Source organism: Somniosus microcephalus, chromosome 4 (assembly GCF_052327205.1).
Source record: "Somniosus microcephalus isolate GS21.2 chromosome 4, FLI_Smic_1.0, whole genome shotgun sequence".
In the NCBI taxonomy this organism is placed as follows: Eukaryota; Metazoa; Chordata; class Chondrichthyes; order Squaliformes; family Somniosidae; genus Somniosus; species Somniosus microcephalus.
Genome location: NC_140990.1, coordinates 152,726,913 through 152,799,001, shown reverse-complemented (window position 1 = coordinate 152,799,001; position 72,089 = coordinate 152,726,913).

Below are 72,089 nucleotides of genomic sequence, written 5' to 3'. Positions count from 1 at the left end.
GACCGAGTCCGGCTTGGACCAGAGACCGAGTACGGCTTGGACCAGAGACCGAGTCCGGCTTGGACCAGAGACCGAGTCCGGCTTGGACCAGAGACCGAGTCCGGCTTGGACCAGAGACCGAGTCCGGCGTGGACCAGAGACCAAGTCTGGCTTGGATCAGAGCCCGAGTCCGGCTTGGACCAGGGACAGACTCCGGCTTGGACCAGAGACCGAGTCCGGCCTCGACCAGAGACCGAGTCCGGCTTGGACCAGAGACCGAGCCCGGCTTGGACCAGAGACCGAGCCCGTCCTCGACCAGACACCGAGTCCAGCTTTGACCACAGACCGAATCCGGCGTGGACCAGAGACCGAGTCCGGCTTGGCCCTGAGACCGAGTCCGGCTTGGACCAGAGACCGAGTCCGGCTTGGACCAGAGACCGAGTCCGGCGTGGACCAGAGACCGAGTCCGGCTTGGACCAGAGACCGAGTCCGGCTTGGGCCAGAGACCGAGTCCGGCTTCGACCAGAGACCGAGTCCGGCTTGGACCAGAGACCGAGTCCGGCTTGGACCTGAGACCGAGTCCAGCTTGGACCAGAGACCGAATTCGGCTTGGACCAGAGACCGAGGCCAGCTTGGACCAGACACCGAGTCCGGCTTGGACCAGGGACCGAGTCCGGCTTCGACCAGAGACCGAGTCCGGCTTGGACCAGAGACCGAGTCCAGCTTGGACCAGAGACCAAATTCGGCTTGGACCAGAGGCCAAGTCCAGCTTGGACCAGAGACCGAGTCCGGCTTGGACCAGAGACCGAGTCCGGACAGGACCAGAGGCCGAGTCCGGCTTGGACCAGAGACCGAGTCTGGCTTGGACCAGAGACCGAGTCCGGCGTGGACCAGAGACAGAGTCCGGCTTGGACCAGAGACCGAGTCCGGCTTGGGCCAGAGACCGAGTCTGGCTTCGACCAGAGACCGAGTCCGGCTTGGACCAGAGACCGAGTCCGGCTTGGACCAGAGACCGAATTCGGCTTGGACCAGAGACCGAGTCCAGCTTGGACCAGACACCGAGTCCGGCTTGGACCAGAGACCGAATCCGGCTTGGACCAGAGACCGAGTCCGGCTTGGACCAGAGACCGAATTCGGCTTGGACCAGAGACCGAGTCCAGCTTGGACCAGACACCGAGTCCGGCTTGGACCAGAGACCGAGTCCGGCTTCGACCAGAGACCGAGTCCAGCTTGGACCAGAGACCGAGTCCGGCTTGGACCAGAGACCGAGTCCGGACTGGACCAGAGACCGAGTCCGGCTTGGACCAGAGAACGATTCCGGCTTGGACCAGAGACCGAGTCCGGCGTGGACCAGAGACGGAGTCCGGCGTGGACCAGAGACGGAGTCCGGCTTGGGCCAGAGACCGAGTCCGGCTTCGACCAGAGACCGAGTCTGGCTTGGACCAGAGAACGAGTCCGGCTTGGACCAGAGACCGAGTCCGGCTTGGACCAGAGACCAAGTGTGGCGTGGACCAGAGCCCGAGTCCGGCTTGGACCAGAGACAGACTCCGGCTTGGACCAGAGACCGAGTCCGGCCTCGACCAGAGACCGAGTCCGGCTTGGACCAGAGACCGAGCCCGGCTTGGACCAGAGACCGAGCCCGGCCTCGACCAGAGACCAAGTCCGGCTTTGACCACAGACCGAATCCGGCGTGGACCAGAGACCGAGTCCGGCTTGGCCCAGAGACCGAGTCCGGCTTGGACCAGAGACCGAGTCCGGCTTGGACCAGAGACCGAGTCTGGCGTGGACCAGAGACTGAGTCCGGCTTGGGCCAGAGACCGAGTCCGGCTTCGACCAGAGACCGAGTCCAGCTTGGACCAGAGACCGAGTCCGGCTTGGACCAGAGACCGAGTCCAGCTTGGACCAGAGACCGAATTCGGCTTGGACCAGAGACCGAGTCCAGCTTGGACCAGACACCGAGTCCGGCTTGGACCTGGGACCGAGTCCGGCTTCGACCAGAGACCGAGTCCGGCTTGCACCAGAGACCGAGTCCGGCTTGGACGTGAGACCGAATTCGGCTTGGACCAGAGGCCAAGTCCAGCTTGGACCAGAGACCGAGTCCGGCTTGGACCAGAGACCGAGTCCGGACAGGACCAGAGACCGAGTCAGGCTTGGTCCAGAGACCGAGTCCGGCCTCGACCAGAGACCGAGTCCGGCTTGGACCAGAGAACGAGTCCGGCTTGGACCAGAGACCGAGTCCGGCGTGGCCCAGAGACGGAGTCCGGCGTGGACCAGAGACGGAGTCCGGCTTGGGCCAGAGACCGAGTCCGGCTTCGACCAGAGACCGAGTCCGGCTTGGACCAGAGACCGAGTCCGGCTTGGACCAGAGACCGAGTCCGGCTTGGACCAGAGACCGAGTCCGGCATGGACCAGAGACCGAGTCCGGCTTGGACCAGAGACCGAGTCTGGCTTGGACCAGAGACCGAGCCCGGCTTGGACCAGAGACCGAGTCCGGCTTGGACCAGAGACCGAGTCTGGCTTGGACCAGAGACCGAGTCCGTCTTGGACCAGAGACCGAGCCCAGCTTGGACCAGAGACCGAGTCCGGCTTGGACCAGAGACCGAGGCCGGCCTGGACCAGAGGCCGAGTCCGGCTTGGACCAGAGACCGAGTCCGGCTTGGACCAGAGACCGAGTCCGGCGTGGGCCAGAGACCGAGTCCGGCTTGGACCAGAGACCGAGTCCGGCTTGGACCAGAGACCGAGTCCGGCTTGGGCCGGAGACCGAATTCGGCTTGGACCAGAGATCGAGTCCAGCTTGGACCAGACACCGAGTCCGGCTTGGACCAGAGACCGAATCCGGCTTGGACTAGAGACCGAGTCCGGCTTGGACCAGAGACCGAATTCGGCTTGGACCAGAGACCGAATTCGGCTTGGACCAGAGACCGAGTCCAGCTTGGACCAGACACCGAGTCCGGCTTGGACCAGAGACCGAATCCGGCTTGGACTAGAGACCGAGTCCGGCTTGGACCAGAGACCGAATTCGGCTTGGACCAGAGACCGAGTCCAGCTTGGACCAGACACCGAGTCCGGCTTGGACGAGAGACCGAGTCCGGCTTCGACCAGAGACCGAGTCCAGCTTGGACCAGAGACCGAGTCCGGCTTGGACCAGAGACCGAGTCCGGACTGGACCAGAGACCGAGTCCGGCTTGGACCAGAGACCGAGTCCGGCTTGGACCAGAGACCGAGTCTGGCGTGGACCAGAGACCGAGTCCGGCTTGGGCCAGAGACCGAGTCCGGCTTGGACCAGAGACCGAGTCCGGCTTGGACCAGAGACCGAGTCTGGCGTGGACCAGAGACCGAGTCCGGCTTGGGCCAGAGACCGAGTCCGGCTTCGACCAGAGACCGAGTCCAGCTTGGACCAGAGACCGAGTCCGGCTTGGACCAGAGACCGAGTCCAGCTTGGACCAGAGACCGAATTCGGCTTGGACCAGAGACCGAGTCCAGCTTGGACCAGACACCGAGTCCGGCTTGGACCTGGGACCGAGTCCGGCTTCGACCAGAGACCGAGTCCGGCTTGCACCAGAGACCGAGTCCGGCTTGGACGAGAGACCGAATTCGGCTTGGACCAGAGGCCAAGTCCAGCTTGGACCAGAGACCGAGTCCGGCTTGGACCAGAGACCGAGTCCGGACAGGACCAGAGACCGAGTCAGGCTTGGTCCAGAGACCGAGTCCGGCCTCGACCAGAGACCGAGTCCGGCTTGGACCAGAGAACGAGTCCGGCTTGGACCAGAGACCGAGTCCGGCGTGGCCCAGAGACGGAGTCCGGCGTGGACCAGAGACGGAGTCCGGCTTGGGCCAGAGACCGAGTCCGGCTTCGACCAGAGACCGAGTCCGGCTTGGACCAGAGACCGAGTCCGGCTTGGACCAGAGACCGAGTCCGGCTTGGACCAGAGACCGAGTCCGGCATGGACCAGAGACCGAGTCCGGCTTGGACCAGAGTCTGAGTCCGTCTTGGACCAGAGACCGAGCCCAGCTTGGACCAGAGACCGAGTCCGGCTTGGACCAGAGACCGAGGCCGGCCTGGACCAGAGGCCGAGTCCGGCTTGGACTCGAGACCGAGTCCGGCTTGGACCAGAGACCGAGTCCGGCGTGGGCCAGAGACCGAGTCCGGCTTGGACCAGAGACCGAGTCCGGCTTGGACCAGAGACCGAGTCCGGCTTGGGCCGGAGACCGAATTCGGCTTGGACCAGAGACCGAGTCCAGCTTGGACCAGACACCGAGTCCGGCTTGGACCAGAGACCGAATCCGGCTTGGACTAGAGACCGAGTCCGGCTTGGACCAGAGACCGAATTCGGCTTGGACCAGAGACCGAATTCGGCTTGGACCAGAGACCGAGTCCAGCTTGGACCAGACACCGAGTCCGGCTTGGACCAGAGACCGAATCCGGCTTGGACTAGAGACCGAGTCCGGCTTGGACCAGAGACCGAATTCGGCTTGGACCAGAGACCGAGTCCAGCTTGGACCAGACACCGAGTCCGGCTTGGACGAGAGACCGAGTCCGGCTTCGACCAGAGACCGAGTCCAGCTTGGACCAGAGACCGAGTCCGGCTTGGACCAGAGACCGAGTCCGGACTGGACCAGAGACCGAGTCCGGCTTGGACCAGAGACCGAGTCCGGCTTGGACCAGAGACCGAGTCTGGCGTGGACCAGAGACCGAGTCCGGCTTGGGCCAGAGACCGAGTCCGGCTTGGACCAGAGACCGAGTCCGGCTTGGACCAGAGACCGAGTCTGGCGTGGACCAGAGACCGAGTCCGGCTTGGGCCAGAGACCGAGTCCGGCTTCGACCAGAGACCGAGTCCAGCTTGGACCAGAGACCAAGTCCGGCTTGGACCAGAGACCGAGTCCAGCTTGGACCAGAGACCGAATTCGGCTTGGACCAGAGACCGAGTCCGGCTTGGACCAGACACCGAGTCCGGCTTGGACCTGGGACCGAGTCCGGCTTCGACCAGAGACCGAGTCCGGCTTGCACCAGAGACCGAGTCCGGCTTGGACGAGAGACCGAATTCGGCTTGGACCAGAGGCCAAGTCCAGCTTGGACCAGAGACCGAGTCCGGCTTGGACCAGAGACCGAGTCCGGACAGGACCAGAGACCGAGTCAGGCTTGGTCCAGAGACCGAGTCCGGCCTCGACCAGAGACCGAGTCCGGCTTGGACCAGAGAACGAGTCCGGCTTGGACCAGAGACCGAGTCCGGCGTGGACCAGAGACGGAGTCCGGCGTGGACCAGAGACGGAGTCCGGCTTGGGCCGGAGACCGAGTCCGGCTTCGACCAGAGACCGAGTCCGGCTTGGACCAGAGACCGAGTCCGGCTTGGACCAGAGACCGAGTCCAGCTTGGACCAGAGACCGAGTCCGGCATGGACCAGAGACCGAGTCCGGCTTGGACCAGAGTCTGAGTCCGCCTTGGACCAGAGACCGAGCCCGGCTTGGACCAGAGACCGAGTCCGGCTTGGACCAGAGACCGAGGCCGGCCTGGACCAGACACCGAGCCCGGCTTCGACCAGAGACCGAGTCCGGCTTGGACCAGAGACCGAGCCCGGCCTCGACCAGAGACCGAGTCCGGCTTGGACCAGAGACCGAGTCCGGCTTGGACCAGAGACCGAGTCCGGACTGGACCAGAGACCGAGTCCGGCTTGGACCAGAGAACGAGTCCGGCTTGGACCAGAGACCGAGTCCGGCGTGGACCAGAGACGGAGTCCGGCGTGGACCAGAGACGGAGTCCGGCTTGGGCCAAAGACCGAGTCCGGCTTCGACCAGAGACCGAGTCCGGCTTGGACCAGAGACCGAGTCCGGCGTGGACCAGAGACCGAGTCCGGCTTGGACCAGAGACCGAGTCCGGCTTGGGCCAGAGACCGAGTCCGGCTTCGACCAGAGACCGAGTCCGGCTTGGACCAGAGACCGAGTCCGGCTTGGACCTGAGACCGAGTCCAGCTTGGACCAGAGACCGAATTCGGCTTGGACCAGAGACCGAGGCCAGCTTGGACCAGACACCGAGTCCGGCTTGGACCAGGGACCGAGTCCGGCTTCGACCAGAGACCGAGTCCGGCTTGGACCAGAGACCGAGTCCAGCTTGGACCAGAGACCAAATTCGGCTTGGACCAGAGGCCAAGTCCAGCTTGGACCAGAGACCGAGTCCGGCTTGGACCAGAGACCGAGTCCGGACAGGACCAGAGGCCGAGTCCGGCTTGGACCAGAGACCGAGTCTGGCTTGGACCAGAGACCGAGTCCGGCGTGGACCAGAGACAGAGTCCGGCTTGGACCAGAGACCGAGTCCGGCTTGGGCCAGAGACCGAGTCTGGCTTCGACCAGAGACCGAGTCCGGCTTGGACCAGAGACCGAGTCCGGCTTGGACCAGAGACCGAATTCGGCTTGGACCAGAGACCGAGTCCAGCTTGGACCAGACACCGAGTCCGGCTTGGACCAGAGACCGAATCCGGCTTGGACCAGAGACCGAGTCCGGCTTGGACCAGAGACCGAATTCGGCTTGGACCAGAGACCGAGTCCAGCTTGGACCAGACACCGAGTCCGGCTTGGACCAGAGACCGAGTCCGGCTTCGACCAGAGACCGAGTCCAGCTTGGACCAGAGACCGAGTCCGGCTTGGACCAGAGACCGAGTCCGGACTGGACCAGAGACCGAGTCCGGCTTGGACCAGAGAACGATTCCGGCTTGGACCAGAGACCGAGTCCGGCGTGGACCAGAGACGGAGTCCGGCGTGGACCAGAGACGGAGTCCGGCTTGGGCCAGAGACCGAGTCCGGCTTCGACCAGAGACCGAGTCTGGCTTGGACCAGAGAACGAGTCCGGCTTGGACCAGAGACCGAGTCCGGCTTGGACCAGAGACCAAGTGTGGCGTGGACCAGAGCCCGAGTCCGGCTTGGACCAGAGACAGACTCCGGCTTGGACCAGAGACCGAGTCCGGCCTCGACCAGAGACCGAGTCCGGCTTGGACCAGAGACCGAGCCCGGCTTGGACCAGAGACCGAGCCCGGCCTCGACCAGAGACCAAGTCCGGCTTTGACCACAGACCGAATCCGGCGTGGACCAGAGACCGAGTCCGGCTTGGCCCAGAGACCGAGTCCGGCTTGGACCAGAGACCGAGTCCGGCTTGGACCAGAGACCGAGTCTGGCGTGGACCAGAGACTGAGTCCGGCTTGGGCCAGAGACCGAGTCCGGCTTCGACCAGAGACCGAGTCCAGCTTGGACCAGAGACCGAGTCCGGCTTGGACCAGAGACCGAGTCCAGCTTGGACCAGAGACCGAATTCGGCTTGGACCAGAGACCGAGTCCAGCTTGGACCAGACACCGAGTCCGGCTTGGACCTGGGACCGAGTCCGGCTTCGACCAGAGACCGAGTCCGGCTTGCACCAGAGACCGAGTCCGGCTTGGACGTGAGACCGAATTCGGCTTGGACCAGAGGCCAAGTCCAGCTTGGACCAGAGACCGAGTCCGGCTTGGACCAGAGACCGAGTCCGGACAGGACCAGAGACCGAGTCAGGCTTGGTCCAGAGACCGAGTCCGGCCTCGACCAGAGACCGAGTCCGGCTTGGACCAGAGAACGAGTCCGGCTTGGACCAGAGACCGAGTCCGGCGTGGCCCAGAGACGGAGTCCGGCGTGGACCAGAGACGGAGTCCGGCTTGGGCCAGAGACCGAGTCCGGCTTCGACCAGAGACCGAGTCCGGCTTGGACCAGAGACCGAGTCCGGCTTGGACCAGAGACCGAGTCCGGCTTGGACCAGAGACCGAGTCCGGCATGGACCAGAGACCGAGTCCGGCTTGGACCAGAGACCGAGTCTGGCTTGGACCAGAGACCGAGCCCAGCTTGGACCAGAGACCGAGTCCGGCTTGGACCAGAGACCGAGTCTGGCTTGGACCAGAGACCGAGTCCGTCTTGGACCAGAGACCGAGCCCAGCTTGGACCAGAGACCGAGTCCGGCTTGGACCAGAGACCGAGGCCGGCCTGGACCAGAGGCCGAGTCCGGCTTGGACCAGAGACCGAGTCCGGCTTGGACCAGAGACCGAGTCCGGCGTGGGCCAGAGACCGAGTCCGGCTTGGACCAGAGACCGAGTCCGGCTTGGACCAGAGACCGAGTCCGGCTTGGGCCGGAGACCGAATTCGGCTTGGACCAGAGATCGAGTCCAGCTTGGACCAGACACCGAGTCCGGCTTGGACCAGAGACCGAATCCGGCTTGGACTAGAGACCGAGTCCGGCTTGGACCAGAGACCGAATTCGGCTTGGACCAGAGACCGAATTCGGCTTGGACCAGAGACCGAGTCCAGCTTGGACCAGACACCGAGTCCGGCTTGGACCAGAGACCGAATCCGGCTTGGACTAGAGACCGAGTCCGGCTTGGACCAGAGACCGAATTCGGCTTGGACCAGAGACCGAGTCCAGCTTGGACCAGACACCGAGTCCGGCTTGGACGAGAGACCGAGTCCGGCTTCGACCAGAGACCGAGTCCAGCTTGGACCAGAGACCGAGTCCGGCTTGGACCAGAGACCGAGTCCGGACTGGACCAGAGACCGAGTTCGGCTTGGACCAGAGACCGAGTCCGGCTTGGACCAGAGACCGAGTCTGGCGTGGACCAGAGACCGAGTCCGGCTTGGGCCAGAGACCGAGTCCGGCTTGGACCAGAGACCGAGTCCGGCTTGGACCAGAGACCGAGTCTGGCGTGGACCAGAGACCGAGTCCGGCTTGGGCCAGAGACCGAGTCCGGCTTCGACCAGAGACCGAGTCCAGCTTGGACCAGAGACCGAGTCCGGCTTGGACCAGAGACCGAGTCCAGCTTGGACCAGAGACCGAATTCGGCTTGGACCAGAGACCGAGTCCAGCTTGGACCAGACACCGAGTCCGGCTTGGACCTGGGACCGAGTCCGGCTTCGACCAGAGACCGAGTCCGGCTTGCACCAGAGACCGAGTCCGGCTTGGACGAGAGACCGAATTCGGCTTGGACCAGAGGCCAAGTCCAGCTTGGACCAGAGACCGAGTCCGGCTTGGACCAGAGACCGAGTCCGGACAGGACCAGAGACCGAGTCAGGCTTGGTCCAGAGACCGAGTCCGGCCTCGACCAGAGACCGAGTCCGGCTTGGACCAGAGAACGAGTCCGGCTTGGACCAGAGACCGAGTCCGGCGTGGCCCAGAGACGGAGTCCGGCGTGGACCAGAGACGGAGTCCGGCTTGGGCCAGAGACCGAGTCCGGCTTCGACCAGAGACCGAGTCCGGCTTGGACCAGAGACCGAGTCCGGCTTGGACCAGAGACCGAGTCCGGCTTGGACCAGAGACCGAGTCCGGCATGGACCAGAGACCGAGTCCGGCTTGGACCAGAGTCTGAGTCCGTCTTGGACCAGAGACCGAGCCCAGCTTGGACCAGAGACCGAGTCCGGCTTGGACCAGAGACCGAGGCCGGCCTGGACCAGAGGCCGAGTCCGGCTTGGACTCGAGACCGAGTCCGGCTTGGACCAGAGACCGAGTCCGGCGTGGGCCAGAGACCGAGTCCGGCTTGGACCAGAGACCGAGTCCGGCTTGGACCAGAGACCGAGTCCGGCTTGGGCCGGAGACCGAATTCGGCTTGGACCAGAGACCGAGTCCAGCTTGGACCAGACACCGAGTCCGGCTTGGACCAGAGACCGAATCCGGCTTGGACTAGAGACCGAGTCCGGCTTGGACCAGAGACCGAATTCGGCTTGGACCAGAGACCGAATTCGGCTTGGACCAGAGACCGAGTCCAGCTTGGACCAGACACCGAGTCCGGCTTGGACCAGAGACCGAATCCGGCTTGGACTAGAGACCGAGTCCGGCTTGGACCAGAGACCGAATTCGGCTTGGACCAGAGACCGAGTCCAGCTTGGACCAGACACCGAGTCCGGCTTGGACGAGAGACCGAGTCCGGCTTCGACCAGAGACCGAGTCCAGCTTGGACCAGAGACCGAGTCCGGCTTGGACCAGAGACCGAGTCCGGACTGGACCAGAGACCGAGTCCGGCTTGGACCAGAGACCGAGTCCGGCTTGGACCAGAGACCGAGTCTGGCGTGGACCAGAGACCGAGTCCGGCTTGGGCCAGAGACCGAGTCCGGCTTGGACCAGAGACCGAGTCCGGCTTGGACCAGAGACCGAGTCTGGCGTGGACCAGAGACCGAGTCCGGCTTGGGCCAGAGACCGAGTCCGGCTTCGACCAGAGACCGAGTCCAGCTTGGACCAGAGACCAAGTCCGGCTTGGACCAGAGACCGAGTCCAGCTTGGACCAGAGACCGAATTCGGCTTGGACCAGAGACCGAGTCCGGCTTGGACCAGACACCGAGTCCGGCTTGGACCTGGGACCGAGTCCGGCTTCGACCAGAGACCGAGTCCGGCTTGCACCAGAGACCGAGTCCGGCTTGGACGAGAGACCGAATTCGGCTTGGACCAGAGGCCAAGTCCAGCTTGGACCAGAGACCGAGTCCGGCTTGGACCAGAGACCGAGTCCGGACAGGACCAGAGACCGAGTCAGGCTTGGTCCAGAGACCGAGTCCGGCCTCGACCAGAGACCGAGTCCGGCTTGGACCAGAGAACGAGTCCGGCTTGGACCAGAGACCGAGTCCGGCGTGGACCAGAGACGGAGTCCGGCGTGGACCAGAGACGGAGTCCGGCTTGGGCCGGAGACCGAGTCCGGCTTCGACCAGAGACCGAGTCCGGCTTGGACCAGAGACCGAGTCCGGCTTGGACCAGAGACCGAGTCCAGCTTGGACCAGAGACCGAGTCCGGCATGGACCAGAGACCGAGTCCGGCTTGGACCAGAGTCTGAGTCCGCCTTGGACCAGAGACCGAGCCCGGCTTGGACCAGAGACCGAGTCCGGCTTGGACCAGAGACCGAGGCCGGCCTGGACCAGACACCGAGCCCGGCTTCGACCAGAGACCGAGTCCGGCTTGGACCAGAGACCGAGCCCGGCCTCGACCAGAGACCGAGTCCGGCTTGGACCAGAGACCGAGTCCGGCTTGGACCAGAGACCGAGTCCGGACTGGACCAGAGACCGAGTCCGGCTTGGACCAGAGAACGAGTCCGGCTTGGACCAGAGACCGAGTCCGGCGTGGACCAGAGACGGAGTCCGGCGTGGACCAGAGACGGAGTCCGGCTTGGGCCAAAGACCGAGTCCGGCTTCGACCAGAGACCGAGTCCGGCTTGGACCAGAGACCGAGTCCGGCTTCGGCCAGAGACCGAGTCCGGCTTGGACCAGAGACCGAGTCCGGCTTGGACCACAGACCGAGTCCGGCTTGGACCAGAGACCGAGTCCGGCTTGGACCAGAGACCGAGTCCGGCTTGGACCAGAGACCGATTCCGGCTTGGACCAGAGACCGAGTCCGGCTTGGACCAGAGACCGAGTCCGGCTTGGACCAGAGTCCGAGTCCGGCTTGCACCAGAGACCGAGTCCGGCTTGGACCAGAGACCGAAGCCGGCTTGGACCAGAGACCAAGTCTGGCGTGGACCAGAGCCCGAGTCCGGCTTGGACCAGAGACAGACTCCGGCTTGAACCAGAGACCGAGTCCGGCCTCGACCAGAGACCGAGTCCGGCTTGGACCAGAGACTGAGCCCGGCTTGGACCAGAGACCGAGCCCGGCCTCGACCAGAGACCGAGTCCGGATTTGACCACAGACCGAATCCGGCGTGGACCAGAGACCGAGTCCGGCTTGGCCCAGAGACCGAGTCCGGCTTGGACCAGAGACCGAGTCCGGCTTGGACCAGAGACCGAGTCTGGCGTGGACCAGAGACCGAGTCCGGCTTCGACCAGAGACCGAGTCCAGCTTGGACCAGAGACCGAGTCCGGCTTGGACCAGAGACCGAGTCCAGCTTGGACCAGAGACCGAATTCGGATTGGACCAGAGACCGAGTCCAGCTTGGACCAGACACCGAGTCCGGCTTGGACCTGGGACCGAGTCCGGCTTCGACCAGAGACCGAGTCCGGCTTGCACCAGAGACCGAGTCCGGCTTGGACGAGAGACCGAATTCGGCTTGGACCAGAGGCCAAGTCCAGCTTGGACCAGAGACCGAGTCCGGCTTGGACCAGAGACCGAGTCCGGACAGGACCAGAGACCGAGTCAGGCTTGGTCCAGAGACCGAGTCCGGCCTCGACCAGAGACCGAGTCCGGCTTGGACCAGAGAACGAGTCCGGCTTGGACCAGAGACCGAGTCCGGCGTGGACCAGAGACGGAGTCCGGCGTGGTCCAGAGACGGAGTCCGGCGTGGACCAGAGACGGAGTCCAGCTTTGGCCAGAGACCGAGTCCGGCTTCGACCAGAGACCGAGTCCGGCTTGGACCAGAGACCGAGTCCGGCTTGGACCAGAGACCGAGTCCAGCTTGGACCAGAGACCGAGTCCGGCTTGGACCAGAGACCGAGTCCGGCTTGGACCAGAGTCTGAGTCCGCCTTGGACCAGAGACCGAGCCCGGCTTGGACCAGAGACCGAGTCCGGCTTGGACCAGAGACCGAGTCCGGCCTCTGTAATGATCAATAACATGTCATTCTATAGTGGACACTAGGTGGAGCCGTGGAGCTGTGTAGCTGTATGTATTAAGACTACACTACCCAGCTGTATATATATTAAGACTACATTACCCATGAGGCACTAGGCTACCCACAAGGCAGCAATCAAAATGAAAGCCTCTACAGATACTGTACCTGGTCCACATGGGCTCAATAAAGTGTCTTGCAAAAGCTAGCTGTGTTAATAATAAGAATGTTTAGTTATTAATGAACATAAGATGGTACCAGGGTGGTGAAGATCTGCTGAAAATTGTGAAAAGCGACATGGAGAATTTGAAGCCACCAGAGCGTTTGAATCTCGAGGGAAATGTCGACTACAATTGGCGGATTTTTAAACAACAATTCGAACTCTACATTGCAGCCATCGGATTCGGTACGAAGCCAGACGCAAGGAAGATAGCGTTGCTGCTTACGGTTGCAGGCCCACAGGTGATAGAGGTATTTAATACATTTGTATTTAATCCAGCGGAGAACAGAGAAAAATTAGAAGATGTGCTAAAAAAATTTGATGCACATTGCTCTCCCAAAAAGAATGAGACGTACGAAAGATACATCTTCCGTTCTCGGACACAGCAACAAAATGAGACTTTTGATAGCTTTATAACTGATCTGAAACTGAAAGCACAGACATGTAATTTCTCTGAGCGCAAAGCATCCATGATTCGTGACCAGATTGTGTTTGGTATTCATGATGAAAAAGTCAGGGAACGTCTGTTGAGAGAAGCCGAACTAAATTTGGAAATTGTGCTGAAAATATGCCAAGCCAGTGAGCTAGCTTGAAAGCACGCGAAGACTTTCAGTGAAATCAATAATGATGCGATTGTAATGAGTGATAATGCTGCTGTCGGTGCTGTGTCCTACAAGGGGAAGAAACGTGGGCAGAACAGAAATGAAAAGCAATGAAATTTTTAATTGTAAACGCTGTGGTTACAAACACCAGTTAAGACAATGCCCAGCGTTTGGAAAAATGTGCACAAAGGGTAATGGAAAGAATCACTTTGCCAAACAATGCTTTTCAAAAGTAAAAACAACGAAAGGGCAACAAGTTAATGTGATTGAGGACACTGATTTAAGTGAGACATTTTTTGTAGGAATGGTGTCATGTGACGATATCAAAAAAGATACAGAAAATGTGCAGCCCTCAGAAATGGACAATGCTGAACATAAAGTCAATGCAGTAAAAGTTGACAAATGGATGATCCCACTGCAGATAAATGGAGCATTAGTTACATTGAAACTGGACACTGGGGCAAAAGCAAATTTAATCAGTATGAGTGACAAAAAATATGAAAGAAAAGCCCAAAATACAGAAAAAGTCAGTACTACTGAAGAGCTATAATGGACAGAAAATAGATAGCTTAGGTGTATGCAGACTTAAAGTGACAGTCAAAGACAAAGTGCATCATCTCATGTTTTCTGTTGTGGCTGAAAGACTTGATTCGATACTAGGTGACAAAGCTTGTGAAGACTTAGAACTGGTCAAGAGAGTCTACCGTATAAACTGTGCCATAAGCAGACCAGATGACTCAGGTGATGAAGCAGAGAGCCCATCAAGGATGAAAAGGCCAAAGGGTATCCATGTCTTCAAAAAGCCTAGTTTCTCCAAGAAGAAAGAAAAAGACTTTAAGGTCAAAGAGAAGCCAAAGGAAGAAAAGCACAAAGAGGAAAAACACAAGGAGAAAAAGTCCAAAGATATAACCGCAGCAGATGTTGTTAAGCAGTGGAAAGAGAAAAAGAAAAAGAAGAAGCCTGCACCAGAGCAGGAAGCAGTTCCGGTGGATACTCCTTCTTCCCTCAGGCCAATCTTTGGTGTTCCATTAGCCGAGGCTGCTGAGAGGACTAATGCTGTATGATGGGATCCAGCTGCCAGCAGTTTTTCGAGACTACATTGAGAGTTATGGCATGAAGAGTGAAGGAAACACTGAAACCCTCTCCAAGCAAAGGTCGCAAGGAGACCTCAATCTATACAAGAGCAGATTGATGACAATGCTGCAACTGCATCTTGTCATTCACCGCCAGAACAATCTCATGAAAACACATCAGGCTTACCTGTGTTGAGAAGATCCACACGTGAAGTAAAAGAGCCTGATAGACTTAATCTTTGAGTACAATGTAAAGCTTTGAAAATGTGTTGACTGTTTTGAAAATGTTTATGCTTATAGAGCACTAACAAAAGTGTTACTAATATTATCTTTATTGTTTTCTTGAAAGTTGATTGATATTGATTTTGTTAAACCTCAAAGAAAGGGGGATGTAATGATCAATAACATGTCATTCTATAGTGGACACTAGCTGGAGCCGTAGAGCTGTGTAGAGCTGTATATAGCTGTATGTATTAAGACTACACTACCCAGCTGTATATATATTAAGACTACATTACCCATGAGGCACTAGGCTACCCACAAGGCAGCAGTCAAGATGGAAGCCTCTAAAGATACTGTAGCTAGTCCACATGGGTTCAATAAAGTGTCTAGCAAAAGCTAGCTGTGTTAATAATAAGAATGTCTAGTTATTAATGAACATAAGAGCCTCGACCAGAGACCGAGTCCGGCTTGGACCAGAGTCCGAGCCTGGCCTCGACCAGAGACCGAGTCCGGCTTCTACCAGACACCGAGTCCGGCTTGGACCAGAGACCGAGTCCGGCTTCGACCAGAGACCGAATTCGGCTTGGACCAGAGACCGAGTCCGGCTTGGACCAGAGACCGAGTCCGGCTTGGACCAGAGACCGAGTCCGGCTTGGCCCAGAGACCGAGTCCGGCTTCGACCAGAGACCGAGTCCGGCTTGGACCAGAGACCGAGTCCGGCGTGGACCAGAGACCGAGTCCGGCTTGGGCCAGAGACCGAGTCCGGCTTCGACCAGAGACCGAGTCCGGCTTGGACCAGAGACCGAGTCCGGCTTGGACCACAGACCGAATTCGGCTTGGACCAGAGACCGAGACCAGCTTGGACCAGACACTGAGTCCGGCTTGGACCAGAGACCGAGTCCAGCTTCGACCAGAGACCGAGTCTGGCTTGGACCAGAGACCGAGTCCGGCTTGGACCAGAGGCCGAATTCGGCTTGGACCAGAGTCCGAGTCCGGCTTGGACCAGAGACCGAGTCCGGACTGGACCAGAGACCGAGTCAGGCTTGGTCCAGGGACCGAGTCCGGCCTCGACCAGAGACCGAGTCCGGCTTGGACCAGAGAACGAGTCCGGCTTGGACCAGAGACCGAGTCCGGCGTGGACCAGAGACGGAGTCCGGCGTGGACCAGAGACGGAGTCCGGCTTGGGCCAGAGACCGAGTCCGGCTTGGACCAGAGACCGAGTCCGGCTTGGACCAGAGACCGAGTCCGGCTTGGACCAGAGACCGAGTCCGGCTTGGACCAGAGACCGAGTCCGGCTTGGACCAGAGACCGAGTCCGGCTTGGACCAGAGACCGAGTCCGGCTTGGACCAGAGACCGAGTCCGGCTTGGACCAGAGACCGAGTCCGGCTTTGGACCAGAGACCGAGTCCTGCTTGGACCAGAGACCGAGTCCGGCTTGGACCAGAGACCGAGTCCAGCCTCGACCAGAGACCGAGTCCGGCTTGGACCAGAGAACGAGTCCGGCTTGGACCAGAGACCGAGTCCGGCTTGGACCAGAGACCGAGTCCGGCTTGGACCAGAGACCGAGTCCGGCTTGGACCAGAGACCAAGTCTGGCTTGGACCAGAGCCCGAGTCCGGCTTGGACCAGGGACAGACTCCAGCTTGGACCAGAGACCGAGTCCGGCCTCGACCAGAGACCGAGTCCGGCTTGGACCAGAGACCGAGCCCGGCTTGGACCAGAGACCGAGCCCGGCCTCGACCAGAGACCGAGTCCGGCTTTGACCACAGACCGAATCCGGCGTGGACCAGAGACCGAGTCCGGCTTGGCCCAGAGACCGAGTCCGGCTTGGACCAGAGGCCGAGTCCGGCTTGGACCAGAGACCGAGTCCGGCTTGGACCAGAGACCGAGTCCGGCTTGGGCCAGAGACCGAGTCCGGCTTCGACCAGAGACCGAGTCCGGCTTGGACCAGAGACCGAGTCCGGCTTGGACCAGAGACCGAATTCGGCTTGGACCAGAGACCGAGTCCAGCTTGGACCAGACACCGAGTCCGGCTTGGACCAGGGACCGAGTCCAGCTTCGACCAGAGACCGAGTCCGGCTTGGACCAGAGACCGAGTCCGGCTTGGACCAGAGACCAAATTCGGCTTGGACCAGAGGCCAAGTCCGGCTTGGACCAGAGACCGAGTCCGGCTTGGACCAGAGACCGAGTCCGGACTGGGCCAGAGGCCGAGTCCGGCTTGGACCAGAGACCGAGTCCGGCTTGGACCAGAGACCGAGTCCGGCGTGGACCAGAGACCGAGTCCGGCTTGGACCAGAGACCGAGTCCGGCTTGGCCCAGAGACCGAGTCCGGCTTCGACCAGAGACCGAGTCCGGCTTGGACCAGAGACCGAGTCCGGCGTGGACCAGAGACCGAGTCCGGCTTGGGCCAGAGACCGAGTCCGGCTTCGACCAGAGACCGAGTCCGGCTTGGACCAGAGACCGAGTCCGGCTTGGACCAGAGACCGAATTCGGCTTGGACCAGAGACCGAGACCAGCTTGGACCAGACACTGAGTCCGGCTTGGACCAGAGACCGAGTCCAGCTTCGACCAGAGACCGAGTCCGGCTTGGACCAGAGACCGAGTCCGGCTTGGACCAGAGGCCGAATTCGGCTTGGACCAGAGTCGGAGTCCGGCTTGGACCAGAGTCCGAGTCCGGACTGGACCAGAGACCGAGTCAGGCTTGGTCCAGGGACCGAGTCCGGCCTCGACCAGAGACCGAGTCCGGCTTGGACCAGAGAACGAGTCCGGCTTGGACCAGAGACCGAGTCCGGCGTGGACCAGAGACGGAGTCCGGCGTGGACCAGAGACCGAGTCCGGCTTGGACCAGAGACCGAGTCCGGCTTGGACCAGAGACCGAGTCCGGCTTGGACCAGAGACCGAGTCCGGCTTGGACCAGAGACCGAGTCCGGCTTGGACCAGAGACCGAGTCCGGCTTGGACCAGTGACCGAGTCCGGCTTGGACCAGAGACCGAGTCCGGCTTGGACCAGAGACCGAGTCTGGCTTGGACCAGAGACCGAGTCCGGCTTGGACCAGAGACCGAGTCCGGCTTGGACCAGAGACCGAGTCTGGCCTCGACCAGAGACCGAGTCCGGCTTGGACCAGAGAACGAGTCCAGCTTGGACCAGAGACCGAGTCCGGCTTGGACCAGAGACCGAGTCCGGCTTGGACCAGAGACTAAGTCTGGCTTGGACCAGAGCCCGAGTCCGGCTTGGACCAGGGACAGACTCCGGCTTGGACCAGAGACCGAGTCCGGCCTCGACCAGAGACCGAGTCCGGCTTGGACCAGAGACCGAGCCCGGCTTGGACCAGAGACCGAGCCCGGCCTCGACCAGAGACCGAGTCCGGCTTTGACCACAGACCGAATCCGGCGTGGACCAGAGACCGAGTCCGGCTTGGACCAGAGACCAAGTCTGGCTTGGACCAGAGCCCGAGTCCGGCTTGGACCAGGGACAGACTCCGGCTTGGACCAGAGACCGAGTCCGGCCTCGACCAGAGACCGAGTCCGGCTTGGACCAGAGACCGAGCCCGGCTTGGACCAGAGACCGAGCCCGGCCTCGACCAGAGACCGAGTCCGGCTTTGAACACAGACCGAATCCGGCGTGGACCAGAGACCGAGTCCGGCTTGGCCCAGAGACCGAGTCCGGCTTGGACCAGAGACCGAGTCCGGCTTGGACCAGAGACCGAGTCCGGCGTGGACCAGAGACCCAGTCCGGCTTGGACCAGAGACCGAGTCCGGCTTGGGCCAGAGACCGAGTCCGGCTTCGACCAGAGACCGAGTCCGGCTTGGACCAGAGACCGAGTCCGGCTTGGACCAGAGACCGAGTCCAGCTTGGACCAGAGACCGAATTCGGCTTGGACCAGAGACCGAGTCCAGCTTGGACCAGACACCGAGTCCGGCTTGGACCAGGGACCGAGTCCGACTTCGACCAGAGACCGAGTCCGGCTTGGACCAGAGACCGAGTCCGGCTTGGACCAGAGACCAAATTCGGCTTGGACCAGGGCCAAGTCCGGCTTGGACCAGAGACCGAGTCCGGCTTGGACCAGAGACCGAGTCCGGACTGGGCCAGAGGCCGAGTCCGGCTTGGACCAGAGACCGAGTCCGGCTTGGACCAGAGACCGAGTCCGGCGTGGACCAGAGACCGAGTCCGGCTTGGACCAGAGACCGAGTCCGGCTTGGGCCAGAGACCGAGTCCGGCTTGGACCAGAGACCGAGTCCGGCTTGGACCAGAGACCGAGTCCGGCTTGGACCAGAGACCGAATTCGGCTTGGACCAGAGACCGAGTCCGGCCTCTGTAATGATCAATAACATGTCATTCTATAGTGGACACTAGGTGGAGCCGTAGAGCTGTGTAGCTGTATGTATTAAGACTACACTACCCAGCTGTATATATATTAAGACTACATTACCCATGAGGCACTAGGCTACCCACAAGGCAGCAATCAAAATGGAAGCCTCTACAGATACTGTACCTGGTCCACATGGGCTCAATAAAGTGTCTTGCAAAAGCTAGCTGTGTTAATAATAAGAATGTCTAGTTATTAATGAACATAAGATGGTACCAGGGTGGTGAAGATCTGCTGAAAATTGTGAAAAGCGACATGGAGAATTTGAAGCCACCAGAGCGTTTGAATCTCGAGGTAAATATCGACTACAATTGGCGGATTTTTAAACAACAATTCGAACTCTACATTGCAGCCATCGGATTCGGTACGAAGCCAGACGCAAGGAAGATAGCGTTGCTGCTTACCAGGCCCACAGGCGTTAGAGGTATTTAATACATTTGTATTTAATCCAGCGGAGAACAGAGAAAAATTAGAAGATGTGCTAAAAAAATTTGATGCACATTGCTCTCCCAAAAAGAATGAGACGTACGAAAGATACATCTTCCGTTCTCGGACACAGCAACAAAATGAGACTTTTGATAGCTTTATAACTGATCTGAAACTGAAAGCACAGACATGTAATTTCTCTGAGCTCAAAGCATCCATGATTCGTGACCAGATTGTGTTTGGTATTCATGATGAAAAAGTCAGGGAACGTCTGTTGAGAGAAACCAAACTAAATTTGGAAAATGCGCTGAAAATATGCCAAGCCAGTGAGCTAGCTTGAAAGCACGCGAAGACTTTCAGTGAAATCAATAATGATGCGATTGTAATGAGTGATAATGCTGCTGTCGGTGCTGTGTCCTACAAGGGGAAGAAACGTGGGCAGAACAGAAATGAAAAGCAATCGGAGGATGAAATTTTTAATTGTAAACGCTGTGGTTACAAACACCAGTTAAGACAATGCCCAGCGTTTGGATAAATGTGCACAAAGGGTAATGGAAAGAATCACTTTGCCAAACAATGCTTTTCAAAAGTGAAAACAACGAAAGGGCAACAAGTTAATGTGATTGAGGACACTGATTTAAGTGAGACATTTTTTGTAGGAATGGTGTCATGTGACGATATCAAAAAAGATACAGAAAATGTGCAGCCCTCAGAAATGGACAATGCTGAACATATAGTCAGTGCAGTAAAAGTGGACAAATGGATGATCCCACTGCAGATAAATGGAGCATTAGTTACATTGAAACTGGACACTGGGGCAAAAGCAAATTTAATCAGTATGAGTGACAAAAAATATGAAAGAAAAGCTCAAAATACAGAAAAAGTCAGGACTACTGAAGAGCTATAATGGACAGAAAATAGATAGCTTAGGTGTATGCAGACTTAAAGTGACAGTCAAAGACAAAGTGCATCATCTCATGTTTTCTGTTGTGGCTGAAAGACTTGATTCGATACTAGGTGACAAAGCTTGTGAAGAATTAGAACTGGTCAAGAGAGTCTACCGTATAAACTGTGCCATAAGCAGACCAGATGACTCAGGTGATGAAGCAGAGAGCCCATCAAGGATGAAAAGGCCAAAGGGTATCCATGTCTTCAAAAAGCCTAGTTTCTCCAAGAAGAAAGAAAAAGACTTTAAGGTCAAAGAGAAGCCAAAGGAAGAAAAGCACAAAGAGGAAAAACACAAGGAGAAAAAGTCCAAAGATATAACCGCAGCAGATGTTGTTAAGCAGTGGAAAGAGAAAAAGAAAAAGAAGAAGCCTGCACCAGAGCAGGAAGCAGTTCCGGTGGATACTCCTTCTTCCCTCAGGCCAATCTTTGGTGTTCCATTAGCCGAGGCTGCTGAGAGGACTATGCTGTATGATGGGATCCAGCTGCCAGCAGTTTTTCGAGAGTGCATTGACTACATTGAGAGTTATGGCATGAAGAGTGAAGGAAACACTGAAACCCTCTCCAAGCAAAGGTCGCAAGGAGACCTCAATCTATACAAGAGCAGATTTATGACAATGCTGCAACTGCATCTTGTCATTCACCGCCAGAACAATCTCATGAAGACACATCCGGCTTACCTGTGTTGAGAAGATCCACACATGAAGTGAAAGAGCCTGATAGACTTAATCTTTGAGTACAATGTAAAGCTTTGAAAATGTGTTGACTGTTTTGAAAATGTTTATGCTTATAGAGCACTAACAAAAGTGTTACTAATATTATCTTTATTGTTTTCTTGAAAGTTGATTGATATTGATTTTGTTAAACCTCAAAGAAAGGGGGATGTAATGATCAATAACATGTCATTCTATAGTGGACACTAGGTGGAGCCGTAGAGCTGTGTAGAGCTGTATATAGCTGTATGTATTAAGACTACACTACCCAGCTGTATATATATTAAGACTACATTACCCATGAGGCACTAGGCTACCCACAAGGCAGCAGTCAAGATGGAAGCCTCTACAGATACTGTAACTAGTCCACATGGGTTCAATAAAGTGTCTAGCAAAAGCTAGCTGTGTTAATAATAAGAATGTCTAGTTATTAATGAACATAAGAGCCTCGACCAGAGACCGAGTCCGGCTTGGACCAGAGTCTGAGCCTGGCCTCGACCAGAGACCGAGTCCGGCTTCGACCAGACACCGAGTCCGGCTTGGACCAGAGACCGAGTCCGGCTTCGACCAGAGACCGAATTCGGCTTGGACCAGAGACCGAGTCCGGCTTGGACCAGAGACCGAGTCCGGCTTGGACCAGAGACCGAGTCCGGCTTGGCCCAGAGACCGAGTCCGGCTTCGACCAGAGACCGAGTCCGGCTTGGACCAGAGACCGAGTCCAGCGTGGACCAGAGACCGAGTCCGGCTTGGGCCAGAGACCGAGTCCGGATTCGACCAGAGACCGAGTCTGGCTTGGACCAGAGACCGAGTCCGGCTTGGACCAGAGACCGAATTCGGCTTGGAACAGAGACCGAGACCAGCTTGGACCAGACACTGAGTCCGGCTTGGACCAGAGACCGAGTCCAGCTTCGACCAGAGACCGAGTCCGGCTTGGACCAGAGACCGAGTCCGGCTTGGACCAGAGACCGAGTCCAGCTTGGACCAGAGACCGAATTCGGCTTGGACCAGAGACCGAGTCCAGCTTGGACCAGACACCGAGTCCGGCTTGGACCAGGGACCGAGTCCGACTTCGACCAGAGACCGAGTCCGGCTTGGACCAGAGACCGAGTCCGGCTTGGACCAGAGACCAAATTCGGCTTGGACCAGGGCCAAGTCCGGCTTGGACCAGAGACCGAGTCCGGCTTGGACCAGAGACCGAGTCCGGACTGGGCCAGAGGCCGAGTCCGGCTTGGACCAGAGACCGAGTCCGGCTTGGACCAGAGACCGAGTCCGGCGTGGACCAGAGACCGAGTCCGGCTTGGACCAGAGACCGAGTCCTGCTTGGGCCAGAGACCGAGTCCGGCTTCGACCAGAGACCGAGTCCGGCTTGGACCAGAGACCGAGTCCGGCTTGGACCAGAGACCGAATTCGGCTTGGACCAGAGACCGAGTCCGGCCTCTGTAATGATCAATAACATGTCATTCTATAGTGGACACTAGGTGGAGCCGTAGAGCTGTGTAGCTGTATGTATTAAGACTACACTACCCAGCTGTATATATATTAAGACTACATTACCCATGAGGCACTAGGCTACCCACAAGGCAGCAATCAAAATGGAAGCCTCTACAGATACTGTACCTGGTCCACATGGGCTCAATAAAGCGTCTTGCAAAAGCTAGCTGTGTTAATAATAAGAATGTCTAGTTATTAATGAACATAAGATGGTACCAGGGTGGTGAAGATCTGCTGAAAATTGTGAAAAGCGACATGGAGAATTTGAAGCCACCAGAGCGTTTGAATCTCGAGGTAAATATCGACTACAATTGGCGGATTTTTAAACAACAATTCGAACTCTACATTGCAGCCATCGGATTCGGTACGAAGCCAGATGCAAGGAAGATAGCGTTGCTGCTTACCAGGCCCACAGGCGATAGAGGTATTTAATACATTTGTATTTAATCCAGCGGAGAACAGAGAAAAATTAGAAGATGTGCTAAAAAAATTTGATGCACATTGCTCTCCCAAAAAGAATGAGACGTACGAAAGATACATCTTCCGTTCTCGGACACAGCAACAAAATGAGACTTTTGATAGCTTTATAACTGATCTGAAACTGAAAGCACAGACATGTAATTTCTCTGAGCTCAAAGCATCCATGATTCGTGACCAGATTGTGTTTGGTATTCATGATGAAAAAGTCAGGGAACGTCTGTTGAGAGAAACCAAACTAAATTTGGAAAATGCGCTGAAAATATGCCAAGCCAGTGAGCTAGCTTGAAAGCACGCGAAGACTTTCAGTGAAATCAATAATGATGCGATTGTAATGAGTGATAATGCTGCTGTCGGTGCTGTGTCCTACAAGGGGAAGAAACGTGGGCAGAACAGAAATGAAAAGCAATCGGAGGATGAAATTTTTAATTGTAAACACTGTGGTTACAAACACCAGTTAAGACAATGCCCAGCGTTTGGAAAAATGTGCACAAAGGGTAATGGAAAGAATCACTTTGCCAAACAATGCTTTTCAAAAGTGAAAACAACGAAAGGGCAACAAGTTAATGTGATTGAGGACACTGATTTAAGTGAGACATTTTTTGTAGGAATGGTGTCATGTGACGATATCAAAAAAGATACAGAAAATGTGCAGCCCTCAGAAATGGACAATGCTGAACATATAGTCAGTGCAGTAAAAGTGGACAAATGGATGATCCCACTGCAGATAAATGGAGCATTAGTTACATTGAAACTGGACACTGGGGCAAAAGCAAATTTAATCAGTATGAGTGACAAAAAATATGAAAGAAAAGCTCAAAATACAGAAAAAGTCAGGACTACTGAAGAGCTATAATGGACAGAAAATAGATAGCTTAGGTGTATGCAGACTTAAAGTGACAGTCAAAGACAAAGTGCATCATCTCATGTTTTCTGTTGTGGCTGAAAGACTTGATTCGATACTAGGTGACAAAGCTTGTGAAGAATTAGAACTGGTCAAGAGAGTCTACCGTATAAACTGTGCCATAACCAGACCAGATGACTCAGGTGATGAAGCAGAGAGCCCATCAAGGATGAAAAGGCCAAAGGGTATCCATGTCTTCAAAAAGCCTAGTTTCTCCAAGAAGAAAGAAAAAGACTTTAAGGTCAAAGAGAAGCCAAAGGAAGAAAAGCACAAAGAGGAAAAACACAAGGAGAAAAAGTCCAAAGATATAACCGCAGCAGATGTTGTTAAGCAGTGGAAAGAGAAAAAGAAAACGAAGAAGCCTGCACCAGAGCAGGAAGCAGTTCCGGTGGATACTCCTTCTTCCCTCAGGCCAATCTTTGGTGTTCCATTAGCCGAGGCTGCTGAGAGGACTATGCTGTATGATGGGATCCAGCTGCCAGCAGTTTTTCGAGAGTGCATTGACTACATTGAGAGTTATGGCATGAAGAGTGAAGGAAACACTGAAACCCTCTCCAAGCAAAGGTCGCAAGGAGACCTCAATCTATACAAGAGCAGATTGATGACAATGCTGCAACTGCATCTTGTCATTCACCGCCAGAACAATCTCATGAAGACACATCAGGCTTACCTGTGTTGAGAAGATCCACACGTGAAGTGAAAGAGCCTGATAGACTTAATCTTTGAGTACAATGTAAAGCTTTGAAAATGTGTTGACTGTTTTGAAAATGTTTATGCTTATAGAGCACTAACAAAAGTGTTACTAATATTATCTTTATTGTTTTCTTGAAAGTTGATTGATATTGATTTTGTTAAACCTCAAAGAAAGGGGGATGTAATGATCAATAACATGTCATTCTATAGTGGACACTAGGTGGAGCCGTAGAGCTGTGTAGAGCTGTATATAGCTGTATGTATTAAGACTACACTACCCAGCTGTATATATATTAAGACTACATTACCCATGAGGCACTAGGCTACCCACAAGGCAGCAGTCAAGATGGAAGCCTCTACAGATACTGTAACTAGTCCACATGGGTTCAATAAAGTGTCTAGCAAAAGCTAGCTGTGTTAATAATAAGAATGTCTAGTTATTAATGAACATAAGAGCCTCGACCAGAGACCGAGTCCGGCTTGGACCAGAGTCCGAGCCTGGCCTCGACCAGAGACCAGGTCCGGCTTCGACCAGACACCGAGTCCGGCTTGGACCAGAGACCGAGTCCGGCTTCGACCAGAGACCGAATTCGGCTTGGACCAGAGACCGAGTCCGGCTTGGACCAGAGACCGAGTCCGGCTTGGACCAGAGACCGAGTCCGGCTTGGCCCAGAGACCGAGTCCGGCTTCGACCAGAGACCGAGTCCGGCTTGGACCAGAGACCGAGTCCGGCGTGGACCAGAGACCGAGTCCGGCTTGGGCCAGAGACCGAGTCCGGCTTCGACCAGAGACCGAGTCCGGCTTGGACCAGAGACCGAGTCCGGCTTGGACCAGAGACCGAATTCGGCTTGGAACAGAGACCGAGACCAGCTTGGACCAGACACTGAGTCCGGCTTGGACCAGAGACCGAGTCCAGCTTCGACCAGAGACCGAGTCCGGCTTCGACCAGAGACCGAGTCCGGCTTGGACCAGAGACCGAGTCCGGCTTGGACCAGAGGCCGAATTCGGCTTGGACCAGAGTCCGAGTCCGGCTTGGACCAGAGACCGAGTCCGAACTGGACCAGAGACCGAGTCAGGCTTGGTCCAGGGACCGAGTCCGGCCTCGACCAGAGACCGAGTCCGGCTTGGACCAGAGAACGAGTCCGGCTTGGACCAGAGACCGAGTCCGGCGTGGACCAGAGACGGAGTCCGGCGTGGACCAGAGACGGAGTCCGGCTTGGGCCAGAGACCGAGTCCGGCTTGGACCAGAGACCGAGTCCGGCTTCGGCCAGAGACCGAGTCCGGCTTGGACCAGAGACCGAGTCCGGCTTGGACCACAGACCGAGTCCGGCTTGGACCAGAGACAGAGTCCGGCTTGGACCAGAGACCGAGTCCGGCTTGGACCAGAGACCGAGTCCGGCTTGGACCAGAGACCGAGTCCGGCTTGGACCAGAGACCGAGTCCGGCTTGGACCAGAGACCGAGTCTGGCTTGGACCAGAGACCGAGTCCGGCTTGGACCAGAGACCGAGTCCGGCTTGGACCAGAGACCAAGTGTGGCGTGGACCAGAGCCCGAGTCCGGCTTGGACCAGAGACAGACTCCGGCTTGAACCAGAGACCGAGTCCGGCCTCGACCAGAGACCGAGTCCGGCTTGGACCAGAGACCGAGCCCGGCTTGGACCAGAGACCGAGCCCGGCCTCGACCAGAGACCGAGTCCGGCTTTGACCACAGACCGAATCCGGCGTGGACCAGAGACCGAGTCCGGCTTGGCCCAGAGACCGAGTCCGGCTTGGACCAGAGACCGAGTCCGGCTTCGACCAGAGACCGAGTCCAGCTTGGACCAGAGACTGAGTCCGGCTTGGACCAGAGACCGAGTCCAGCTTGGACCAGAGACCGAATTCGGCTTGGACCAGAGACCGAGTCCAGCTTGGACCAGACACCGAGTCCGGCTTGGACCTGGGACCGAGTCCGGCTTCGACCAGAGACCGAGTCCGGCTTGCACCAGAGACCGAGTCCGGCTTGGACGAGAGACCGAATTCGGCTTGGACCAGAGGCCAAGTCCAGCTTGGACCAGAGACCGAGTCCGGCTTGGACCAGAGACCGAGTCCGGACAGGACCAGAGACCGAGTCAGGCTTGGTCCAGAGACCGAGTCCGGCCTCGACCAGAGACCGAGTCCGGCTTGGACCAGAGAACGAGTCCGGCTTGGACCAGAGACCGAGTCCGGCGTGGACCAGAGACGGAGTCCGGCGTGGACCAGAGACGGAGTCCGGCTTGGGCCAGAGACCGAGTCCGGCTTCAACCAGAGACCGAGTCCGGCTTGGACCAGAGACCGAGTCCGGCTTGGACCAGAGACCGAGTCCGGCTTGGACCAGAGACCGAGTCCGGCTTGGACCAGAGTCTGAGTCCGCCTTGGACCAGAGACCGAGCCCGGCTTGGACCAGAGACCGAGTCCGGCTTGGACCAGAGACTGAGTCCGGCCTCTGTAATGATCAATAACATGTCATTCTATAGTGGACACTAGCTGGAGCCGTAGAGCTGTGTAGCTGTATGTATTAAGACTACACTACCCAGCTGTATATATATTACGACTACATTACCCATGAGGCACTAGGCTACCCACAAGGCAGCAATCAAATGGAAGCCTCTACAGATACTGTACCTGGTCCACATGGGCTCAATAAAGTGTCTTGCAAAAGCTAGCTGTGTTAATAATAAGAATGTCTAGTTATTAATGAACATAAGATGGTACCAGGGTGGTGAAGATCTGCTGAAAATTGTGAAAAGCGACATGGAGAATTTGAAGCCACCAGAGCGTTTGAATCTCGAGGGAAATGTCGACTACAATTGGCGGATTTTTAAACAACAATTCGAACTCTACATTGCAGCCATCGGATTCGGTACGAAGCCAGACGCAAGGAAGATAGCGTTGCTGCTTACGGTTGCAGGCCCACAGGCGATAGAGGTATTTAATACATTTGTATTGAATCCAGCGGAGAACAGAGAAAAATTAGAAGATGTGCTAAAAAAATTTGATGCACATTGCTCTCCCAAAAAGAATGAGACGTACGAAAGATACATCTTCCGTTCTCGGACACAGCAACAAAATGAGACTTTTGATAGCTTTATAACTGATCTGAAACTGAAAGCACAGACATGTAATTTCTCTGAGCTCAAAGCATCCATGATTCGTGACCAGATTGTGTTTGGTATTCATGATGAAAAAGTCAGGGAACGTCTGTTGAGAGAAGCCGAACTAAATTTGGAAAATGCGCTGAAAATATGCCAAGCCAGTGAGCTAGCTTGAAAGCACGCGAAGACTTTCAGTGAAATCAATAATGATGCGATTGTAATGAGTGATAATGCTGCTGTCGGTGCTGTGTCCTACAAGGGGAAGAAACGTGGGCAGAACAGAAATGAAAAGCAATCGGAGGATGAAATTTTTAATTGTAAACGCTGTGGTTACAAACATCAGTTAAGACAATGCCCAGCGTTTGGAAAAATGTGCACAAAGGGTAATGGAAAGAATCACTTTGCCAAACAATGCTTTTCAAAAGTAAAAACAACGAAAGGGCAACAAGTTAATGTGATTGAGGACACTGATTTAAGTGAGACATTTTTTGTAGGAATGGTGTCATGTGACGATATCAAAAAAGATACAGAAAATGTGCAGCCCTCAGAAATGGACAATGCTGAACATAAAGTCAATGCAGTAAAAGTGGACAAATGGATGATCCCACTGCAGATAAATGGAGCATTAGTTACATTGAAACTGGACACTGGGGCAAAAGCAAATTTAATCAGTATGAGTGACAAAAAATATGAAAGAAAAGCCCAAGATACAGAAAAAGTCAGTACTACTGAAGAGCTATAATGGACAGAAAATAGATAACTTAGGTGTATGCAGACTTAAAGTGACAGTCAAAGACAAAGTGCATCATCTCATGTTTTCTGTTGTGGCTGAAAGACTTGATTTGATACTAGGTGACAAAGCTTGTGAAGAATTAGAACTGGTCAAGAGAGTCTACCGTATAAACTGTGCCATAAGCAGACCAGATGACTCAGGTGATGAAGCAGAGAGCCCATCAAGGATGAAAAGGCCAAAGGGTATCCATGTCTTCAAAAAGCCTAGTTTCTCCAAGAAGAAAGAAAAAGACTTTAAGGTCAAAGAGAAGCCAAAGGAAGAAAAGCACAAAGAGGAAAAACACAAGGAGAAAAGGTCCAAAGATATAACCGCAGCAGATGTTGTTAACCAGTGGAAAGAGAAAAAGAAAAAGAAGAAGCCTGCACCAGAGCAGGAAGCAGTTCCGGTGGATACTCCTTCTTCCCTCAGGCCAATCTTTGGTGTTCCATTAGCCGAGGCTGCTGAGAGGACTAATGCTGTATGATGGGATCCAGCTGCCAGCAGTTTTTCGAGACTACATTGAGAGTTATGGCATGAAGAGTGAAGGAAACACTGAAACCCTCTCCAAGCAAAGGTCGCAAGGAGACCTCAATCTATACAAGAGCAGATTGATGACAATGCTGCAACTGCATCTTGTCATTCACCGCCAGAACAATCTCATGAAGACACATCAGGCTTACCTGTGTTGAGAAGATCCACACGTGAAGTAAAAGAGCCTGATAGACTTAATCTTTGAGTACAATGTAAAGCTTTGAAAATGTGTTGACTGTTTTGAAAATGTTTATGCTTATAGAGCACTAACAAAAGTGTTACTAATATTATCTTTATTGTTTTCTTGAAAGTTGATTGATATTGATTTTGTTAAACCTCAAAGAAAGGGGGATGTAATGATCAATAACATGTCCTTCTATAGTGGACACTAGGTGGAGCCGTAGAGCTGTGTAGAGCTGTATATAGCTGTATGTATTAAGACTACACTACCCAGCTGTATATATATTAAGACTACATTACCCATGAGGCACTAGGCTACCCACAAGGCAGCAGTCAAGATGGAAGCCTCTACAGATACTGTAGCTAGTCCACATGGGTTCAATAAAGTGTCTAGCAAAAGCTAGCTGTGTTAATAATAAGAATGTCTAGTTATTAATGAACATAAGAGCCTCGACCAGAGACCGAGTCCGGCTTGGACCAGAGTCCGAGCCTGGCCTCGACCAGAGACCGAGTCCGGCTTCTACCAGACACCGAGTCCGGCTTGGACCAGAGACCGAGTCCGGCTTCGACCAGAGACCGAATTCGGCTTGGACCAGAGACCGAGTCCGGCTTGGACCAGAGACCGAGTCCGGCTTGGACCAGAGACCGAGTCCGGCTTGGCCCAGAGACCGAGTCCGGCTTTGACCAGAGACCGAGTCCGGCTTGGACCAGAGACCGAGTCCGGCGTGGACCAGAGACCGAGTCCGGCTTGGGCCAGAGACCGAGTCCGGCTTCGACCAGAGACCGAGTCCGGCTTGGACCAGAGACCGAGTCCGGCTTGGACCAGAGACCGAATTCGGCTTGGACCAGAGACCGAGACCAGCTTGGACCAGACACTGAGTCCGGCTTGGACCAGAGACCGAGTCCAGCTTCGACCAGAGACTGAGTCCGGCTTGGACCAGAGACCGAGTCCGGCTTGGACCAGAGGCCGAATTCGGCTTGGACCAGAGTCCGAGTCCGGCTTGGACCAGAGACCGAGTCCGGACTGGACCAGAGACCAGTCAGGCTTGGTCCAGGGACCGAGTCCGGCCTCGACCAGAGACCGAGTCCGGCTTGGACCAGAGAACGAGTCCGGCTTGGACCAGAGACCGAGTCCGGCGTGGACCAGAGACGGAGTCCGGCGTGGACCAGAGACGGAGTCCGGCTTGGGCCAGAGACCGAGTCCGGCTTGGACCAGAGACCGAGTCTGGCTTGGACCAGAGATCGAGTCCGGCTTGGACCAGAGACCGAGTCCGGCTTGGACCAGAGACCGAGTCCGGCCTCGACCAGAGACCGAGTCCGGCTTGGACCAGAGACCGAGCCCGGCTTGGACCAGAGACCGAGCCCGGCCTCGACCAGAGGCCAAGTCCGGCTTGGACCAGAGACCGAGTCCGGCTTGGACCAGAGACCGAGTCCGGACTGGGCCAGAGGCCGAGTCCGGCTTGGACCAGAGACCGAGTCCGGCTTGGACCAGAGACCGAGTCCGGCGTGGACCAGAGACCGAGTCCGGCTTGGACCAGAGACCGAGTCCGGCTTGGGCCAGAGACCGAGTCCGGCTTCGACCAGAGACCGAGTCCGGCTTGGACCAGAGACCGAGTCTGGCTTGGACCAGAGACCGAATTCGGCTTGGACCAGAGACCGAGTCCGGCCTCTGTAATGATCAATAACACGTCATTCTATAGTGGACACTAGGTGGAGCCGTAGAGCTGTGTAGCTGTATGTATTAAGACTACACTACCCAGCTGTATATATATTAAGACTACATTACCCATGAGGCACTAGGCTACCCACAAGGCAGCAATCAAAATGGAAGCCTCTACAGATACTGTACCTGGTCCACATGGGCTCAATAAAGTGTCTTGCAAAAGCTAGCTGTGTTAATAATAAGAATGTCTAGTTATTAATGAACATAAGATGGTACCAGGGTGGTGAAGATCTGCTGAAAATTGTGAAAAGCGACATGGAGAATTTGAAGCCACCAGAGCGTTTGAATCTCGAGGGAAATGTCGACTACAATTGACGGATTTTTAAACAACAATTCGAACTCTACATTGCAGCCATCGGATTCGGTACGAAGCCAGACGCAAGGAAGATAGCGTTGCTGCTTACCAGGCCCACAGGCGATAGAGGTATTTAATACATTTGTATTTAATCCAGCGGAGAACAGAGAAAAATTAGAAGATGTGCTAAAAAAATTTGATGCACATTGCTCTCCCAAAAAGAATGAGACGTACGAAAGATACATCTTCCGTTCTCGGACACAGCAACAAAATGAGACTTTTGATAGCTTTATAACTGATCTGAAACTGAAAGCACAGACATGTAATTTCTCTGAGCTCAAAGCATCCATGATTCGTGACCAGATTGTGTTTGGTATTCATGATGAAAAAGTCAGGGAACGTCTGTTGAGAGAAGCCGAACTAAATTTGGAAAATGCGCTGAAAATATGCCAAGCCAGTGAGCTAGCTTGAAAGCACGCGAAGACTTTCAGTGAAATCAATAATGATGCGATTGTAATGAGTGATAATGCTGCTGTCGGTGCTGTGTCCTACAAGGGGAAGAAACGTGGGCAGAACAGAAATGAAAAGCAATCGGAGGATGAAATTTTTAATTGTAAACGCTGTGGTTACAAACACCAGTTAAGACAATGCCCAGCGTTTGGAAAAATGTGCACAAAGGGTAATGGAAAGAATCACTTTGCCAAACAATGCTTTTCAAAAGTAAAAACAACGAAAGGGCAACAAGTTAATGTGATTGAGGACACTGATTTAAGTGAGACATTTTTTGTAGGAATGGTGTCATGTGACGATATCAAAAAAGATACAGAAAATGTGCAGCCCTCAGAAATGGACAATGCTGAACATAAAGTCAATGCAGTAAAAGTGGACAAATGGATGATCCCACTGCAGATAAATGGAGCATTAGTTACATTGAAACTGGACACTGGGGCAAAAGCAAATTTAATCAGTATGAGTGACAAAAAATATGAAAGAAAAGCCCAAAATACAGAAAAAGTCAGTACTACTGAAGAGCTATAATGGACAGAAAATAGATAGCTTAGGTGTATGCAGACTTAAAGTGACAGTCAAAGACAAAGTGCATCATCTCATGTTTTCCATTGTGGCTGAAAGACTTGATTCGATACTAGGTGACAAAGCTTGTGAAGAATTAGAACTGGTCAAGAGAGTCTACCGTATAAACTGTGCCATAAGCAGACCAGATCACAGATCACAGAAATCACAGAAACCCCACAGTGCAGATAGAGGCCATTTCGGCCCATCGAGCCTGCACCGACACATATCCCACCCGATCCCCGTAACCCCTACACCAACACATATCCCACCCTATCCCTGTAACCCCACGTATTTAATCCCCCTAACACTAAGGGTCAATTTATCATAGCCAATCAACCTAACCCGCACATCTTTTGGACTGTGGGAGGAAACCGGAGCACCCGGAGGAAACCCACGCAAACACGGGGAGAATGTGCAAACTCCACACAGACAGTCACCCGAGGCCGGATTCGAACCCGGGTCCCTGGCGCTGTGAGGCAACAGTGCTAACCACTATGCCACCGTGCTGCAGATGACTCAGGTGATGAAGCAGAGAGCCCATCAAGGATAAAAAGGCCAAAGGGTATCCATGTCTTCAAAAAGCCTAGTTTCTCCAAGAAGAAAGAAAAAGACTTTAAGGTCAAAGAGAAGCCAAAGGAAGAAAAGCACAAAGAGGAAAAACACAAGGAGAAAAAGTCCAAAGATATAACCGCAGCAGATGTTGTTAAGCAGTGGAAAGAGAAAAAGAAAACGAAGAAGCCTGCACCAGAGCAGGAAGCAGTTCCGGTGGATACTCCTTCTTCCCTCAGGCCAATCTTTGGTGTTCCATTAGCCGAGGCTGCTGAGAGGACTATGCTGTATGATGGGATCCAGCTGCCAGCAGTTTTTCGAGAGTGCATTGACTACATTGAGAGTTATGGCATGAAGAGTGAAGGAAACACTGAAACCCTCTCCAAGCAAAGGTCGCAAGGAGACCTCAATCTATACAAGAGCAGATTGATGACAATGCTGCAACTGCATCTTGTCATTCACCGCCAGAACAATCTCATGAAGACACATCAGGCTTACCTGTGTTGAGAAGATCCACACGTGAAGTAAAAGAGCCTGATAGACTTAATCTTTGAGTACAATGTAAAGCTTTGAAAATGTGTTGACTGTTTTGAAAATGTTTATGCTTATAGAGCACTAACAAAAGTGTTACTAATATTATCTTTATTGTTTTCTTGAAAGTTGATTGATATTGATTTTGTTAAACCTCAAAGAAAGGGGGATGTAATGATCAATAACATGTCATTCTATAGTGGACACTAGGTGGAGCCGTAGAGCTGTGTAGAGCTGTATATAGCTGTATGTATTAAGACTACACTACCCAGCTGTATATATATTAAGACTACATTACCCATGAGGCACTAGGCTACCCACAAGGCAGCAGTCAAGATGGAAGCCTCTACAGATACTGTAACTAGTCCACATGGGTTCAATAAAGTGTCTAGCAAAAGCTAGCTGTGTTAATAATAAGAATGTCTAGTTATTAATGAACATAAGAGCCTCGACCAGAGACCGAGTCCGGCTTGGACCAGAGTCCGAGCCTGGCCTCGACCAGAGACCGAGTCCGGCTTCGACCAGACACCGAGTCCGGCTTGGACCAGAGACCGAGTCCGGCTTCGACCAGAGACCGAATTCGGCTTGGACCAGAGACCGAGTCCGGCTTGGACCAGAGACCGAGTCCGGCTTGGACCAGAGACCGAGTCCGGCTTGGCCCAGAGACCGAGTCCGGCTTCGACCAGAGACCGAGTCCGGCTTGGACCAGAGACCGAGTCCGGCGTGGACCAGAGACCGAGTCCGGCTTGGGCCAGAGACCGAGTCCGGCTTCGACCAGAGACCGAGTCCGGCTTGGACCAGAGACCGAGTCCGGCTTGGACCAGAGACCGAATTCGGCTTGGAACAGAGACCGAGACCAGCTTGGACCAGACACTGAGTCCGGCTTGGACCAGAGACCGAGTCCGGCTTGGACCAGAGGCCGAATTCGGCTTGGACCAGAGTCCGAGTCCGGCTTGGACCAGAGACCGAGTCCGAACTGGACCAGAGACCGAGTCAGGCTTGGTCCAGGGACCGAGTCCGGCCTCGACCAGAGACCGAGTCCGGCTTGGACCAGAGAACGAGTCCGGCTTGGACCAGAGACCGAGTCCGGCGTGGACCAGAGACGGAGTCCGGCGTGGACCAGAGACGGAGTCCGGCTTGGGCCAGAGACCGAGTCCGGCTTGGACCAGAGACCGAGTCCGGCTTCGGCCAGAGACCGAGTCCGGCTTGGACCAGAGACCGAGTCCGGCTTGGACCACAGACCGAGTCCGGCTTGGACCAGAGACCGAGTCCGGCTTGGACCAGAGACCGAGTCCGGCTTGGACCAGAGACCGAGTCCGGCTTGGACCAGAGACCGAGTCCGGCTTGGACCAGAGACCGAGTCCGGCTTGAACCAGAGACCGAGTCCGGCTTGGACCAGAGACCAAGTGTGGCGTGGACCAGAGCCCGAGTCCGGCTTGGACCAGAGACCGAGTCCTGCTTGAACCAGAGACCGAGTCCGGCCTCGACCAGAGACCGAGTCCGGCTTGGACCAGAGACCGAGCCCGGCTTGGACCAGAGACCGAGTCCGGCTTTGACCACAGACCGAATCCGGCGTGGACCAGAGACCGAGTCCGGCTTGGCCCAGAGACCGAGTCCGGCTTGGACCAGAGACCGAGTCCGGCTTGGACCAGAGACCGAGTCTGGCGTGGACCAGAGACCGAGCCCGGCTTGGACCAGAGACCGAGTCCGGCTTGGACCAGAGACCGAGTCCGGCTTGGACCAGAGACCGAGCCCGGCTTGGACCAGAGACCGAGTCCGGCTTGGACCAGAGACCGAGTCCGGCTTGGACCAGAGACCGAGTCCGGCTTGGACCAGAGACCGAGTCAGGCTTGGTCCAGGGACCGAGTCCGGCCTCGACCAGAGACCGAGTCCGGCTTGGACCAGAGAACGAGTCCGGCTTGGACCAGAGACCGAGTCCGGCGTGGACCAGAGACGGAGTCCGGCGTGGACCAGAGACGGAGTCCGGCTTGGGCCAGAGACCGAGTCCGGCTTGGACCAGAGACCGAGTCTGGCTTGGACCAGAGACCGAGTCCGGCTTGGACCAGAGACCGAGTCCGGCTTGGACCAGTGACCGAGTCCGGCTTGGACCAGAGACCGAGTCCGGCTTGGACCAGAGACCGAGTCCGGCTTGGACCAGAGACCGAGTCCGGCTTGGACCAGAGACCGAGTCCGGCTTGGACCAGAGACCGAGTCCTGCTTGGACCAGAGACCGAGTCCGGCTTGGACCAGAGACCGAGTCCGGCCTCGACCAGAGACCGAGTCCGGCTTGGACCAGAGAACGAGTCCGGCTTGGACCAGAGACCGAGTCCGGCTTGGACCAGAGACCGAGTCCGGCTTGGACCAGAGACCGAGTCCGGCTTGGACCAGAGACCAAGTCTGGCTTGGACCAGAGCCCGAGTCTGGCTTGGACCAGGGACAGACTCCGGCTTGGACCAGAGACCGAGTCCGGCCTCGACCAGAGACCGAGTCCGGCTTGGACCAGAGACCGAGCCCGGCTTGGACCAGAGACCGAGCCCGGCCTCGACCAGAGACCGAGTCCGGCTTTGACCACAGACCGAATCCGGCGTGGACCAGAGACCGAGTCCGGCTTGGCCCAGAGACCGAGTCCGGCTTGGACCAGAGGCCGAGTCCGGCTTGGACCAGAGACCGAGTCCGGCTTGGACCAGAGACCGAGTCCGGCTTGGGCCAGAGACCGAGTCCGGCTTCGACCAGAGACCGAGTCCGGCTTGGACCAGAGACCGAGTCCGGCTTGGACCAGAGACCGAGTCCAGCTTGGACCAGAGACCGAATTCGGCTTGGACCAGAGACCGAGTCCAGCTTGGACCAGACACCGAGTCCGGCTTGGACCAGGGACCGAGTCCGGCTTCGACCAGAGACCGAGTCCGGCTTGGACCAGAGACCGAGTCCGGCTTGGACCAGAGACCAAATTCGGCTTGGACCAGAGGCCAAGTCCGGCTTGGACCAGAGACCGAGTCCGGCTTGGACCAGAGACCGAGTCCGGACTGGGCCAGAGGCCGAGTCCGGCTTGGACCAGAGACCGAGTCCGGCTTGGACCAGAGACCGAGTCCGGCGTGGACCAGAGACCGAGTCCGGCTTGGACCAGAGACCGAGTCCGGCTTGGGCCAGAGACCGAGTCCGGCTTCGACCAGAGACCGAGTCCGGCTTGGACCAGAGACCGAGTCCGGCTTGGACCAGAGACCGAATTCGGCTTGGACCAGAGACCGAGTCCGGCCTCTGTAATGATCAATAACACGTCATTCTATAGTGGACACTAGGTGGAGCCGTAGAGCTGTGTAGCTGTATGTATTAAGACTACACTACCCAGCTGTATATATATTAAGACTACATTACCCATGAGGCACTAGGCTACCCACAAGGCAGCAATCAAAATGGAAGCCTCTACAGATACTGTACCTGGTCCACATGGGCTCAATAAAGTGTCTTGCAAAAGCTAGCTGTGTTAATAATAAGAATGTCTAGTTATTAATGAACATAAGATGGTACCAGGGTGGTGAAGATCTGCTGAAAATTGTGAAAAGCGACATGGAGAATTTGAAGCCACCAGAGCGTTTGAATCTCGAGGGAAATGTCGACTACAATTGGCGGATTTTTAAACAACAATTCGAACTCTACATTGCAGCCATCGGATTCGGTACGAAGCCAGACGCAAGGAAGATAGCGTTGCTGCTTACCAGGCCCACAGGCGATAGAGGTATTTAATACATTTGTATTTAATCCAGCGGAGAACAGAGAAAAATTAGAAGATGTGCTAAAAAAATTTGATGCACATTGCTCTCCCAAAAAGAATGAGACGTACGAAAGATACATCTTCCGTTCTCGGACACAGCAACAAAATGAGACTTTTGATAGCTTTATAACTGATCTGAAACTGAAAGCACAGACATGTAATTTCTCTGAGCTCAAAGCATCCATGATTCGTGACCAGATTGTGTTTGGTATTCATGATGAAAAAGTCAGGGAACGTCTGTTGAGAGAAGCCGAACTAAATTTGGAAAATGCGCTGAAAATATGCCAAGCCAGTGAGCTAGCTGGAAAGCACGCGAAGACTTTCAGTGAAATCAATAATGATGCGATTGTAATGAGTGATAATGCTGCTGTCGGTGCTGTGTCCTACAAGGGGAAGAAACGTGGGCAGAACAGAAATGAAAAGCAATCGGAGGATGAAATTTTTAATTGTAAACGCTGTGGTTACAAACACCAGTTAAGACAATGCCCAGCGTTTGGAAAAATGTGCACAAAGGGTAATGGAAAGAATCACTTTGCCAAACAATGCTTTTCAAAAGTAAAAACAACGAAAGGGCAACAAGTTAATGTGATTGAGGACACTGATTTAAGTGAGACATTTTTTGTAGGAATGGTGTCATGTGACGATATCAAAAAAGATACAGAAAATGTGCAGCCCTCAGAAATGGACAATGCTGAACATAAAGTCAATGCAGTAAAAGTGGACAAATGGATGATCCCACTGCAGATAAATGGAGCATTAGTTACATTGAAACTGGACACTGGGGCAAAAGCAAATTTAATCAGTATGAGTGACAAAAAATATGAAAGAAAAGCCCAAAATACAGAAAAAGTCAGTACTACTGAAGAGCTATAATGGACAGAAAATAGATAGCTTAGGTGTATGCAGACTTAAAGTGACAGTCAAAGACAAAGTGCATCATCTCATGTTTTCCGTTGTGGCTGAAAGACTTGATTCGATACTAGGTGACAAAGCTTGTGAAGAATTAGAACTGGTCAAGAGAGTCTACCGTATAAACTGTGCCATAAGCAGACCAGATCACAGATCACAGAAATCACAGAAACCCCACAGTGCAGATAGAGGCCATTTCGGCCCATCGAGCCTGCACCGACACATATCCCACCCGATCCCCGTAACCCCTACACCAACACATATCCCACCCTATCCCTGTAACCCCACGTATTTAATCCCCCTAACACTAAGGGTCAATTTATCATAGCCAATCAACCTAACCCGCACATCTTTTGGACTGTGGGAGGAAACCGGAGCACCCGGAGGAAACCCACGCAAACACGGGGAGAATGTGCAAACTCCACACAGACAGTCACCCGAGGCCGGATTCGAACCCGGGTCCCTGGCGCTGTGAGGCAACAGTGCTAACCACTATGCCACCGTGCTGCAGATGACTCAGGTGATGAAGCAGAGAGCCCATCAAGGATGAAAAGGCCAAAGGGTATCCATGTCTTCAAAAAGCCTAGTTTCTCCAAGAAGAAAGAAAAAGACTTTAAGGTCAAAGAGAAGCCAAAGGAAGAAAAGCACAAAGAGGAAAAACACAAGGAGAAAAAGTCCAAAGATATAACCGCAGCAGATGTTGTTAAGCAGTGGAAAGAGAAAAAGAAAACGAAGAAGCCTGCACCAGAGCAGGAAGCAGTTCCGGTGGATACTCCTTCTTCCCTCAGGCCAATCTTTGGTGTTCCATTAGCCGAGGCTGCTGAGAGGACTATGCTGTATGATGGGATCCAGCTGCCAGCAGTTTTTCGAGAGTGCATTGACTACATTGAGAGTTATGGCATGAAGAGTGAAGGAAACACTGAAACCCTCTCCAAGCAAAGGTCGCAAGGAGACCTCAATCTATACAAGAGCAGATTGATGACAATGCTGCAACTGCATCTTGTCATTCACCGCCAGAACAATCTCATGAAGACACATCAGGCTTACCTGTGTTGAGAAGATCCACACGTGAAGTAAAAGAGCCTGATAGACTTAATCTTTGAGTACAATGTAAAGCTTTGAAAATGTGTTGACTGTTTTGAAAATGTTTATGCTTATAGAGCACTAACAAAAGTGTTACTAATATTATCTTTATTGTTTTCTTGAAAGTTGATTGATATTGATTTTGTTAAACCTCAAAGAAAGGGGGATGTAATGATCAATAACATGTCATTCTATAGTGGACACTAGGTGGAGCCGTAGAGCTGTGTAGAGCTGCATATAGCTGTATGTATTAAGACTACACTACCCAGCTGTATATATATTAAGACTACATTACCCATGAGGCACTAGGCTACCCACAAGGCAGCAGTCAAGAAGAAAGCCTCTACAGATACTGTAACTAGTCCACATGGGTTCAATAAAGTGTCTAGTAAAAGCTAGCTGTGTTAATAATAAGAATGTCTAGTTATTAATGAACATAAGAGCCTCGACCAGAGACCGAGTCCGGCTTGGACCAGAGTCCGAGCCTGGCCTCGACCAGAGACCGAGTCCGGCTTCGACCAGACACCGAGTCCGGCTTGGACCAGAGACCGAGTCCGGCTTCGACCAGAGACCGAATTCGGCTTGGACCAGAGACCGAGTCCGGCTTGGACCAGAGACCGAGTCCGGCTTGGACCAGAGACCGAGTCCGGCTTGGCCCAGAGACCGAGTCCGGCTTCGACCAGAGACCGAGTCCGGCTTGGACCAGAGACCGAGTCCGGCGTGGACCAGAGACCGAGTCCGGCTTGGGCCAGAGACCGAGTCCGGCTTCGACCAGAGACCGAGTCCGGCTTGGACCAGAGACCGAGTCCGGCTTGGACCAGAGACCGAATTCGGCTTGGACCAGAGACCGAGACCAGCTTGGACCAGACACTGAGTCCGGCTTGGACCAGAGACCGAGTCCAGCTTCGACCAGAGACCGAGTCCGGCTTGGACCAGAGACCGAGTCCGGCTTGGACCAGAGGCCGAATTCGGCTTGGACCAGAGTCCGAGTCCGGCTTGGACCAGAGACCGAGTCCGAACTGGACCAGAGACCGAGTCAGGCTTGGTCCAGGGACCGAGTCCGGCCTCGACCAGAGACCGAGTCCGGCTTGGACCAGAGAACGAGTCCGGCTTGGACCAGAGACCGAGTCCGGCGTGGACCAGAGACGGAGTCCGGCGTGGACCAGAGACGGAGTCCGGCTTGGGCCAGAGACCGAGTCCGGCTTGGACCAGAGACCGAGTCCGGCTTGGACCAGAGACCGAGTCCGGCTTGGACCAGAGACCGAGTCCGGCTTGGACCAGAGACCGAGTCCGGCTTGGACCAGAGACCGAGTCCGGCTTGGACCAGAGACCGAGTCCGGCTTGGACCAGAGACCGAGTCCGGCTTGGACCAGAGACCGAGTCCGGCTTGGACCAGAGACCGAGTCCGGCCTCGACCAGAGACCGAGTCCTGCTTGGACCAGAGAACGAGTCCGGCTTGGACCAGAGACAGAGTCCAGCTTGGACCAGAGACCGAGTCCGGCTTGGACCAGAGACCGAGTCCGGCTTGGAGCAGAGACCGAGTCTGGCTTGGACCAGAGCCTGAGTCCGGCTTGGACCAGAGACAGACTCCGGCTTGGACCAGAGACCGAGTCCGGCCTCGACCAGAGACCGAGTCCGGCTTGGACCAGAGACCGAGCCCGGCTTGGACCAGAGACCGAGCCCGGCCTCGACCAGAGACCGAGTCCGGCTTTGACCACAGACTGAATCCGGCGTGGACCAGAGACCGAGTCCGGGTTGGCCCAGAGACCGAGTCCGGCTTGGACCAGAGACCGAGTCCGGCTTGGACCAGAGACCGAGTCCGGCGTGGACCAGAGACCGAGTCCGGCTTGGACCAGAGACCGAGTCCGGCTTGGGCCAGAGACCGAGTCCGGCTTCGACCAGAGACCGAGTCCGGCTTGGACCAGAGACCGAGTCCGGCTTGGACCAGAGACCGAGCCCGGCTTGGACCAGAGACCGAGCCCGGCCTCGACCAGAGACCGAGTCCGGCTTTGACCACAGACTGAATCCGGCGTGGACCAGAGACCGAGTCCGGCTTGGCCCAGAGACCGAGTCCGGCTTGGACCAGAGACCGAGTCCGGCTTGGACCAGAGACCGAGTCCGGCGTGGACCAGAGACCGAGTCCGGCTTGGACCAGAGGCCGAGTCCGGCTTGGGCCAGAGACCGAGTCCGGCTTCGACCAGAGACCGAGTCCGGCTTGGACCAGAGACCGAGTCCGGCTTGGACCAGAGACCGAGTCCAGCTTGGATCAGAGACCGAATTCGGCTTGGACCATAGACCGAGTCCAGCTTGGACCAGACACCGAGTCCGGCTTGGACCAGGGACCGAGTCCGGCTTCGACCAGAGACCGAGTCCGGCTTGGACCAGAGACCGAGTCCGGCTTGGACCAGAGACCAAATTCGGCTTGGACCAGAGGCCAAGTCCAGCTTGGACCAGAGACCAACTCCGGCTTGGACCAGAGACCGAGTCCGGACTGGACCAGAGATCGAGTCCGGCTTGGACCAGAGACTGAGTCCGGCTTGGACCAGAGACCGAGTCCGGCGTGGACCAGAGACCGAGTCCGGCTTGGACCAGAGACCGAGTCCGGCTTGGGCCAGAGACCGAGTCCGGCTTCGACCAGAGACCGAGTCCGGCTTGGACCAGAGACCGAGTCCGGCTTGGACCAGAGACCGAATTCGGCTTGGACCAGAGACCGAGTCCAGCTTGGGCCAGACACCGAGTCCGGCTTGGACCAGAGACCGAGTCCGGCTTGGACCAGAGACCGAGTCCAGCTTGGACCAGAGACCGAATTCGGCTTGGACCAGAGACCGAGTCCAGCTTGGACCAGACACCGAGTCCGGCTTGGACCAGACACCGAGTCCGGCTTGGACCAGAGACCGAGTCCTGCTTCAACCAGAGACCGAGTCCATCTTGGACCAGAGACCGAGTCCGGCTTGGACCAGAGACCGAATTCGGCTTGGACCAGAGTCCGAGTCCGGCTTGGACCAGAGACCGAGTCCGGCTTGGACCAGAGACCGAGTCCGGACTGGACCAGAGACCGAGTCAGGCTTTGTCCAGAGACCGAGTCCGGCCTCGACCAGAGACCGAGTCCGGCTTGGACCAGAGAACGAGTCCGGCTTGGACCAGAGACCGAGTCCGGCGTGGACCAGAGACGGAGTCCGGCGTGGACCAGAGACGGAGTCCGGCTTGGGCCAGAGACCGAGTCCGGCTTCGACCAGAGACCGAGTCCGGCTTGGACCAGAGACCGAGTCCGGCTTGGACCAGAGACCGAGTCCGGCTTGGACCAGAGACCGAGTCCGGCTTGGACCAGAGACCGAGTCCGGCTTGGACCAGAGATCGAGTCCGGCTTGGACAAGAGACCGAGTCCGGCTTGGACCAGAGACCGAGTCCGGCTTGGACCAGAGACCGAGTCCGGCTTGGACCAGAGACCGAGTCCGGCTTGGACCAGAGACCGAGTCCGGCCTCGACCAGAGACCGAGTCCGGCTTGGACCAGAGAACGAGTCCGGCTTGGACCAGAGTCCGAGTCCACCTTGGCCCAGAGGCCGAGTCCGGCTTGGACCAGAGACCGAGTCCGGCCTGGACCAGAGAACGAGTCCGGCTTCGACCAGAGACCGAGTCCGGCTTGGACCAGAGACCGAGTCCGGCTTGGACCAGAGACCGAGTCCGGCTTGGACCAGAGACCGAGTCCGGCTTGGACCAGAGACCAAGTCTGGCGTGGACCAGAGCCCGAGTCCGGCTTGGACCAGAGACAGACTCCAGCTTGGACCAGAGACCGAGTCCGGCCTCGACCAGAGACCGAGTCCGGCTTGGACCAGAGACCGAGCCCGGCTTGGACCAGAGACCGAGCCCGGCCTCGACCAGAGACCGAGTCCGGCTTTGACCACAGACCGAATCCGGCGTGGACCAGAGACCGAGTCCGGCTTGAACCAGAGACCGAGTCCGGCTTGGACCAGAGACCGAGTCCGGCTTGGACCAGAGACCGAGTCTGACGTGGACCAGAGACCGAGTCCGGCTTGGGCCAGAGACCGAGTCCGGCTTCGACCAGAGACCGAGTCCAGCTTGGACCAGAGACCGAGTCCGGCTTGGACCAGAGACCGAGTCCAGCTTGGACCAGAGACCGAATTCGGCTTGGACCAGAGACCGAGTCCAGCTTGGACCAGACACCGAGTCCGGCTTGGACCTGGGACCGAGTCCGGCTTCGAACAGAGACCGAGTCCGGCTTGCACCAGAGACCGAGTCCGGCTTGGACGAGAGACCGAATTCGGCTTGGACCAGAGGCCAAGTCCAGCTTGGACCAGAGACCGAGTCCGGCTTGGACCAGAGACCGAGTCCGGACTGGACCAGAGACCGAGTCAGGCTTGGTCCAGAGACCGAGTCCAGCCTCGACCAGAGACCGAGTCCGGCTTGGACCAGAGAACGAGTCCGGCTTGGACCAGAGACCGAGTCCGGCGTGGACCAGAGACGGAGTCCGGCGTGGACCAGAGACGGAGTCCGGCATGGGCCAGAGACCGAGTCCGGCTTCGACCAGAGACCGAGTCCGGCTTGGACCAGAGACCGAGTCCGGCTTGGACCAGAGACCGAGTCCGGCTTGGACCAGAGACCGAGTCCGGCTTGGACCAGAGACCGAGTCCGGCTTGGACCAGAGTCTGAGTCCGCCTTGGACTAGAGACCGAGCCCGGCTTGGACCAGAGACCGAGTCCGGCTTGGACCAGAGACCGAGTCCAGCTTGGACCAGAGACCGAATTCGGCTTGGACCAGAGACCGAGTCCAGCTTGGACCAGACATCGAGTCCGGCTTGGACCTGGGACCGAGTCCGGCTTCGAACAGAGACCGAGTCCGGCTTGGACCAGAGACCGAGTCCGGCTTGGACCAGAGACCGAGTCCGGCTTGGACCAGAGACCGAGTCCGGCTTGGACCAGAGACCAAGTCTGGCGTGGACCAGAGCCCGAGTCCGGCTTGGACCAGAGACAGACTCCAGCTTGGACCAGAGACCGAGTCCGGCCTCGACCAGAGACCGAGTCCGGCTTGGACCAGAGACCGAGCCCGGCTTGGACCAGAGACCGAGCCCGGCCTCGACCAGAGACCGAGTCCGGCTTTGACCACAGACCGAATCCGGCGTGGACCAGAGACCGAGTCCGGCTTGAACCAGAGACCGAGTCCGGCTTGGACCAGAGACCGAGTCCGGCTTGGACCAGAGACCGAGTCTGACGTGGACCAGAGACCGAGTCCGGCTTGGGCCAGAGACCGAGTCCGGCTTCGACCAGAGACCGAGTCCAGCTTGGACCAGAGACCGAGTCCGGCTTGGACCAGAGACCGAGTCCAGCTTGGACCAGAGACCGAATTCGGCTTGGACCAGAGACCGAGTCCAGCTTGGACCAAACATCGAGTCCGGCTTGGACCTGGGACCGAGTCCGGCTTCGAACAGAGACCGAGTCCGGCTTGCACCAGAGACCGAGTCCGGCTTGGACGAGAGACCGAATTCGGCTTGGACCAGAGGCCAAGTCCAGCTTGGACCAGAGACCGAGTCCGGCTTGGACCAGGGACCGAGTCCGGACTGGACCAGAGACCGAGTCAGGCTTGGTCCAGAGACCGAGTCCGGCCTCGACCAGAGACCGAGTCCGGCTTGGACCAGAGAACGAGTCCGGCTTGGACCAGAGACCGAGTCCAGCGTGGACCAGAGACGGAGTCCGGCGTGGACCAGAGACGGAGTCCGGCTTGGGCCAGAGACCGAGTCCGGCTTCGACCAGAGACCGAGTCCGGCTTGGACCAGAGACCGAGTCCGGCTTGGACCAGAGACCGAATCCGGCTTGGACCAGAGACCGAGTCCGGCTTGGACCAGAGTCTGAGTCCGCCTTGGACTAGAGACCGAGCCCGGCTTGGACCAGAGACCGAGTCCGGCTTGGACCAGAGACCGAGTCCGGCTTGGACCAGAGACCGAGTCCGGCTTGGACCAGAGACCGAGTCCGGCCTCTGTAATGATCAATAACATGTCATTCTATAGTGGACACTAGGTGGAGCCGTAGAGCTGTGTAGCTGTATGTATTAAGACTACACTACCCAGCTGTATATATATTAAGACTACATTACCCATGAGGCACTAGGCTACCCACAAGGCAGCAATCAAAATGGAAGCCTCTACAGATACTGTACCTGGTCCACATGGGCTCAATAAAGTGTCTTGCAAAAGCTAGCTGTGTTAATAATAAGAATGTCTAGTTATTAATGAACATAAGATGGTACCAGGGTGGTGAAGATCTGCTGAAAATTGTGAAAAGCGACATGGAGAATATGAAGCCACCAGAGCGTTTGAATCTCGAGGGAAATGTCGACTACAATTGTCGGATTTTTAAACAACAATTCGAAATCTACATTGCAGCCATCGGATTCGGTACGAAGCCAGACGCAAGGAAGATAGCGTTGCTGCTTACGGTTGCAGGCCCACAGGCGATAGAGGTATTTAATACATTTGTATTTAATCCAGCGGAGAACAGAGAAAAATTAGAAGATGTGCTAAAAAAATTTGATGCACATTGCTCTCCCAAAAAGAATGAGACGTACGAAAGATACATCTTCCGTTCTCGGACACAGCAACAAAATGAGACTTTTGATAGCTTTATAACTGATCTGAAACTGAAAGCACAGACATGTAATTTCTCTGAGCTCAAAGCATCCATGATTCGTGACCAGATTGTGTTTGGTATTCATGATGAAAAAGTCAGGGAACGTCTGTTGAGAGAAACCGAACTAAATTTGGAAAATGCGCTGAAAATATGCCAAGCCAGTGAGCTAGCTTGAAAGCACGCGAAGACTTTCAGTGAAATCAATAATGATGCGATTGTAATGAGTGATAATGCTGCTGTCGGTGCTGTGTCCCACAAGGGGAAGAAACGTGGGCAGAACAGAAATGAAAAGCAATCGGAGGATGAAATTTTTAATTGTAAACGCTGTGATTACAAACACCAGTTAAGACAATGCCCAGCGTTTGGAAAAATGTGCACAAAGGGTAATGGAAAGAATCACTTTGCCAAACAATGCTTATCAAAAGTAAAAACAACGAAAGGGCAACAAGTTAATGTGATTGAGGACACTGATTTAAGTGAGATATTTTTTATAGGAATGGTGTCATGTGACGATATCAAAAAAGATACAGAAAATGTGCAGCCCTCAGAAATGGACAATGCTGAACATAAAGTCAATGCAGTAAAAGTGGACAAATGGATGATCCCACTGCAGATAAATGGAGCATTAGTTACATTGAAACTGGACACTGGGGCAAAAGCAAACTTAATCAGTATGAGTGACATAAAAAATATGAAAGAAAAGCCCAAAATACAGAAAAAGTCAGTACTACTGAAGAGCTATAATGGACAGAAAATAGATAGCTTAGGTGTATGCAGACTTAAAGTGACAGTCAAAGACAAAGTGCATCATCTCATGTTTTCTGTTGTGGCTGAAGGAGTTGATTCGATACTAGGTGACAAAGCTTGTGAAGACTTAGAACTGGTCAAGAGAGTCTGCCGTATAAACTGTGCCATAAGCAGACCAGATGACTCAGGTGATGAAGCAGAGAGCCCATCAAGGATGAAAAGGCCAAAGGGTATCCATGTCTTCAAAAAGCCTAGTTTCTCCAAGAAGAAAGAAAATGACTTTAAGGTCAAAGAGAAGCCAAAAGAAGAAAAGCACAAAGAGGAAAAACACAAGGAGAAAAAGTCCAAAGATATAACCGCAGCAGATGTTGTTAAGCAGTGGAAAGAGAAAAAGAAAAAGAAGAAGCCTGCACCAGAGCAGGAAGCAGTTCCGGTGGATACTCCTTCTTCCCTCAGGCCAATCTTTGGTGTTCCATTAGCCGAGGCTGCTGAGAGGACTATGCTGTATGATGGGATCCAGCTGCCAGCAGTTTTCGAGAGTGCATTGAATACATTGAGAGTTATGGCATGAAGAGTGAAGGAAACACTGAAACCCTCTCCAAGCAAAGATCGCAAGGAGACCTCGATCTATACAACAGCAGATTGATGACAATGCCGCAACTGCATCTTGTCATTCACCACCAGAACAATCTCATGAAGACACATCAGACTTACCCGTGTTGAGAAGATCCACACGTGAAGTAAAAGAGCCTGATAGACGTAATCTTTGAGTACAATGTAAAGCTTTGAAAATGTGTTGACTGTTTTGAAAATGTTTATGTTTATAGAGCACTAACAAAAGTGTTACTGATATTATCTTTATTGTTTTCTTGAAAGTTGATTGATATTGATTTTGTTAAACCTCAAAGAAAGGGGGATGTAATGACCAATAACATGTCATTCTATAGTGGACACTAGGTGGAGCCGTAGAGCTGTGCAGAGCTGCATATAGCTGTATGTATTAAGACTACACTACCCAGCTGTATATATATTAAGACTGCATTAACCATGAGGCACTAGGCTACCCACAAGGCAGCAGTCAAGATGGAAGCCTCTACAGATACTGTACCTCGTCCACATGGGCTCAATAAAGTGTCTAGCAAAAGCTAGCTGTGTTAACAATAAGAATGTCTAGTTATTAATGAACATAAGAGCCTCGACCAGAGGCCGAGTCCGGCTTGGCCCAGAGTCCGAGCCTGGCCTCGACCAGAGACCGAGTCCGGCTTGGACCAGAGACCGAGTCCGGCTTGGACCAGAGACCGAGCCCGGCTTGGACCAGAGACCACGTCCGGCCTGGACCAGAGACCGAGTCCGGCTTGGACGAGAGACCGAGTCTGGCTTGGACCAGAGACCAAATTCGGCTTGGACCAGAGGCCAAGTCCAGCTTGGACCAGAGACCGAGTCCGGCTTGGGCCAGAGACCGAGTCCGGCTTCGACCAGAGACCGAGTCTGGCTTGGACCAGAGACCGAGTCCGGCTTGGACCAGAGACCGAATTCGGCTTGGACCAGAGACCGAGTCCAGCTTGGACCAGACACTGAGTCCGGCTTGGACCAGAGACCGAGTCCGGCTTGGACCAGAGACCGAATTCGGCTTGGACCAGAGACCGAGTCCAGCTTGGGCCAGACACCGAGTCCGGCTTGGACCAGAGACCGAGTCCGGCTTGGACCAGAGACCGAGTCCAGCTTGGACCAGAGACCGAATTCGGCTTGGACCAGAGACCGAGTCCGGCTTGGACCAGACACCGAGTCCGGCTTGGACCAGACACCGAGTCCGGCTTGGACCAGAGACCGAGTCCTGCTTCAACCAGAGACCGAGTCCAGCTTGGACCAGAGACCGAGTCCGGCTTGGACCAGAGACCGAATTCGGCTTGGACCAGAGTCCGAGTCCGGCTTGGACCAGAGACCGAGTCCGGCTTGGACCAGAGACCGAGTCCGGACTGGACCAGAGACCGAGTCATGCTTGGTCCAGAGACCGAGTCCGGCCTCGACCAGAGACCGAGTCCGGCTTGGACCAGAGAACGAGTCCGGCTTGGACCAGAGACCGAGTCCGGCGTGGACCAGAGACGGAGTCCGGCGTGGACCAGAGACGGAGTCCGGCTTGGGCCAGAGACCGAGTCCGGCTTCGACCAGAGACCGAGTCCGGCTTGGACCAGAGACCGAGTCCGGCTTGGACCAGAGACCGAGTCCGGCTTGGACCAGAGACCGAGTCCGGCTTGGACCAGAGACCGAGTCCGGCTTGGACCAGAGACCGAGTCCGGCTTGGACCAGAGATCGAGTCCGGCTTGGACCAGAGACCGAGTCCGGCTTGGACCAGAGACCGAGTCCGGCTTGGACCAGAGACCGAGTCCGGCTTGGACCAGAGACCGAGTCCGGCTTGGACCAGAGACCGAGTCCGGCCTCGACCAGAGACCGAGTCCGGCTTGGACCAGAGAACGAGTCCGGCTTGGACCAGAGTCCGAGTCCACCTTGGACCAGAGACCGAGTCCGGCTTGGACCAGAGACCGAGTCCGGCCTGGACCAGAGACCGAGTCCGGCTTCGACCAGAGACCGAGTCCGGCTTGGACCAGAGACCGAGTCCGGCTTGGACCAGAGACCGAGTCCGGCTTGGACCAGAGACCGAGTCCGGCTTGGACCAGAGACCAAGTCTGGCGTGGACCAGAGCCCGAGTCCGGCTTGGACCAGAGACAGACTCCAGCTTGGACCAGAGACCGAGTCCGGCCTCGACCAGAGACCGAGTCCGGCTTGGACCAGAGACCGAGCCCGGCTTGGACCAGAGACCGAGCCCGGCCTCGACCAGAGACCGAGTCCGGCTTTGACCACAGACCGAATCCGGCGTGGACCAGAGACCGAGTCCGGCTTGAACCAGAGACCGAGTCCGGCTTGGACCAGAGACCGAGTCCGGCTTGGACCAGAGACCGAGTCTGACGTGGACCAGAGACCGAGTCCGGCTTGGGCCAGAGACCGAGTCCGGCTTCGACCAGAGACCGAGTCCAGCTTGGACCAGAGACCGAGTCCGGCTTGGACCAGAGACCGAGTCCAGCTTGGACCAGAGACCGAATTCGGCTTGGACCAGAGACCGAGTCCAGCTTGGACCAGACATCGAGTCCGGCTTGGACCTGGGACCGAGTCCGGCTTCGAACAGAGACCGAGTCCGGCTTGGACCAGAGACCGAGTCCGGCTTGGACCAGAGACCGAGTCCGGCTTGGACCAGAGACCGAGTCCGGCTTGGACCAGAGACCAAGTCTGGCGTGGACCAGAGCCCGAGTCCGGCTTGGACCAGAGACAGACTCCAGCTTGGACCAGAGACCGAGTCCGGCCTCGACCAGAGACCGAGTCCGGCTTGGACCAGAGACCGAGCCCGGCTTGGACCAGAGACCGAGCCCGGCCTCGACCAGAGACCGAGTCCGGCTTTGACCACAGACCGAATCCGGCGTGGACCAGAGACCGAGTCCGGCTTGAACCAGAGACCGAGTCCGGCTTGGACCAGAGACCGAGTCCGGCTTGGACCAGAGACCGAGTCTGACGTGGACCAGAGACCGAGTCCGGCTTGGGCCAGAGACCGAGTCCGGCTTCGACCAGAGACCGAGTCCAGCTTGGACCAGAGACCGAGTCCGGCTTGGACCAGAGACCGAGTCCAGCTTGGACCAGAGACCGAATTCGGCTTGGACCAGAGACCGAGTCCAGCTTGGACCAAACATCGAGTCCGGCTTGGACCTGGGACCGAGTCCGGCTTCGAACAGAGACCGAGTCCGGCTTGCACCAGAGACCGAGTCCGGCTTGGACGAGAGACCGAATTCGGCTTGGACCAGAGGCCAAGTCCAGCTTGGACCAGAGACCGAGTCCGGCTTGGACCAGGGACCGAGTCCGGACTGGACCAGAGACCGAGTCAGGCTTGGTCCAGAGACCGAGTCCGGCCTCGACCAGAGACCGAGTCCGGCTTGGACCAGAGAACGAGTCCGGCTTGGACCAGAGACCGAGTCCGGCGTGGACCAGAGACGGAGTCCGGCGTGGACCAGAGACGGAGTCCGGCTTGGGCCAGAGACCGAGTCCGGCTTGGACCAGAGACCGAGTCCGGCTTGGACCAGAGACCGAGTCCGGCTTGGACCAGAGACCGAGTCCGGCTTGGACCAGAGACCGAGTCCGGCTTGGACCAGAGTCTGAGTCCGCCTTGGACCAGAGACCGAGTCAGGCTTGGTCCAGAGACCGAGTCCAGCCTTGACCAGAGACCGAGTCCGGCTTGGACCAGAGACCGAGTCCGGCTTGGACCAGAGACGGAGTCCGGCGTGGACCAGAGACGGAGTCCGGCTTGGGCCAGAGACCGAGTCCGGCTTGGACCAGAGACCGAGTCCGGCCTGGACCAGAGACCGAGTCCGGCTTCGACCAGAGACCGAGTCCGGCTTGGACCAGAGACCGAGTCCGGCTTGGACCAGAGACCGAGTCCGGCTTGGACCAGAGACCAAGTCTGGCGTGGACCAGAGCCCGAGTCCGGCTTGGACCAGAGACAGACTCCAGCTTGGACCAGAGACCGAGTCCGGCCTCGACCAGAGACCGAGTCCGGGTTGGACCAGAGACCGAGCCCGGCTTGGACCAGAGACCGAGCCCGGCCTCGACCAGAGACCGAGTCCGGCTTTGACCACAGACCGAATCCGGCGTGGACCAGAGACCGAGTCCGGCTTGAACCAGAGACCGAGTCCGGCTTGGACCAGAGACCGAGTCCGGCTTGGACCAGAGACCGAGTCTGACGTGGACCAGAGACCGAGTCCGGCTTGGGCCAGAGACCGAGTCCGGCTTCGACCAGAGACCGAGTCCAGCTTGGACCAGAGACCGAGTCCGGCTTGGACCAGAGACCGAGTCCAGCTTGGACCAGAGACCGAATTCGGCTTGGACCAGAGACCGAGTCCAGCTTGGACCAGACATCGAGTCCGGCTTGGACCTGGGACCGAGTCCGGCTTCGAACAGAGACCGAGTCCGGCTTGGACCAGAGACCGAGTCCGGCTTGGACCAGAGACCGAGTCCGGCTTGGACCAGAGACCGAGTCCGGCTTGGACCAGAGACCAAGTCTGGCGTGGACCAGAGCCCGAGTCCGGCTTGGACCAGAGACAGACTCCAGCTTGGACCAGAGACCGAGTCCGGCCTCGACCAGAGACCGAGTCCGGCTTGGACCAGAGACCGAGCCCGGCTTGGACCAGAGACCGAGCCCGGCCTCGACCAGAGACCGAGTCCGGCTTTGACCACAGACCGAATCCGGCGTGGACCAGAGACCGAGTCCGGCTTGAACCAGAGACCGAGTCCGGCTTGGACCAGAGACCGAGTCCGGCTTGGACCAGAGACCGAGTCTGACGTGGACCAGAGACCGAGTCCGGCTTGGGCCAGAGACCGAGTCCGGCTTCGACCAGAGACCGAGTCCAGCTTGGACCAGAGACCGAGTCCGGCTTGGACCAGAGACCGAGTCCAGCTTGGACCAGAGACCGAATTCGGCTTGGACCAGAGACCGAGTCCAGCTTGGACCAAACATCGAGTCCGGCTTGGACCTGGGACCGAGTCCGGCTTCGAACAGAGACCGAGTCCGGCTTGCACCAGAGACCGAGTCCGGCTTGGACGAGAGACCGAATTCGGCTTGGACCAGAGGCCAAGTCCAGCTTGGACCAGAGACCGAGTCCGGCTTGGACCAGGGACCGAGTCCGGACTGGACCAGAGACCGAGTCAGGCTTGGTCCAGAGACCGAGTCCGGCCTCGACCAGAGACCGAGTCCGGCTTGGACCAGAGAACGAGTCCGGCTTGGACCAGAGACCGAGTCCGGCGTGGACCAGAGACGGAGTCCGGCGTGGACCAGAGACGGAGTCCGGCTTGGGCCAGAGACCGAGTCCGGCTTCGACCAGAGACCGAGTCCGGCTTGGACCAGAGACCGAGTCCGGCTTGGACCAGAGACCGAGTCCGGCTTGGACCAGAGACCGAGTCCGGCTTGGACCAGAGTCTGAGTCCGCCTTGGACCAGAGACCGAGTCAGGCTTGGTCCAGAGACCGAGTCCAGCCTTGACCAGAGACCGAGTCCGGCTTGGACCAGAGACCGAGTCCGGCTTGGACCAGAGACGGAGTCCGGCGTGGACCAGAGACGGAGTCCGGCTTGGGCCAGAGACCGAGTCCGGCTTCGACCAGAGACCGAGTCCGGCTTGGACCAGAGACCGAGTCCGGCTTGGACCAGAGACCGAGTCCGGCTTGGACCAGAGACCGAGTCCGGCTTGGACCAGAGACCGAGTCCGGCTTGGACCAGAGTCTTAGTCCGCCTTGGAACAGAGACCGAGCCCGGCTTGGACCAGAGACCGAGTCCGGCTTGGACCAGAGACCGAGCCCGGCCTCGACCAGAGACCGAGTCCGGCTTGGACCAGAGACCGAGTCCGGCTTGGACCAGAGACCGAGTCCGGCTTGGGCCAGAGACCGAGTCCGGCCTCTGTAATGATCAATAACATGTCATTCTATAGTGGACACTAGGTGGAGCCGTAGAGCTGTGTAGCTGTATGTATTAAGACTACACTACCCAGCTGTATATATATTTAGACTACATTACCCATGAGGCACTAGGCTACCCACAAGGCAGCAATCAAAATGGAAGCCTCTACAGATACTGTACCTGGTCCACATGGGCTCAATAAAGTGTCTTGCAAAAGCTAGCTGTGTTAATAATAAGAATGTCTAGTTATTAATGAACATAAGATGGTACCAGGGTGGTGAAGATCTGCTGAAAATTGTGAAAAGCGACATGGAGAATTTGAAGCCACCAGAGCGTTTGAATCTCGAGGGAAATGTCGACTACAATTGGCGGATTTTTAAACAACAATTCGAACTCTACATTGCAGCCATCGGATTCGGTACGAAGCCAGACGCAAGGAAGATAGCGTTGCTGCTTACGGTTGCAGGCCCACAGGCGATAGAGGTATTTAATACATTTGTATTTAATCCAGCGGAGAACAGAGAAAAATTAGAAGATGTGCTAAAAAAATTTGATGCACATTGCTCTCCCAAAAAGAATGAGACGTACGAAAGATACATCTTCCGTTCTCGGACACAGCAACAAAATGAGACTTTTGATAGCTTTATAACTGATCTGAAACTGAAAGCACAGACATGTAATTTCTCTGAGCTCAAAGCATCCATGATTCGTGACCAGATTGTGTTTGGTATTCATGATGAAAAAGTCAGGGAACGTCTGTTGAGAGAAACCGAACTAAATTTGGAAAATGCGCTGAAAATATGCCAAGCCAGTGAGCTAGCTTGAAAGCACGCGAAGACTTTCAGTGAAATCAATAATGATGCGATTGTAATGAGTGATAATGCTGCTGTCGGTGCTGTGTCCTACAAGGGGAAGAAACGTGGGCAGGACAGAAATGAAAAGCAATCGGAGGATGAAATTTTTAATTGTAAATGCTCTGGTTACAAACACCAGTTAAGACAATGCCCAGCGTTTGGAAAAATGTGCACAAAGGGTAATGGAAAGAATCACTTTGCCAAACAATGCTTTTCAAAAGTAAAAACAACGAAAGGGCAACAAATTAATGCGATTGAGGACACTGATTTAAGTGAGATATTTTTTATAGGAATGGTGTCATGTGACGATATCAAAAAAGATACAGAAAATGTGCAGCCCTCAGAAATGGACAATGCTGAACATAAAGTCAATGCAGTAAAAGTGGACAAATGGATGATCCCACTGCAGATAAATGGAGCATTAGTTACATTGAAACTGGACACTGGGGCAAAAGCAAACTTAATCAGTATGAGTGACATAAAAAATATGAAAGAAAAGCCCAAAATACAGAAAAAGTCAGTACTACTGAAGAGCTATAATGGACAGAAAATAGATAGCTTAGGTGTATGCAGACTTAAAGTGACAGTCAAAGACAAAGTGCATCATCTCATGTTTTCTGTTGTGGCTGAAGGAGTTGATTCGATACTAGGTGACAAAGCTTGTGAAGACTTAGAACTGGTCAAGAGAGTCTACCGTATAAACTGTGCCATAAGCAGACCAGATGACTCAGGTGATGAAGCAGAGAGCCCATCAAGGATGAAAAGGCCAAAGGGTATCCATGTCTTCAAAAAGCCTAGTTTCTCCAAGAAGAAAGAAAATGACTTTAAGGTCAAAGAGAAGCCAAAAGAAGAAAAGCACAAAGAGGAAAAACACAAGGAGAAAAAGTCCAAAGATATAACCGCAGCAGATGTTGTTAAGCAGTGGAAAGAGAAAAAGAAAACGAAGAAGCCTGCACCAGAGCAGGAAGCAGTTCCGGTGGATACTCCTTCTTCCCTCAGGCCAATCTTTGGTGCTCCATTAGCCGAGGCTGCTGAGAGGACTATGCTGTATGATGGGATCCAGCTGCCAGCAGTTTTTCGAGAGTGCATTGAATACATTGAGAGTTATGGCATGAAGAGTGAAGGAAACACTGAAACCCTCTCCAAGCAAAGATCGCAAGGAGACCTCGATCTATACAACAGCAGATTGATGACAATGCCGCAACTGCATCTTGTCATTCACCACCAGAACAATCTCATGAAGACACATCAGACTTACCCGTGTTGAGAAGATCCACACGTGAAGTAAAAGAGCCTGATAGACGTAATCTTTGAGTACAATGTAAAGCTTTGAAAATGTGTTGACTGTTTTGAAAATGTTTATGTTTATAGAGCACTAACAAAAGTGTTACTGATATTATCTTTATTGTTTCTTGAAAGTTGATTGATATTGATTTTGTTAAACCTCAAAGAAAGGGGGATGTAATGACCAATAACATGTCATTCTATAGTGGACACTAGGTGGAGCCGTAGAGCTGTGTAGAGCTGCATATAGCTGTATGTATTAAGACTACACTACCCAGCTGTATATATATTAAGACTGCATTACCCATGAGGCACTAGGCTACCCACAAGGCAGCAGTCAAGATGGAAGCCTCTACAGATACTGTACCTAGTCCACATGGGCTCAATAAAGTGTCTAGCAAAAGCTAGCTGTGTTAATAATAAGAATGTCGAGTTATTAATGAACATAAGAGCCTCGACCAGAGACCGAGTCCGGCTTGGCCCAGAGTCCGAGCCTGGCCTCGACCAGAGACCGAGTCCGGCTTGGACCAGAGACCGAGTCCGGCTTGGACCAGAGACCGAGCCCGGCTTGGACCAGAGACCGAGTCCGGCCTGGACCAGAGACCGAGTCCGGCTTGGACCAGAGACCGAGCCCGGCTTGGACCAGAGACCGAGTCCGGCCTGGACCAGAGACCGAGTCCGGCTTGGACCAGAGACCGAGTCCGGCTTGGACCAGAGACTGAGCCCGGCCTCGACCAGAGACCGCGTCCGGCTTGGACCAGAGTCCGAGCCCAGCCTCGACCAGAGACCGAGTCCAGCTTGGACCAGAGACCGAGTCCGGCTTGGACCAGAGACTGAGTCCGGCTTGGACCCGAGACCGAGTCTGGCTTCGACCAGAGACCGAGTCCGGCTTGGACCAGAGACCGAGTCCGGCTTGGACCAGAGACCGAGTCCAGCTTGGACCATAGTCCGAGTCCGGCTCGGACCAGAGACCGAGTCCGGCTTGGACCAGAGACCGAGTCCGGCTTGGACCAGAGGAGTTAGTCATGGCAGGAGAGCTCAGACCCGTGTTCTGCTCCTCCTGCTCTATGTGGGAAGTCAGAGACGCTGCCAGTGTCCCTGGCGACCATGTGTGCGGGAAATGCATCCAGCTGCAGCTACTTGTAGACCGCATTGTGGCGCTCGAGCTGCGGGTGGATGAGTTTTGGAGCATGCGCGATGCTGAGAGGGTCGTGGATAGCACATTTAGCGAGTTGTTCACGCCTCAGGGGAGGGCTGCACAGGGGGTGACCATCAGGCGGAGCAACAGAGGCAGGCAGGAAGTGCAGGGGCCCCCTGCGGACATCCCCCTTTCAAACAAGTATACCAAGTTGGATACTGTTGAGAGGGATGACTCACCAGGGGAAGGCAGCAGCAGCCAGCTTCCTGGCACCAGGGACGCTTCTGCTGCTCAGAAAGGGAGGAAAAAGAGTGGGAGAGCAATAGTGGTAGGGGATTCTATCGTAAGGGGAACAGATAGGCGTTTCTGTGGCCGCAAACGTGACTCCAGGATGGTTTTGTTGCCTCCCTGGGGCCAGGGTCATGGATGTCACTGAGCGGCTACAGGGCATTCTTAAGGGGGAGGGGGAGCAGGCAGAGGTCGTGGTCCACATTGGGACCAACGACATAGGTAGGAAGGGGGATGAGGTCCTGCATCAAGAATTTAGGGAGCTAGGTAACAGATTAAAGAGCAGGACCTCAAAGGTTGTAACCTCTGGATTACTCCCAGTGCCACGTGCTAGTGAGTATAGGAATAGGAGGATAGAGCAGATGAATGCGTGGCTAAAGAGTTGGTGTAGGGGGGAGGGTTTTACTTTCCTGGATCACTGGGCCTGCTTCTGGGGAAGGTGGGACTTGTACAAGTCGGACGGGTTGCACCTGAACCAGAGCAGGACAAATATCCTTGCGGGGAGGTTTGCTAGCACTGTTGGGGGGGTTTAAACTAACTTGGCAGGGGGATGGGATACAGAGGGGAGCTGAAAGAGGGGGTGATGTGCTGCCAATTATAGAGAAAAAAACAAGTCAACTTGGTAGACAGGGCAAATATACAAGTGCAAGGCTGGATGGCATCTATTTTAATGCAAGGAGTCTTGCAAATAAGGTGGATGAACTGAAGCTGTTGATAAACACATGGGAGTATGATATTGTTGCTATCACGGAGACATGGTTGAGGGAGGGGCAAGACTGGCAGCTCAATATTCCAGGGTACAGAATCTTCAGGCGAGACAGAGGGGGGGGGTATAAGAGGAGAGGGTGTAGCAATATTAATTAAGGAGTCAATTACTGCAGTAAGGAGGGATGACATATTAGCAGGTTCCTCTAATGAGGCCATATGGGTGGAGCTTAAAAACAAGAAGGGGGCAAGCACTTTGCTGGGAGTGTACTATAAGCCTCCAAACAGTCAGGGGGAGACAGAGGAACAGATATGTAGGCAAATCTCAGAGAAATGTGCAAATAATAGGGTAATAATAATGGGGGATTTCAACTTCCCCAATCTTAACTGGGATAGTCAGAGTGTGAAAGGCACAGAGGGTGTAGAATTCTTAAAGTGCATCCAGGAGAGCTTTTTGAGCCAGCATGTAGAAGGTCCTACAAGAGAGGGGGCGGTACTGGACCTAATTCTAGGGAATGTGGCCGGCCAAGTGGAAGAAGTGCTAGTAGGTGAGCACTTTGGTGACAGTGACCATAATATGGTGAGATTTAAGGTGGTCATGGAAAAGGACAGGGATGGGCCAGAAATAAAGGTTCTAAATTGGGGGAAGGCCGATTTTAATAGGATAAGGCAGGATCTGGCCAAAATGGACTGGGATCAGCTACTTGTAGGAAAATCCGCATCGGAGCAATGGGAGGCATTCAGAAGGGAGATTGAGATCATACAATGGCAACATGTTCCCGTAAAGGTCAAGGGTGGTTCCAAAAACCACAGGGAACCGTGGATGTCAGGGGATATACGAGAATGGATTAGAAAAAAAAGGAGGGCTTTTGGCAGATACAAAAGGCTAAAGACGGAGGAAGCCCTAGAGGAGTACAAAAAGTGCAGGGGGATACTTAAAAAAGAAATTAGGAGATCAAGGAGGGGCCATGAAATAACACTGGCGAGCAAAATAAAGGAAAATCCTAAGATGTTTTATAAGTATATTAAGGGTAAGAGGATAACTAGGGAAAAAATAGGGCCCATTAGGGACAAAAGTGGCAATCTGTGTGTGGAGCCGGAAGATGTAGGAGGGGTTCTAAATGAATTTTTTGCATCTGTTTTCACTATGGAGAGGGACGATGTAGACATAGAAATAGGGCGGGGGGACTGTGATATGCTGGAACACATTAACATCGAGAGGGAGGAGGTATTGGCGGTTTTAGCAGGCCTAAAAATGGATAAATCCCCAGGCCCGGATGAAATGTATCCCAGGCTGCTGTGTGAGGCAAAGGAAGAGACTGCGGGGGCTCTAACACACATATTCAGAACCTCTCTGGCCACAGGGGATGTGCCAGAGGATTGGAGAACCGCTAATGTAGTTCCATTATTCAAGAAGGGGAGTAGGGAAAAACCGGGGAACTACAGGCCAGTGAGCCTAACATCAGTGGTGGGAAAATTATTGGAAAAAATTCTGAGGGACAAAATCAGTCTCCACTTGGAGAGGCAAAGATTAATCAGGGATAGTCAACATGGCTTTGTCAAGGGAAGATCATGTCTGACTAATTTGATTGAATTTTTTGAGGGGGTGACTAGGTGTGTGGATGAGGGTAACGCAGTGGATGTGGTATACATGGATTTCAGTAAGGCCTTCGATAAAGTCCCGCACAGGAGACTGGTCAAGAAGGTAAGAGCCCATGGAATCCAGGGTGCCTTGGCACGTTGGATACAAAACTGGCTTAGTGGCAGAAGGCAGAGGGTGATGGTCGAAGGTTGTTTTTGTGACTGGAAGCCTGTGGCCAGTGGGGTACCACAGGGATCGGTGCTGGGTGCCTTGCTGTTTGTGGTCTATATTAATGACTTGGATATGAATGTAAAAGGTATGATCAGTAAGTTCGCGGATGATACAAAAATTGGTAGGGTGGTAAATAGCAAGGAGGGTAGTCTCAGTCTGCAGGACGATATCGATGGGTTGGTCAGATGGGCGGAACAGTGGCAAACGGAATTTAACCCGGAAAAGTGCGAGGTGATGCACTTTGGGGGGACTAACAAGGCAAGGGAATACACAATGAATGGTAAGACCCTAGGCAAGACGGAGGGTCAGAGGGATCTGGGTGTGCAAGTACACAGATCCCTGAAGGCGGCGGAACAGGTGGATAAGGTGGTAAAAAAGGCATATGGGATACTTGTCTTCATTAGCCGAGGCATAGAATATAAGAGCAAGGAGGTTATGATGGAGCTGTATAAAACACTGGTTAGGCCACAGCTGGAATACTGTGTGCAGTTCTGGTCGCCACACTACAGGAAGGATGTGATTGCTTTGGAGAGGGTGCAGAGGAGATTCACCAGGATGCTACCAGGGCTGGAACGCTTCAGCTATGAAGAGAGACTGGGCAGATTGGGTTTGTTTTCCTTGGAGCAGAGGAGGCTGAGGGGGAACATGATTGAGGTGTACAAAATTATGAGGGGCATAGATAGGATGGATATTAAGGAGCTTTTTCCCTCAGTAGAAGGGTCAATAACTAGGGGGCATAGATTCAAGGTAAAGGGCGGGAGGTTTAGAGGGGATTTGAGAAAGAATTTTTTCACCCAGAGGGTGGTTGGAGTCTGGAACTCACTGCCCGAAAGGGTTGAGGAGGCTGGAACCCTCACAACATTCAAGACGCATTTGGATGAGCACTTGAAATGCCATAGCATACAAGGCTATGGACCAAATGCTGGTATATGGGATTAGATTAGACAGGGCGTGATGGCCGGCGCGGACATGATGGGCCGAAGGGCCTCTATCCGTGCTGTATAACTCTATGACTCTATGACTCTATGACCAGAGACCGAGTCCGGCCTGGACCAGAGACCGAGTCCGGCTTGGACCAGAGACCGAGTCCGGCTTGGACCAGAGACCGAGTCCGGCCTGGACCAGAGACTGAGTCCGGCTTGGACCAGAGACCGAGTCCGGCTTGGACCGGAGACCGAGCCCGGCCTCGACCAGAGACCGAGTCCGGCTTGGACCAGAGACCGAGTCTGGCTTGGACCAGAGACTGAGTCCGGCTTGGACCAGAGAGCAAGTCCGGCCTCTGTAATGATCAATAACATGTCATTCTATAGTGGACACTAGGTGGAGCCGTAGAGCTGTGTAGCTGTATGTATTAAGACTACACTACCCAGCTGTATATATAAAGACTACATTACCCATGAGGCACTAGGCTACCCACAAGGCAGCAATCAAAATGGAAGCCTCTACAGATACTGTACCTGGTCCACATGGGCTCAATAAAGTGTCTAGCAAAAGCTAGCTGTGTTAATAATAAGAATGTCTAGTTATTAATGAACATAAGATGGTACCAGGGTGGTGAAGATCTGCTGAAAATTGTGAAAAGCGACATGGAGAATTTGAAGCCACCAGAGCGTTTGAATCTCGAGGGAAATGTCGACTACAATTGGCGGATTTTTAAACAACAATTCGAACTCTACATTGCAGCCATCGGATTCGGTACGAAGCCAGACGCAAGGAAGATAGCGTTGCTGCTTACGGTTGCAGGCCCACAGGCGATAGAGGTATTTAATACATTTGTATTTAATCCAGCGGAGAATAGAGAAAAATTAGAAGATGTGCTAAAAAAATTTGATGCACATTGCTCTCCCAAAAAGAATGAGACGTACGAAAGATATATCTTCCGTTCTCGGACACAGCAACAAAATGAGACTTTTGATAGCTTTATAACTGATCTGAAACTGAAAGCACAGACATGTAATTTCTCTGAGCTCAAAGCATCCATGATTCGTGACCAGATTGTGTTTGGTATTCATGATGAAAAAGTCAGGGAACGTCTGTTGAGAGAAACCGAACTAAATTTGGAAAATGCGCTGAAAATATGCCAAGCCAGTGAGCTAGCTTGAAAGCACGCGAAGACTTTCAGTGAAATCAATAATGATGCGATTGTAATGAGTGATAATGCTGCTGTCGGTGCTGTGTCCTACAAGGGGAAGAAACGTGGGCAGAACAGATATGAAAAGCAATCGGAGGATGAAATTTTTAATTGTAAACGCTGTGGTTACAAACACCAGTTAAGACAATGCCCAGCATTTGGAAAAATGTGCACAAAGTGTAATGGAAAGAATCACTTTGCCAAACAATGCTTTTCAAAAGTAAAAACAACGAAAGGGCAACAAGTTAATGTGATTGAGGCCACTGATTTAAGTGAGACATTTTTTGTAGGAATGGTGTCATGTGACGATATCAAAAAAGATACAGAAAATGTGCAGCCCTCAGAAATGGACAATGCTGAACATAAAGTCAATGCAGTAAAAGTGGACAAATGGATGATCCCACTGCAGATAAATGGAGCATTAGTTACATTGAAACTGGACACTGGGGCAAAAGCAAACTTAATCAGTATGAGTGACATAAAAAATATGAAAGAAAAGCCCAAAATACAGAAAAAGTCAGTACTACTGAAGAGCTATAATGGACAGAAAATAGATAGCTTAGGTGTATGCAGACTTAAAGTGACAGTCAAAGACAAAGTGCATCATCTCATGTTTTCTGTTGTGGCTGAAAGACTTGATTCGATACTAGGTGACAAAGCTTGTGAAGACTTAGAACTGGTCAAGAGAGTCTACCATATAAACTGTGCCATAAGCAGACCAGATGACTCAAGTGATGAAGCAGAGAGCCCATCAAGGATGAAAAGGCCAAAGGGTATCCATGTCTTCAAAAAGCCTAGTTTCTCCAAGAAGAAAGAAAATGACTTTAAGGTCAAAGAGAAGCCAAAAGAAGAAAAGCACAAAGAGGAAAAACACAAGGAGAAAAAGTCCAAAGATATAACCGCAGCAGATGTTGTTAAGCAGTGGAAAGAGAAAAAGAAAAAGAAGAAGCCTGCACCAGAGCAGGAAGCAGTTCCGGTGGATACTCCTTCTTCCCTCAGGCCAATCTTTGGTGTTCCATTAGCCGAGGCTGCTGAGAGGACTATGCTGTATGATGGGATCCAGCTGCCAGCAGTTTTTCGAGAGTGCATTGACTACATTGAGAGTTATGGCATGAAGAGTGAAGGAAACACTGAAACTCTCTCCAAGCAAAGATCACAAGGAGACCTCGATCTATACAAGAGCAGATTGATGACAATGCCGCAACTGCATCTTGTCATTCACCGCCAGAACAATCTCATGAAGACACATCAGACTTACCCGTGTTGAGAAGGTCCACACGTTAAGTAAAAGAGCCTGATAGACTTCATCTTTGAGTACAATGTAAAGCTTTGAAAATGTGTTGACTGTTTTGAAAATGTTTATGTTTATAGAGCACTAACAAAAGTGTTACTGATATTATCTTCATTGTTTTCTTGAAAGTTGATTGATATTGATTTTGTTAAACCTCAAAGAAAGGGGGATGTAATGACCAATAACATGTCATTCTATAGTGGACACTAGGTGGAGCCGTAGAGCTGTGTAGAGCTGTATATAGCTGTATGTATTAAGACTACACTACCCAGCTGTATATATATTAAGACTGCATTACCCATGAGGCACTAGGCTACCCACAAGGCAGCAGTCAAGATGGAAGCCTCTACAGATACTGTACGTAGTCCACATGGGCTCAATAAAGTGTCTAGCAAAAGCTAGCTGTGTTAATAATAAGAATGTCTAGTTATTAATGAACATAAGAGCCTCGACCAGAGACCGAGGCCGGCTTGGACCAGAGACCGAGTCCGGCTTGGACCAGAGACCGAGTCCGGCTTGGACCAGAGACCGAGTCCGGCTTGGACCAGAGACCGAGTCCGGCTTGGACCAGAGACCGAGTCCGGCTTGGACCAGAGACCGAGCCCGGCCTCGACCAGAGACCGAGTCCGGCTTGGACCAGTGACCGAGTCCGGCTTGGACCAGAGACCGAGTCCGGCTTGGACCAGAGACCGAGTCCGGCCTCGACCAGAGACCGAGTCTGGTTTGGACCAGAGACCGAGTCCGGCTTGGACCAGAGACCGAGTCCGGCCTCGACCAGAGACCGAGTCCGGCTTGGACCAGAGACCGAGTCCGGCCTCGACCAGAGACCGAGTCCGGCTTGGACCAGAGACCGAGTCCGGCTTGGACCAGAGACCGAGTCCGGCTTTGACCAGAGACCGAGTCCGGCATCGACCAGAGACCGAGTCCGGCCTCGACCAGAGACCGAGTCCGGTTTGGACCAGAGACCGAGTCCGGCTTGTACCAGAGACCGAGTCCGGCTTGGACCCGAGACCGAGTCCGGCCTCGACCAGAGACCGAGCCCGGCTTGGACCAGAGACCGAGTCCGGCTTGGACCAGAGACCGAGTCCGGCTTGGACCAGAGACCGAGTCCGGCTTGGACCAGAGACCGAGTCCGGCTTCGACCAGAGACCGAGGACGGCTTAGTGCTGTAATGGATTCATTGGCTGGTGCCATGAAGTCTCAGACTGCTCTCATGCAGTCTCAGATTGATGCCACTGAAGCGCTGACTGCTGCCATCCTCACTGGGTCACCCACAGTGCCCCGGGGATCTCACGGTGCTGTAGCAGGCCAGCAATCTGTGCTCGAGCAGATTGCTCCGGATGCTGAGCATCTGCCCCGGGGGAGTGGCAGTGTGTTGGTCGAGCAGGAAGGTGCTGTCCTCTCACAGGATGACAGCATTCCTGCTCCCCACCGCTGCCACTCCGCCGCAGCCTGTAACACAGCCATCCCAGACTGCTGCCGCCCATGCTGAGCTGGTGCAGTCTGCAGGCGGACCTTCCAGACCCAGAGCTGCTCGAGTGCGTCCTGCAAGGCCATCTGGAGTCTCTGACTCCCAGACTCAGCAGCCTTCCCCAGCCTTGCTGCAGCCACTGGGCCCACATTACAGAGTGAAATCATTGAGGAAGGCCCAATAACTAAATTGTTAATAGCAAATGGGGCGAGTGTGTGTACAAAAGTTGATGTGCTTGTAAATATATTGTTCAGTTTGGCAAGAAATAGTTCCGTTTGCTAAGAACCAGTTGTGTTTGTTCATAAATTGTTGTGTTTGTTTATTATTGGTTGTGTTTGATAAGAGAGAGTTGTGCAGAATAATAAATGTTTATTTTGATGTAGCAAATTTTGTGATCTTTCTCATTTGAGCTTTGCTAGGGGCTGAGAGCTGGCTGGAATGATGTGGTTGTTTCGCGCAAAGGCCATGCGATATTGTAGGAATCGTCGAATTCCTAACTAATAACTGAGGTCGACTCAGGAGATCAAACAAACAGGTCTTTAATGTAAGACTAAACGAGTTCGAACCGTTTGTTGAGATCGATACAGGAGAACCACGAAAACAGGTCTTAACAAGATGGAGATTCCACGAGGACTGTCTGGGCAGTCACGTGGTCTGCGACGTGACGTCATCGCGTTTGCCCGCGTTTTCCCGCGCTCTTAAAGGGGCCACGCCCCGTACATACAAACACTATATACAAAACACAGTAATGTCTAACACAATGGTACAGGCTTAGGCTGGTGTTAGAACATCGTTAAAGGGAATTATGTACAGTTGCCAGAGTCATTCAGTGGCTCCGCCATATGCGCCCTCCCAGAATTCGCTTTAACGGACAAAGTCAAGTGGTGAGGGGGTCTGATGAGCCTGTCAGAACGACTCCTGTACGCCTGAGGCGGAGGCTGTTGGGCGGCTGGCGGTCTGGCGGGCGGTTGCACTTGGTCTGCTGTAACGGCGATGGGTGGCCGACCTCGTCTTGGCGGTTGTGCTGTCTCGACGGGGCAGTCGAGGTCCAGATGTGCTGGCTTTAAGCGATTGACCGAAATGTGGTCCGGTTTACCACCGACATCTACCGTGAAGGTTTTGTCCCCTGCCTCCAACACGCGGAAGGGACCAGTATATGGGGCCTTGAGTGGATCCCTATGAGCATCATGGCGAATAAAGACGTATTCTGCCTTGTGAAGCTCCGGGGGAACGTGCGAACTCTGCAGCCCATGGTGCGAAGTGGGCACCGGTGTGAAGCATCTGGTCGCCTCCTGGTGACTAGTAAGCTGGTCAGACGCGGACCATGGCTTTGTCGATGCTGGCAGGAAGTCCCCCGGGATTCGCAGCGGCTGACCGTACACTAGCTCCGCTGATGAAGAGTGAAGGTCTTCCTTGGGGGCCGTGCGAAGGCCCAACAGGACCCACAGTAGCTTGTCTGCCCATCCAGCGTCCTGGAGGCTGGCCCTCAGAGCGGCTTTCAGTGATCGGTGGAAGCGTTCACAGAGGCCATTCGCCTGTGGGTGGTAGGCCGTGGTGCGGTGCAATTTCACACCGAGTCCCTGAACCACTGCATTCCAGAGTTCGGAGGAAAACTGCGGTCCTCTGTCGGAAGAAATATCTGCGGGCACTCCGAAACGGGCGACCCAGGTGGAAATGAACGCCCTGGCCACGTCCGCCGAAGTAGTGGATGACAGGGGAACCGCCTCCGGCCATCTGGTGGTGCGGTCAACCATGGTCAGGATGTGTGAAAAACCATGGGAGAGTGGGAGTGGTCCTACCAGGTCCACATTGACATGGTCAAAACGCCGCTCCGGAACTGTGAAGGTGGCCAACGGAGCTTTGACGTGGCGCTGTACTTTGGCCTTTTGGCAGACCACACAGGTGTTGGCCCAGTCACGGACATCCTTGTGCATGCCATGCCATACGAATTTCGCTGACACCAGCTTCTGAGAGGCCTTCATTCCTGGGTGTGACAACCCGTGTATGGCGTTGAACACTTTACGGCGCCAGACGGCCGGCACAACCGGGCGAGGGTCCCGTACGGAGGCGTCACACAACAGCGTGGTACCTGCCGCATGGAACTTGACGTCAGCCAACTGGAGGCCAGTGACGGCCGTTCTGCAGGCTTGGACTTCTGGGTCTGAGGCGTGGTCCGCTGCCATGAGGGCGTAATCGATGCCCAAATGAACCGTATTGACGGTCGCGCGGGAGAGGCAGTCTGTCACCAGGTTGTCCTTACCGGCCACGTGCTGTATATCTGTGGTGAATTCAGATATGTAGGTCAGTTGACATTGCTGTCGGGATGACCACGGTTTGGCGGTCTTGGCCATGGCAAAAGTTAGTGGCTTATGGTCCACAAAGGCGGTGAAAGGACGTCCTTCCAGGAGGAAGCGAAAATGGTGGATGGCCAGAAAAAGGGCGAGCAACTCCCGGTCGAACGTGCTATACGCTCTCTCATTCCACGGTAGTTGACGGCTGAAGAATGCCAACGGCTGCCACGTCCCGTTCACCCACTGCTCTTGCATGGCGCCGATTGCGTAGTCTGACGCGTCGGTGGTGAGGGCGATGGTGGCTCCTGGTAGCGGGTGCGCCAGCATGGTTGTGTTGGCTAAGGCACTTTTGGTGTCGGCGAACGCTCGGGCCATGTCATCCGTCCAGGCTACCGGGTTCTTGCCAGTCTTGCCCGTGAGGGCCTCGTACAGGGGCTGCATGAGTAGTGCTGCCTTAGGCACGAAATGGTGGTAAAAGTTTACCATGCCTAGGAATTCCTGCAGGGCCTTAATGTTTTGCGGGCGTGGAAAGGATATCACCGCCTCTATCTTCGCTTGTAAAGGAACCGCTCCCTCTGCGGTGATGCGATGCCCCAGGAAATCAATTTGTTGCAGGCCAAACTGACACTTGGCCGAGTTGATAATCAGGCCGTGTTGGCTGAGGCGTCGAAAAAGGGTGCGTAGGTGACAGATGTGTTCCTCTTTAGTACGACTGGCAATGAGGATATCGTCCAGATAGACGAAGAGGAACTTGAGGTCCCGCAGCACGGAGTCCATCAGGCGTTGGAAAGCCTGGGCGGCGTTCTTTAACCCAAACGGCATTCACAAAAACTTGAAGAGGCCGAATGGGGTGATGACCGCGGTCTTCTGGACATCCTGTGGGTGCACTGGGACCTGGTGGTAGACCCGGACGAGGTCGACTTTTGAGAAGACAGTGCTCCCTGCCAAATGGGCAGAGAAATCCTGGATGTGGGGGATCGGGTACCGATCAGCAGTGGTGGCGTCGATAGTCGCCGCATGGTCGCCATCCGCCGCCAGGCTTCGGGACGATATGGAGGGGTGAAGACCAGGGACTATTCGACCAGCGAATAATCCCTAACCGTTCCATGGTCGTGAACTCTGCCTTTGCGACCGCCAGCTTGCCAGGTTCCAGGTGCCGGGCTCGCGCGTAGACCAGGGGGCCGTTGGTGGTGATGTGGTGCTCAACACCATGTTTCGTGACTGTGGAGGAGAACGTGGGTCTTGTCAGGTCGGGAAATTCGGCGAGCAGACGAGCGAACTCGTCAGGAGTCGGGAAAACACAGGCGATGGTGCGCGACGTAGTGTTTCTGCGGTAACAACGGATAGAATTGAACGTTGCCGCGTTGATCAACCGCCGGTTCTTCACGTCAACCAGGAGGCTGTTGGCGCACAGGAAATCCGCGCCGAGAATGGGTTGAGAAACCTTGGCCGTAACAAACTCACAGTGAAAACATTGCCCCCCGAAGCACACCTCCACTCGCCGTCTGCCGAAGGTCCGAATTGCTCCGCCATTGGCCGCTTCAAGGGCGAGGCCGTGATTCCCTGCCTGCACATCGAGGGCAGACATGGGTAAAATGCTGCACTGCGCTCCGGTGTCGCACAGAAAACGACGACTGGAGAGCGTATCGGTGATGAAAAGGAACTTGCCCGCGTTGCCGATCGTCATGGCGGCCGCGGGGCGCCCGTTAGACCCATTCCTCAGTAGTCGCGGTTGTTTTTTTGTTAGGGGAAAGCTGCAGGGAGGGCGGCAACGTCTCGCCTTCGCGCCGAACTGCGCGTGGTAGAAACACAGCCCAGCAGGCTGACGAGCTGGGGCGGCGTCTGTGGGGGATGGGCGCCTCGTGGCGGCGCAGTACTGCTGCGTTACCGCAAAAATTTTGTCCGCCTCTGCCGCGAGTGCCGTGCAGTCTTCCACCTCGGATCTGGCCAGGGCAGCTTGCACCTGCTCAGGCAGCTGGCTGAGGAATAGTTCACGGAAAAGGAAGCATTCCGGTTCTGAGCCCAGGAGTGTGAGCATTTGGCTCATCAACTCCGAAGGCTTGGAGTCCCCGACCCCGGGCATAGCAAGCAATCGACGGGCGCGCTCCGATTTAGTGAGCCCGAAAACTTGCAGCAACCTTGAGGGTTTCATACTTGCGGTCTGCCGGAGGGTTCTCGAGGAGGCTGATGATCTGTGAGGCGGTAGAGCCGTCGAGTGCGGAGACCACATAGAGATATTTGGTCTGATCCGCAACGATGTCCCTCAGGACGAACTGGGCCTCGACCTGAATGAACCACGAGGTCGCTTGCTGCTCCCAGAACTGCAGTAGGTTCAGCGAAACGGCGTTGGCCTCCATGTTGTGTTCTTTTTGCGAAAAACGTTCACAAAAAACGGGGTCACCAATGTAGGAATCGTCGAATTCCTAACTAATAACTAAGGTCGACTCAGGAGATCAAACAAACAGGTCTTTAATGTAAGACTAAACTAGTTCGAACCGTTTGTTGAGATCGATACAGGAGAACCACGAAAACAGGTCTTAACAAGATGGAGATGCCTGGGCAGTCACGTGGTCTGCGACGTGACGTCATCACGTTTGCCCGCGTTTTTCCGCGCTTTTAAAGGGGCCACGCCCCATACATACAAACACTATATACAAAACACAGTAATGTCTAACACAATGGTACCGGCTTAGGCTGGTGTTAGAACATCGTTAAAGGGAATTATATACAGTTGCCGAGTCATTCAGTGGCTCCGCCACAATATCTCATTTATTGGAAGCGCTGTGTAATGAGCTGTTCACGAACGGCCCTTGCAGAGCAACATTGAGTGGCTCCCTCCTCCGTTGCTGCTGCTCCTCCTCTTCCTCCTCTCCCTCTTCCTCCTCCTGAGGTGGACCTCCAATACCTGGTGGCAATGGCTGAGCCCTCAGAATGGCCAGGTTGTGCAGCACACAACGATGAAAAGGGAGACTCGATCAAGGGAGTACTGCAGGGTTCCTCCTGAGCGGTCAAGGCAGCGGAACCGTTGCTTTAGCACCCCGATAGTCTGTTCGATCAGGTTCCTGGTGGCACTATGGCTGTCATTGTCTGCGTGCTGAGCAGGAGTGTTGGGGTTGCGGAGGGGTGTCATCAGCCGGGTGCCGAGTGGATAACCCTTGTCTCCGAGCAGCCAGCCGCGAGCTTCATGTTGTGAGTGGAACAGTGCTGGGACAACATTCTGTCGCAGGATGAATGCATTGTGGCTGCTGCCAGGATAGCGGGCATTGACGGCAAGGATGAGCTGTCTGTGGTTGCAATCCAACTGAGCATTCAGAGAGTGGTAGCCTTTGCGGTTGCGGAACACCTCTGCATTGTGAAAAGGTGCCCGCAATGCCACGCGGGTGCAGTCAATGGAGCCCTGAACCATGGGGAAGCCCACTATCCTTGCAAAGCCACATGAGCATTCATCCTGTTTATCTCTGGTCATAGGGAATGAGATGTATTCCCTTCTCCTTCTGTACAGAGCGTGTCACCTCCTGGATGCAGCAATGGACGACGAACTGTGAAATGTTTGCAATATCCCCCATTGAAACTTGGAAGGAGCCGTTGGCGTAGAAATTGAGAGTGACTGTGACCTTCACTGCCACTGAGAGACACGTCCTGGTCCTGAGCTGAGGCTCAAGGTCTGGCTGCAGGAGGTGGCAAAGCTCTGTGACCACCTCCTTGGTGAAGCGGAACCTTCTAAGGCACTGCTCCTCTGAGAGATGAATGTAGGAGAAGTGCTGCTGGAATAGCCTGGGAGGGTAAGGTCTCCAGTTGAGAGCCCTGTTGGCCCTCCTCCCTCTGGTCATATTTTCCACTCTCTCTGCCTCCGCTGCCTCCAACGGTGAAGCTGGAGGGTGAGGTCCTGTGTTAGTACAGCCCCCATTAAGTGTTAGAAATGTTGCAGGATCAAAAGTAAGACAAATGAACCTGATGAATTTTTGTCAGGAGCAAAACTCCTTCAAGTAGGAAAACCTCAAATGGGTCAAAACGCCTGTCTGCTTCTGTCAAAGTGACAAGGCAGCATTGTTAGCCTACAAAACCAGGAAGTGCACGCCTTTAATAACACTCCTGCAGCTCCCAGCCAACCGCAAACAGCCTCCTCTACCCGTCCTTCCTAACGGCAAGTGCTGCGGCAGGGGACGAAAATGCATTTTGGGACCGGGGCGCTACCAGGGCAATGCACGGCTGGATGACGTCATGATCTCCGGGCGCAGGAGATTGTGGCAGAAGTGGTTACCACCACCACAAACCGCTAGCTGAATTTCGCCGGCGGCGCTAACATCGCCGCGCCTGGTGGTAAGTCGTTAACGCCGCCCAGAGGCGCTAATGGGAGGCACTAACCAACCGAATTTCTCCCCCATAAGATTCTGAGGGGGCTTGACAGGGTAGATGCAGAGAGGATGTTTCCCCTTGTGGGGGAATCTAGAACAAGGGGGCATAGTTTCAGAATAAGAGGTTGCACATTTAAAATGGAGATGAGGAGGAATTTCTTCTCTCAGAGGATTGTGAATCTTTGGAATTCTCTACCCCAGAGAGTTGTGGAGGCTCAGTCATTGAATATATTCAAGGCTGAGATAGATAGATTTTTGAACTACAGGTGAGCCGAGGGTTATGGGGAACAGGCAGAAAAGTGAAGTTGAGGCCAAGATCAGATCAGCCATGATCTTATTGAATGGCGGAGCAGGCTTGAGGGGCCAAATGGCCTGCTCCTGCTCCTATTTCTTATGTTCTTATGTTATGATTTCCCTTTCATAAAATCAAGTTGACTCTGCTTAATCATGTTATGATTTTCTAAGTGCCATGATACCACTTCCTTAACAATGGATTCCTGCATTTTCCCAATGACTGATGTCAAGCCTGTAGTTCCCTGTTTTCTCTCTCCCTCCTTTCTTGAATAGCGGTGTTACATCTGCGATCTTCCAATCCGCTGGGACCATTCTAGAATCTAGGGAATTTTGGAAGATCAAAACCAATGCATCCACTATCTCTTTAGCCACCTCTTTTAGAACCCTAGGATGTAGGCCATCAGATCCAGAGGATTTGTTGGCATTTAGTCCCATTAGTTTCTCTAGTACTTTTTCTCTACTTATATTAATTACGTTAAGTTCCTCACCCCCATTAGACCCTTGGTTTCCCACTATTTTTGGTATGCTTTTTGTGACTTCTACTGTGAAGTCACAAAAGTGACATCCAAAGATGTGCGGGTTAGGATGATTGGCTATGATAAATTGACCCTTAGTGTTAGGGGGATTAAATACGTGGGGTTACGGGGATAGGGTGGGATATGTGTTGGTGTAGGGGTTACGGGGATCGGGTGGGGTATGTGTCGGTGCAGGCTCGATGGGCCGAAATGGCCTCTATCTGCACTGTGGGGTTTCTGTGATTTCTGTGATTCTGTGAAGAGTCACTGAAGACAGATACAAAATATTTGTTTAATGTTTCTGCCATTTCCTTATTCCCCATAATAATTTCCCCATAATAATTTCTCCTGTCGCAGCCTCTAAGGGACCAATGTTTACTTTTGCTACTCTTTTCCTTTTTACATACTTGTAGAAGCTCTTACAATTTGCTTTTATATTTCTTGCTAGTTTTCTCTCATATTCTATTTTTTCCCTTTTTATCAATTTTTTGGTCATCCTTTGTTGGTTTCTGAAACTCTCCCAATCCTCAGGCTTACTATTATTCTTTGCAACATTATAAGCCTCTTCTTTCAATGTAAAGCTATCCTTAACTTCTTTAGGTCGCCACGTTCGGATTACATTCCCCGTGGAGCTTTTG